At 37.0% G+C, this 61108-nt stretch overlaps 2 protein-coding genes and 1 long non-coding RNA gene across 5 annotated transcripts; 2 read left to right on the top strand and 1 right to left on the bottom strand.

The window, feature by feature from the left end:
* Positions 1-19002: 19002 nt before the first annotated feature.
* LOC133800652 (uncharacterized) lies at positions 19003-22279 on the bottom strand. Its single transcript, XR_009876555.1, has 5 exons — positions 21762-22279; positions 21394-21483; positions 20817-20911; positions 20561-20637; positions 19003-19232 (listed from the first exon to the last, which is right to left on the bottom strand). It is a non-coding gene; the product is annotated as an uncharacterized LOC133800652 (long non-coding RNA).
* A 914-nt stretch (positions 22280-23193) lies between these two features.
* On the top strand, positions 23194-37987 carry LOC133800626 (probable leucine-rich repeat receptor-like serine/threonine-protein kinase At3g14840). Of its 3 annotated transcripts, none has more exons than XM_062238626.1 (23): positions 23194-23328; positions 23570-23735; positions 23865-23936; positions 24033-24101; positions 24200-24271; positions 24648-24719; positions 24826-24891; positions 25014-25082; positions 25163-25234; positions 25332-25406; positions 25495-25566; positions 25707-25775; positions 25925-25990; positions 26112-26177; positions 26263-26301; positions 26397-26431; positions 26517-27089; positions 27194-27331; positions 36357-36520; positions 36638-36845; positions 36952-37189; positions 37279-37429; positions 37520-37987. In XM_062238626.1, exons 1-23 carry the CDS (start codon positions 23217-23219, stop codon positions 37826-37828), a joined length of 2973 nt encoding a protein of 990 aa, XP_062094610.1. In that variant the 5' UTR covers positions 23194-23216; the 3' UTR covers positions 37829-37987. The 3 variants fall into 3 exon arrangements, with proteins under 3 accessions (XP_062094610.1, XP_062094609.1, XP_062094611.1); XM_062238625.1 differs by having other exon boundaries at positions 24966-25082; XM_062238627.1 differs by lacking the exons at positions 37279-37429; positions 37520-37987 and having other exon boundaries at positions 24966-25082; positions 36927-37056.
* Positions 37988-39283: 1296 nt separating this feature from the next.
* Positions 39284-47369, top strand: LOC133799306 (probable LRR receptor-like serine/threonine-protein kinase At1g07650). The gene is made up of 25 exons (XM_062237327.1): positions 39284-39410; positions 39503-39793; positions 40897-41033; positions 41820-41988; positions 42079-42150; positions 42233-42301; positions 42390-42461; positions 42565-42633; positions 42758-42829; positions 43017-43085; positions 43160-43231; positions 43321-43392; positions 43474-43545; positions 43926-43994; positions 44119-44184; positions 44317-44355; positions 44457-44491; positions 44595-44915; positions 45031-45195; positions 45320-45454; positions 45574-45692; positions 45772-45982; positions 46074-46314; positions 46458-46608; positions 46724-47369. The coding sequence occupies exons 2-25, from the start codon at positions 39714-39716 to the stop codon at positions 47012-47014; spliced, it is 2868 nt and encodes a 955-aa protein (XP_062093311.1). The 5' UTR covers positions 39284-39410; positions 39503-39713; the 3' UTR covers positions 47015-47369.
* Positions 47370-61108: the final 13739 nt, after the last annotated feature.

Here is a 61108-nt window from a genome sequence, read left to right as displayed (position 1 = left end):
CTAGGACAACTGCGATCTTTGCTTCCCTTACTTTGACGAATAAGCTTGAATCTGCATGCGCCATGGTATAACCGCTCTTTAATAAGAACTCAACAATCTTGCCATACCATGCTCGTGGAGCTTGCTTCAATCCATAGAGTGCCTTTTTCAGTTTGCAGACATAGTCCGGATGAGCTCTATCTTCGAATCCTTTTGGTTGGACCATGTATATTTCTTGATCTAATTCTCCATGTAGAAAGGCGTTCTTTACATCCATCTGCCATAGCCTCCAGTCTTTACTAGCTGCAAGTGCTAGTAGAACCCGTACTGTTGTAATCTTAGCAACTGGTCTAAATGTCTCATCATAATCTAGCCCATATTTTTGAGAGAAACCTCGAGCTACTAACCGAGCCTTGTATCTTTCAATTGAACCGTCAGGACGAGTTTTTACCTTATAGACCCATTTACACAAAATGGGTTTGGCTTCCTTCGGCTTTGGCACCAGCTCCCAAGTTTGATTCTTCTCTAAAGCAGTTATCTCTTCTTTCATTGCTTCAAGCCACTTGGAGTTCTGGTATGCTTCTTCATATGACTCCGACTCTCTGAAATTCTCTTCTTCAACTACAGCAGCATTGGCGTATTTGGGATTTGGCTTTCGCGCTCTTGTTGATCTTCGAAGTTCTGGTTGGCCATTATTTGCATCATCTTATGATCTTTGATGCACTCCTGTTTGCCATGGACTCTGTGTTGTGTCTTCGTTGTCTTCTTCACTTTGTTCTTCTTCATCTGTTTCTGGAGTTGAAGGTAACTCAACAATTTGCTCCCCCATCTTCTTCTGCAAATGGTTTTCTATTTCCTTAGAATCTGGTAACTCTTCCTTTTGTAGTGACCACCATGAAGAAGCTTCATCAAACACCACATTTCTCGACGTATAGCATTTTCCTGTTGTTGGGTCGCAACATTTCCACCATTTTCTTTGGCTGTCGTATTCAATGAAGATACACCGTATTGCCTTCTTATTAAATTTGCTACGTAGATGACTTGGCACAAACACGTAGCACACACAGCCAAACACTCGAAAGTGACTTACTGTAGGTTTATAGCCCCACAGTTTCTCAAAGGGTGAGACGAACCCTAACTTTGCTTGAGGAAGTCTATTGATCACATGAGCTGCTATTTTCATACCTTCTGCCCAAAATCTCCCTGGAACATTCTTTGAATGTAGCATGCTTCGACATGTCTCTGCAAGATGGCGATTCTTCCTCTCTGCTACTCCATTCTGTTGTGGCGTATTTGCACATGTGAATTGATGGCGTATGCGGCGTTCTCGAAGATACTTAGAAAATTCATCTGAGGTATATTCGCCACGGTTGTCTGGTCGGAGGCATTGATTTTTCTTGCCGACTTCTCCTTCCACTATTTCTTTGAATTCTTTAAATTTTGAAAAAGTTTCAGATTTTTCTTTCATAAAGAAAATCCACACATACCTTGAGAAGTCGTCAATGAATGTAACCATGTACCGCATGCCACTGATTGATGATTGTTTGACTCGCCCGAATACATCAGAATGAACTAGCTCCAATGGTGTTTTGGCTTTGAACTTTGAATCTTCATACGGTAATTGATGCGCCTTACCGTATTGGCAGCCGACACATATGGTCTCTATTCTGACCTCGAGTTGAGGAAGACCCTTCATCATAGACTTCTTCATCATTACCTTGAGTTTGTGATAGCTGACATGTCCCAGCCTTGCATGCCATAAATTTGTTGTTTCGTTCTTTCGAGTCTTGTCTACATAAGCCGATTATGCTGACATTACATAGACAGACTCTAAACGTTGTCCTCTCATCATCGGTGTTCCAGAGATTTCAAGATCTTGGTAGATCTTGACATCTTGAGGACTGAATACGACATGGTGGCCCGACGCCGTAAGTTGCGCTACTGACAATAAATTTTTCTTCATCCCAGGTACATGGTAGACATCTTGGAGTGAAACTTCTTTTTAGCTGAATCTCGGCGTGATTGTTGTTTTACCGATGTGAGCAATCGGTAATCTTGAGTTGTTGGCTGTTACCACTACACGACCACCTTTATATTATGTTATGTTCTGCAGCTTCTCTTCGTCTCCTGTCATATGATTTGAACAGCCAGAGTCAACTATCTAATCATTATTGTAGTCGATCTTTCCTGGAACAGTAGCTGCTAGAGCTAATTCTTCTTCCTCCACAGTGAAAGATGCTTCTGCGTCCCATTCTTCATTGCTTGTCTTTTCTGCATTTGACGTGGCTGCATTACCTTCTGCAGTTTTCTTCTTGAACCAGCAACTTTTAGCCATGTGGCCATACTTTCCACAGTTGTAGCATTTCCCATCAAATTTATTGTTATTCTTTGACTGGCCACGCCGGTTGTCTTTCTTTTGAGCTCCCCTTGTTTGGGAGCTTCCATGATGACTATCCTTGTCATCATTTTTCTTAAAAAAAATTCTAGCATTTGGTCGAGATCGACCTTTCTTATCACCACTAAAGAGTGCTTCTTCGTCACTCTTTAATGAGATTCTAGATGTTTGCTTAGCTAACGCTTCTTGGTCAGCTAGCAAGTTTTCCAATTCAACAAGAGAAGGTTGGGTTGGCCAAACTTGTATTGCAGCAATACAAGTTCTAAATTCTGGCCTTGATCCATGAATAATAATTCTTCTAATTCTAGCATTTGACATGCCAGCAGCAGAGTCTAATGCAGAGATTTCGATACAAAGAGATTTTACCTTGGTGAAGTATTGGTTGATCGTCATGTCGCAATGCCTGATTGAGAAAAGCTCATTCTCCAAAAGCTGCAATCTCATATCATTCTTCTTGGTGAACAGTGATGTGAAAGTATCCCACGCTTCCTTCGGTGTCTTCGCCGGCTTGATGTGCTCCAAAATTTCATCTTCAACTGTGGTCTGAATCGCAAACATGGCTTTGCCCGCTTTAATCTTCCATTTCTTCAAAGCGGTGGCATCCTCCGGTTATGTGACTTCATTGCCACCAACGATCTCCCACAAGTCTTGGCCTTGGAGATATGCCTCCATGTGCATCGACCACGTGTTGTAATTTTGGTTGTTAAGTTTCTTAATTCCGCCGACCACTTGAAGGTCACCCATCGTGCAAACTCTGTAGTACTAAACCACACACGATCAATCTAAGAAACTCAACAAAGGACTCTTTCGGTACGACCCCAATCCAGCTCTGATACCACTTGTTGGATGCCACAACACGTGAAAACGTAATTACTTTATTGATACAAAAGTAATTACACCAAGACTTGATTACAATTCTTGACCACACACACTAAACACTCTAGCTTACACTCTTTGGAACACTTTTAGATGCACTTTGTGTACTCACTCTTTGACACCCTTCCAAGGGATCTAAGGTCCCTATTTATACTACTCAACTTTAATATGCTAGAGAACTCTAGAAACTACTTGATAGTGGGCTTGGCCCAAAGACTAGAAAAATCTAGCAAATCACATTTCTTCTAAACACTACAAACTTCTAGAATGTTCTATGATTTTTATGAAACTTAATTATATAATTCTAGATAATTCTATAGTATTAGTAATGATAGAAATTTCTAGAATAGTCTAGAAGCTTAGAGGTGGTGGTGACTTTTCAATGAGACTTCTCAATTTTATTTCATCCCAATCAAAGGTCAATTTGATTAGGTTAATAAATTATAGGTAATGAAAAAAGATAAGTCCCAAATCATATGTATATCATCAAAATAAAGAAGACAACACCATATTAAATGGACCTGTGTTAGATAAATAATTATAATTGAGTCAACAAAGAGATGATAACCAATGAAAGAAAGAGCCTTTAATAATTATACTTTTTCAAGTATCCATGGAGGAAGTTGTCATTTAAGAAGGTTAGCAGAGGAGTTCAGAAGGACATGAAGAAGCAATTGAAACACTACGAGGAGAAGAAGAAAGAGGGGTCAAGCAAAAAACAGAAGGAGGCGAAGTATAGTTTCTATGGCTATGCACCCGAGGATGTGAATCGTATTCACCTAGTTTTGGGTTTTATTAAAAGCCAGCTCCCATTTCGATATCTTGGGATCCTGATCTGTTCTAAACTTCTTAGTTTGGCTGAGTGTAGTGTTTTGGCTGAGAAGATGATACATAGAATTAGAATTTGGAGATCTCGTCTTTTGTCTCTAGCTGGTAGAATGACTCTTATGAATGCAGTTCTGATGTCCATTCAAATTTATTGGGCTCAAGTTATGATCCTTCCAAAGGCCTTGCTAGAAAAAATTAATCAAATCTATAGGAATTTCCTTTGGCATGGGTCTTCTGAGTTTGCTGGAACCGGTTCTGTCTCTTGGGACACTATGTGTAAGAGGAAGTTTGAAGGCAGTTTGGGTTTGAGAAATATTTTTTACTGGAACTTGGCTGCTATAGGGAAGCATGTTTGGCATATATCCATGAACAAGGAGAATCTCTGGATGAAATGTGTCCATTCAGTTTATCTCAAAGATCATGACTGGTGGGAGTATTCAGCTACTAGTGATAGCAGCCGGTATTGGCGTTAGGTGGTGAGAGCTAAAGAGCAAATCAAAAGCTTTATATCCAAGAATGTGGTTTTGAGCAAAACTCCTATTCTATTTATGAAATTTATAAAGTCCTAAAAATGATCAACAATTCAGATTTGCTTATGCAACTGTTTGGAGTAGAGTTATAGTTCCTAAGCACATATTTTCATGTGGCTCTACTTTTTACAGAGATTGAAAACAAAGAATCGCCTGAGAAAGTTTGGATTGAGTATTGATTCTTACTGTTGAATCTGTGGTTTGAAGGAAAAATCCCATAATCACCTCTCTTTTTTTATTGTTGTTTTAGTGCTCAGTGTGTTCAACACATATTGGTGTGGTTGTCAGTTAAGACTCGGCATTGTACAATTGAAGGCATCTTCAAGTGGATTAAACGAAGCAAGTTGAGTAGATTCAAGAAATTGGTGTATTGGACTATTCTTGCCAGCCTTGTTTATCATATTTGGAGAGTTAGGAATTTAGCTTATTGGGAGGGTTTAGTCTGGTATGTTCAGTATACGACCTCTTTGATTAAAATGGTTGTCTATAATAGGATTTCTTATACAGGTTTAGTAGGGGTGAAAGTTGATGAGTTAGTTTGATTTCATGCTTTGTTTGAAATGTAATTGTTGAACTGAGTTGTTGGGCCGTTTCCAGCTTCTGTATTTTTTGTTTCTTTTCAATACATTGACTTACTTATAAAAAAAATAATGACAATTAGATAATTGTGTTGATAACGTGATATAAAATTATTAAGAATACTTTAATAAAAAAAATTAAAAAAAATAAATAGACGAAGTAATAAAGAAGGATATATACAGATGGTGAAACTCTTGTGTATTATTTCAATGACGAAGTAATAAAATCAAGTACCATAAATACAATAAAAAATTAATTCTAATATTAACTTTGGGTATTCGGGTGATTCTTTATTATTATGATATTTAACTATGAGAATTCTCTATTATTATATATATATATATAATACCTCAAATATGATATATTTTCCATTTGAATGAGTCCAACATGAGGACATTAATTATATAGATGTTGACTGTTGAAAATTGTTAGTCGTGTCCACATTTCATCAAGCTAGTAGTAATAAAAATAAAAATTTATTATTATGATAAATTGGTATAGATATTTCTCTCAATTTCTTCATAAAAAATGGCCATCTCATTTTCAATCACTTTCAAGTAAATATTATGCCAAATTACATTATATATATATATATCATCAAAAATTATTATAAAACCAAATTATTAAATCAACATATATTCTCCAACTCATAAATAATAAAGACATTTATTAAATGATTTATACTATTTTAGACTCTGTGTTTTGTCTCATTACCTATTTGGATCCTGTATTTTGACAAATTATTTTTTGGACCATGTGTTTTGTAAAATGGTTCAAATAGGCCCCTAAACCTGATTTTGATGAACAAAAAATTGAATATAACAACACAGTTCTTAGGCAGAATAACTGTATTTTTGTTCTGAGTTATTTGTTTGATGAATTATTTGTGATTTTAGTTAAAAGAAAAACTTTGATCGAAATCGGATTCAGGAGTCTATTTAAACTATTTTAGAAAATATAGGGTCTAAAAAGTAATTTATCAAAATACAATATCCAAACAGATAATGAGACAAAACACAATGTCTAAAAATACATAAACCCTTTATTAAATTAGACCCACATTTGAGTCATTCAACAAATATGTAAAATTAAGTCAGCATGGATATACTCGACCAAAAAAAGAAAAAGAAAAGTCAGCAAAGATATAGTAACGTTCACACTCTATATATATTTTAGGATCATGTCACTAATAAAATTACCCTTTTAATCACAACATAATTTTTTTACCTATATTATACAGATCAACCCATTACCTAAAAAATTATGATTTATACATTATTGTGTCCCCTAATTTTTTCGAGCCGTTAAAAATTTCCCCCGAACTATTCACAGTGTTGTAAAGTGAGACTTCTGTCTAATTTTGTCCAATGTAGCTAACGTCATACTGGCGTGATTCTTTGCTTGCTGATATGTATTTGTCACGTGAACACCACATGTGTATTTTAAAAATATGAAAAAACTCTTCTTTTATTATAAATTAATAAGTTTAAAATAAATCATTATACTAAAAATAATTTAAATTAAATAAAATCTTACAAAATTAACTTTTTTTATTAACTATAATTTATTTTAAATTTATTAATTTTTAATAAAAAAATATTTTAAAATTAATTTTTTAAAACTACATATGTGGCGCTGACGTGACCAAGACACATCAGCAAGCAAAGAACCACATCAGCATGTCATCATTAGCCACATTGGACAAAACTGGACGGAAATCCTACTTTACAACACTGTAAATAGTTCAATGAGAGTTTTTAACGACCCGAAAAAATCAAGGAAGATGATAATGTATGGTCATAATTCAGGGGCAAAAATCATAAATAACTTTTACTCTAATACGATAATTATGTTTTTTTTTAAAAGACAATAATGCCCCACATTTATTTATTTACTTTTGTTAATATTTTCTAACATATAGGGGTGTAATTTGGTATTATTCAAACCACAAAGGTGTGCATAAATCAGTATTTATAAGATATACACAAGGAGATAAAATGGTACATACTCATAGATTTATAATATTTTATAAACAATTTATAAAATTAATTGATAAATTTTTAAAAATAAATAAATAGCTTTTATTGTTTTATTTATCACCCAGTGCCCATGAAGCTGTTGCCTCTCCAAAATCCCAACCCGATTTGTTTGAATATATAAATTAGTTTTTAGATTTGTTCATAGGTGAATTGAATTTTAGATTGTTGAAAGGTTTAATAAATTAATTAAAAAAAATCGGTTTAATTTTTTTGAACAATGTATTTTAATTTTATTTTTAAATTCATTTTATCAGAGTTTTTAATTAAACTTATTTTATAGCTGTTTCAAAAAAAAAAAAAAACTACACGAGGTCTGTAATAGTTGTCACTTTAGCAATTAACAGAGTGATACTAAAGCCCGTTATTTTTTATTACCAGAAGATATTATTGCCATCAATATAAAAGATACTATCAATTAAAATGCGCCTAAATACATTCACGAGTCATTAAATTGAGTTAGAGTAAGATATATGAAGGCCTAGGTGGCTTGGAGAAAATATTTAGGTAAAGATAAAATAGTTTTTATTATAATTAACAGAAAAAAATTTGTTAAACCAATAATATGTTGGATATATATATATAAATATATATTATAAATATCATATATCTCTTCTATATAATAAGTGTGCAGATAACGGAAATTCTTGATTTTAATGATTTTTTATTTGTTTAATGTTAACTTTAACAGAATATTCTTATATTTAACAAAATATTCTTATATTTAACAGAATATTTTTATACTTAACCGTAGTTTGTAAACACTTAAATTTAAATAAAATAAAATAAATAATTAGAAAAATTAAAATAAGATTTTTTTGAGATATTTTACAATAATAATTATTTAAAAATAATAAATAATTAAACAAATTAAAATATGACATTTTTAAGATATTTTACAATGATAATTATTTTTAAATAATAAATAATTAAATAAATTAAAATAATATATTTTTGAGATATTTTACAATGATAATTATTTAAAAATAATAAAATCATACGTTTTATAACTTAAATAAACTTTAATTAAACTTAAACCCACTTAATAGAATAATATCATATTAAACATATAATATATAATTTCTTGGTATCACTCTCAAATTTAAAAACCAGAACAAACATAAACTTAAATAAAAATAAATAAATTTTTTAATTAAAATAAGATATTTCTTTAAAATTTATATGACATTAATATAAATTTAATAAAAATAATTAATAAATTCTATAAATAAAAGTAAGTAAACTTGCCTTGCAAGTTAATTGTATCTAGTATGTATTATATGTATGTCCATAATAATGAAAAATTACTAGGTTACCCAAAGTATTATATCAACATTAATTCTTGATTGTATATTCAGAATAGTTACCTGATATCCTTATAGCTGCTTATGTATCTATATAAATAGGGGTCATTCCCTTATTGAAAGAACATACACAAGTTTAACTCTCTCTTTTTATCTCTCTATTTCTCGGTCAATTTATTTTCTTTATATTTTACATTTCAGTATTCTTAATAGTTTTATAACAAGTTATCAGCATGATTCTCTAACTATCATTGTTTGTAGGTTCAAAATATTATCACGGGTCCTAGCCATAATCATTACTTGAATCTGAACTTGATGATTCAATCTTCTGCCGCCATCATATGTTAATATCAAAAATCATCATCAAAACTCTAGTCATCAAATTTCATTAAGGTAAAAATATTTTGTTGCAAATTTATGTATGTTTATATCATTATCATTTTGTATATTTTGATAAGACTTGTATATATATGAGTTGCTAGTTCACCATTGTGATTGTATAAGATGGTTTAATAACCTATTATCATAAATATGAATGTATTTATATATGTATTAATATTATCTCACATATTTAATATTGATTTCTCTATAGTATTTATTTTATAGTTATTTACAAATGATTACATTAGAATTTGTAAAGTTCCATGTCTATGCATATTGAAAAAAAAAAATTATAGATCCTTAAGATAAGGTCTTTCATATATCCTGAAGATTATACAAAAGTGATATTATCCATTAAGATATATGTTGACGCTGTTTTTCGTCAACTTAGAAATGAAGAGCAATTAAACAAAATACCAAATGAAACAAACAATAAAGAACACGTTTTTTTACATGGTTCAGCAGTTAAAATCTGTCTAGTTCACGAGTCGATGTCATTCAACTATGGAATCCTCTTAAAACTTCTTGGAAACAATTCAACAGAGTATTCCCCAATAATAATTTATCTGTCCTTCATAAATGAATAGGTCCAATCTATTTATAGATTGGTTTACAAAATATCCCCCCTCACATTTCGGGGAGTTATTACTCAAATCACAAATTAAATATAATTAAATGCATATAATTATACAATACGCGTATAAATCCCATGATGTTCGAGATTTTACAAAAGATTACAACCAATCCCTAATATATAGGGTTTTTTCAACAGTAACTATGTTCACACTGGGCTGTTGACCTCGAATAATCGCACACCTCCGAGATCGGCCACCATCATGAACTCGCTATCTTGGTTTACCTCGGTATTAGCAAGTGACTTTATTGAGATCATCCCTTCCCGAGCTCACAACGCCTGGGCTCGAGCCGTCTTGTTGTTAGGTTCATTTTAGGTTTGTTTTAGAGAATGTTTTACGTTATGTTTTTAGTTATTTAGGATTGTTTAGCGCAGATTTATGCTTGTTTTCTTCTTGTTTTAGGCTTTAATTATCAAGTACATAATATGGAGTGAAATGAGAAGAAAAATGTTAAATATGATGAATTAGATGGATTTAGTGTTGATTGTGGAGTTTCAAGACATAATGTGTGGAAGATACTACATTAAAGAGGCTCAACACACGTCGTTTATGTTCTATAACGCAAGTCTGAGACTTTAAGCCGAATTTTGACCATAATTTATTCACTTTCTGGAAACACTTATGCGAAAAGAAGTTGTAGATATTTCTCTTATATTTCCATAGCTTTTTGAATCATTCAATTCAGAGTTATATTGAAGGAGTTATGATCAAAATACGATGAGCTGACGCTGCAGGCTGTTCGAAACGAGTTTCCGTTCTATTATGGATATAGCGCTACAGCGCTAGTGCACCAGATTTTGAGGCATTTTGCCACTGACAATAGCGCTACATCGCTACAAATACAGCGCTATAGCGTTGGTGACGCGATTTTCATATTTTAGACCACTTTTTGAAGGGCAATCTGGTCTTTTCACTTGGGAACCTTGGAGGGCTATTTAAGGGACATTATTCTGTGATTATAGGAGGATTGGAAGTTTTTATAAACCCTAAATAAAAAGAGGCTGTTGTAATTAGTTTTCTTTTTCATCTGAATTCTTTAGGTTAATTTTATGAACAATTATTTGCAGTTTATTTTCATCATGACATTTATGAACTAATTTCTTTTATCTAGAAATTAATGTAGTCACTGGGATTTCTATTTAATTTTATTATAATTTTCTATTGATCTTTCTTTTCTATCTAATCTATATGATGTGTGTTTAATGCTAGTAAATAATTGATCACTATTTGCTTGATTTAATGTTTTTGATTCAAAATTTGAAAGATGAGAATTGAATATGCTATCATTATATAGACATAGGGTGCATATTGGACGAAAGTACCTATATGACTTGTGTAGTAATTAGGTTTTCATGTTTTTTTTTACAAAATGTTTTCATGTTTAATGCCTTTTATATATTTAAGTTTATCACAGAAATGTAGAAAACTTGCATATAGATTGAGATCTTATGTCTTGAAAAAGAATAGGAATCGAGTAAATTAACCTGCTATTAGAATAGAAAGAAGAGATTTAGAATTGATCATTAAAATTAATAGAATAATCAGTTGATGAAATTAATTCCTAGGTTGTTTTTATTATTGATTCTTAAGAAGTGATTCATTGATTTGTTTCCAGTTCTTTAATTTTGGTTTATAGTTTATAGGATTTCTTTTATTTTTAATCGTTCACTTAAATTTTAATTAACCAAATAGAATTCGAAAATCAATTAGTGGTACTTGGGAGATAGTCTCTGTGGGACGATATTCGTTCTTACGGAATTTACTACTTGACACGACTACGTATACTTGCGCAGCTTTAAAATTTTGCAACACTTGTTTGATGGCGAAAATTGAACCAAGAAACTTATACAAGTGTTGAACCCGTCATTGTAACTTCGAGCACGACTTGTAACCTCGGAACACTTTCGAGACCATGCAACTCCGAGCTCACCCTATTCCGACGTCATCATTTTAATACTCGACGAGACTGTCCTTGACTATATGACGAATATGCCTAATTCGAGCTTACACCTTACGAGCCTGACTTTCGAGATCAAAATTTCCATTCTCGAAATTTGGGTATAACATTTTCCCCCTCAAAAGTATCACTTCAAATCCTATGAGAATGAAACTTTTGAACCGCTACCACACTCGAGCCACCTACCACACTCGAGTGTGGACACGCGTCAGCCATGGATTGTGCAGTCAGGGTACTTGAGTACTCTTTTAATCTTCCCACGTCTTTTCATATTTCCTTTTTGCTGCCAATGTCACATTTATTTCCCATCCGTCGGATCAAACTCGAAATCAAATCAAAGGTCCAGATCTATTTGACCCTTGATATCCCACGAGGTCATATATATAACCCTTAATCTTCATATCTCAGAAAATACAAACCAAAGAAAAGAGAAAACTCCCAAAGCTCTTCTGTGCATGTTTTCAAAACCAAAGAGACAAAACAACTCCGGTTCTTTCGACTCCGTGAAAGCTTTCCTGCAGTCACTCCTTCAGTCGAAAATTTCATCATTTCAACGAACAACATTGTGCAAGTTTCTGTTCCCGATTCTCTTCCTTTAATATATGTATTTTACGTGTTCCTTCTGTACTGTTGATAAGCGTACAAAATATACGCTTATTTATAACATTTTCAGATTGATTTGGTTGTTTTTCTCAAGAGAAAGTTTCTATTTAATCTGTTTGGTGAACTTGTGCAGTTTTTCGTTATAATTCTGATTTGTTCGAGAATTTGGATAAATGTTTGTTTTAGTAGCCGAAAATTGGCTAATATTTGGAAATATGGTACAGGCGATATATCGCCTGTCTTGGGCGATATATCGCCGCTTGTGGAATTCCAAATTTCGGCTTAAGCAGAACGACATCAAAAACTCGCGTTTTTATCGAGAACATTCAACAGGCGATATATCGCAGCATCATAGGCGATATATCGGCATAAGGGCATTTTTGGAAATTTTCATGGAAATTCGTAGGTTTTTGGATTTTTGTAAAAAGAATAAAAAGAAGATCGAGAGGGACAGAAAAGGAGAAGCATTCTGACGGCAGAGGAAAAAAAACAGAGAAGAATCCACGTTTATTTTGTTGTGTTTATTTATTCTTTTGAATTTTAAATTGTGTGATGAAATTTAATATTATGAACTAAATTCATATTTGGAGTATTTTAATATAGTCACTGGATATTCTATTCGTCTTTAATGCAATTTCTATGAATCTTTGAATTTATGGTTATCTATTGTTCTTATGTTTAATGCTTGTAATTGATTGGCCATCTGTTGCATGATTATTGGTTTTAATTCAATATCTGAAAAGTGAGAATTGGAATAGCTTTAGACAATAGACATAGATTTCAATTTAGAACGAAAGTATCAAATTGGTTTGTGTAGCAATTAGGTTTTTGTTCTTAATGCGGTTTATGTGTCGAATTTATCATAGACATGTAGAGAATTCACAGGTAAACTGAATATTTTATATCTTGAGAAAGAATAGAATTGTCAATAGTAAACTTGCTATAATCATAGATCAAAGAAACATATTAGTTGTATTATTGATTGAATAGAATTGAAGGTTGATGAAATTAGAATACTCTAATCTTTCGCTTATATTAAATTTCGTTAATTAAATTGTGCTTTCTTAGTTTATTGTTCATTGTTAATTGTCATTAAAATTTTATTAGTCAAATAGAAATAAAAGTTTGCTATTGGTAATTATTAGATCAATTCCCTGACGGAACGATAATATATTTCCACTACTATTACTTGTTTATTCGATTGCGTATACTTGCGCAGTAGTAAAAATTCGCAACAACTGTGAATATGTTTACTGGTTCTTCACTATTTTTATAAGGATATTTGATCGATATTAGGCAAACCCATGATCCGTAGCATGATAATGCAATCAAAATCACGGTTTTTAGACCCAAATTTCTTAGTGTAGAAATGCAAAAATGAGTTTTTTTTCTAGTCAGGGAGAGTTTCATGTAGCCCAAGTAATATAGGGTTTTAAACGTACAAATCCCAAAAAGTACACCTTTTTGGGTAACTGTCAGCTTTATCCCTAAAAATCCGAGATCCTTAACACTGATATCTACCTCCCTACTCTCTCATGTGAGTACACGCTCGAAGCCCAAACCTTTTAATGGTTCGAGGCTCACCTTCAAACTCATCCTACCCTTTCGAGACTCCAATCTCGACTGAGGTATATTCGTGATCTCGGACTTTCGAGCTCGAATCACCAAAACTATATTTTCTGTGACTTTCTTCATGCCTGGCCCTCAACTTTTTCTTTCCTGCAAGATGTTGCAAAACTCTAAGAATCGGTGGGAGTCAGAGCTCGCGATCCTCTACTCTCCATCAACTCCTAGCCCAAAACCCCCATTCACTCGAAACCAGCGCTTGATACGCGAGCACCGAGAAAGGTGTGAATAAGAAGACATTCGAGATCATTTTCGACGCTAGATTGACGAGGTCGGGGAGAGAAAGAGGAAAATACTCTAGGTCTCAATCTAACCAGATCCAAACCCCGAGATCAGACTCGTCCCTCTCGATCAAAAACTTAGAATCACCGTCGCTTTCGAGCCTAGTACTATTTCATTCTCGCTGATGGGAGATCCTCAAACCGCCCTTCTACCTCACAAATTACTTCAATTTCGACCTCAAGGGAAAAATTCTTCCAGGCCGAGCATTACTTGAGCTCAGTCACAACCACGAGCCATATATCTGATCTGCTAGCTTATCACGGCTTGAAGCTTTCAGGCGCTCTAATGTGTCGGCTTGCGACCTCGAGCGAGTGGAGCTGCTTCGCCCTGGGAGATGGCAATCCCAACAACAAAGTCAAGCTCGCTGCATGGAGTCGCGAGCACATGAGGGCAGGGGCTCTGCTCTTCGTTGGACTCACTCCCTTTTAACTCCAGACCAATTCTTACAGGGTTCTCTCCGCCTTTAGATCATTGTACCGCGAGCTTCGGTGGGAAGGACCCTTACCTCAAGAGATTTTATATCTCTTTTGCCTCAAGAGCAATCCCTCTCGAGCTCGGGGAGGAGATGGTTTTTACTACCTCTTGAGTTATCCAAAGGAGAAGAAGTTTTTTGAGGACATGCCAAACCATCCTCCAAACTTTAAGCTCGTTGTTAGGCTAATTTTAGCCTACCTTTTTAAGTGTCTTTTTAATGGTTTTTGTGTTTTTGGAGCGAATTTATGCTTGTTTTTGCTTGATTTCAGGTTAAGCATATGTTTTGGGCATTTGGAGTGGATTGTGGAGAAAATATGCTAAACTGAAGGGTTATTCAAGTTTTTGCTGAAATTTTATTAGGGCCGCGGCGCTAATGCATATTAGAGCTGCGGCGAGCCCTTTTCCAGAAACTCAGGATTTCGCAATTTCCAAGTAGGGCCGCGGCGCAAGAATTGGCGCCGCGGCGCTGGCGTCCGTACACCTCGGAATTTTAAGGGCAATTTCGTCATTTTGGGAAAGATATAGAATGAGATTTTCATTTTTTAAAAAGTGGATCGCGGATTTTGAGAGGGAGAGACAGGAAAGAAGGAGAGAAAACAAGAAGAAGAAGATTGGAGCGAGAGCGGGCGATCTGTGACAATCCCCAATTTAGTTTCATTCTATTTTTCCTCAATTCTCTATGTTATTGTTTATGTTTAGTTTGATTATGGATATGAATACTGAGATTATGAGCTAAACTCCTATTTAGGGATTTGATGGATATTGACTGAGATTATTCCATGGATTAATGCTAATTGATTATTCCTTCTTCCTTCTTCCTTTTTTATGTGATTTGTTCATTTTTGTGCTCAATACATGTTTGAGATTGATCACCTTAAGCATGATTCATGATCCTAATATGAAATCTGAAAAGTGAATATTAGGAATGCTCTAAATGAATGAACATAGGTTTTGATGCGAAACGAAAGTATTCCTGTTGTTTAAAATCGATACGCAAGTGCACGCAATCGTGAGTAAGTAAGATCGTTCCTACGAGGACTGTATACTAAGTACCAAAACTTAGTTCCTATTTCTATTTGGCTTACGACAAATAAGTCTCAAGAATTAACTAAAATTGCAAAACCAAATTCTAAAATTAACTTCAATAACTGAAAATAAATAACGTTAAGAAAATTCAATGGATTAAAAACTAGGGTAATTAATTTCATCAACCATCCTCTTTAATTCTCCTTAACACAAATCTTACTATTCAATTTCTCTCTTGTGATAGCAGGTCAACAATAATAACTTATATTCATACTAGGATATATAAGTCTCAATCTTATGCAAATTTTCTACATCTCTGTGATTAATAAACATAAGATAGGCATTAAGATTAACAACCCTAAAACTACACAGATCACACATGTACTCTCGTCCTAATATGAAATCTATGTTTATTCAATTACAGCATATTCAATTCTCACTTTTCAGATTTCGAATCAAAATCATATATTTCATGTTAATGGTGATCAATCAGTCACAAGCATTAGAATCAAATTGAATAAATCACAAGATAAAATTGAAATCATAAAACTTGCATTAATTTAAAATAAAGGTTCAGGAGAATCTATTAACACCCTAGAAAAATAGTTTAGTTCATGATCAAATCCATAATAACCATAGAAGAAATAAAAAGCATCCAAAATACAGAAATTCAAAGTAGAAAAGAAGAAAACGGTGATGAATTCTTCGATTCCGCTTGCAATCCTCCACCATGTGCCTCTAGCCATCTCCTAGGTTAATCCCCTTTTTAAAACGTCATTAAGAAAGCTTTTATAATCCCTAATTAATTATGTGCGAAATGACAAAATTGCCCTTGAAAAATGCCCTAACTTTGGCTTCCGTACGGACAAGCGCCGCGGCTCCACTTGATAGAGCCGCAGCTCTAGTGCATTTCGCGATCCGGAATTCCTCTCTGACTTCATGTAGCGCCGCAGCTCTACTTGATAGAGCCGCAGCTCTAATTCAGATTTTAATAGAGCCTCAGCTCTATTTGATAGAGCCTCAGCTCTAATGCTGACAGATTTGTTTTTCCTTCTCTGTAACTCTTAGGGCCGCGGCTCTACACCATAGAGCTGCGGCTCTAATTCCAACTTTTCACCAAATTATCAATTTAACCCCCGGTTTCGCCTAGTTTCCATTCCTTAGCCCGTTTAACACCGTTTCTTCAAAAATTAAGCACTTTTCCTCCAATTTCAAGCTATTTCTTCCATAACCACACTTAATCCTGAAAACACAATAAACACCGGCATAATATCGCACAAAACCAAATAAAAGATTAAAATTGCCTCTTAAAACATGTCCTAAAACCATACCAAAACTAGTCCTAACAATTCCCATAGCTTATGTGACTCGTAGATTATTGCTTAATGCGAATTGTTTGTTGTACTATCTCAGAAATGCAATAGTTGACAATGCAATTTAGTACCTAAATGATCTGAAAAGAGTTTAGGTGATTGTATAATCTGTCATCTCATTGGAGGAAGAAGAATAGTTTATTAGCATTAACAATTGGGTAACCAAAGCAATTGAAATCATATTCCTAACTTCACATCCATTGTTAAACCCTTTTTATTTGTTGTTTTGCTTGTTGAGTTTTCTGCAATTTAATTTTAAAAACCAATTTTTATTGTTGCCAAATAGAAATATAAATCCAATTTGGTTAGTACTCAGCTGCAATTCCCTTGGGTTTGACCTCACCTGTGTGAGTTACTACTTGTATGATACGTGCACTTGTGTGTAATAAAAATATAGCAACACTCGCGTTCTTTTGGACGGATGGTCTCGCTCCTTCCAAGTTTTACTCCTTCCAACGCATTCGTAAGTTCCCTCAAACCTGTCTTCCTTTCTTTTTCCTTAAATTGCAATGCTCGGAATACCAATGTCAAACTGTTTCTGCAGCCAACTACCACCGTCCCACCCCCACTGATTCGATGGTGGAGCATAATGCAGCTCTGCTATCAAACTGCCTTATGGACGACGATCTCTGTTGTATCTTCTCCACGAAGAGCGACTTCGAGCCTGCGACCTCTTGGAGGAAGGTCAATCGACCGACAACTCTGCCTACCGCAAGTACTTCCGGTGGGATCACGTGCCACTTCCTACCAACAAGCTCCCTCCCAGGAGGAGGTCTTCGAGCTCGCAGCCTCACACCCTTGTAGCCCGCCGACACGACCGGCCTGCCTCAGGAAATGAAGCTCAAGACGAAGCTTTGCCGAGCTCGGGGAGTGGAGGTAAAGTAGTGCTAAGCTCCCAAATGTGGTCACCTTCTTTACTTAAGCACAAACCCGACACTTTAATCCTCTTCCCAGATCCTAGGGATAATTTTTACGTTTAGTCTTGGGTAGATCACAAGGTGCGTAGGTTCGATAGTTGGCTAGGCCAGTTTCAAACCATGTACATTCTGAACGAAGTCTGGGACGGGGTCGCCATTAAATATGGGACTAATATATATAGGGACCTTTCGAGGCTAACCCCCACTTATAGAGAAGGGACTCCCCCAGCCTCCTTGGATGATAGGGGAATTTCTTGGTCATCGAGCTCAAGCTCGATAGAAAGCACCAGTTAGGTTTCTTTTCCCCTTATTTTTGTTTCTTTTTGTAGCTTAGGCTTGATTACTAAATTGTAACTTGTATATTTTGCAGACGACATGGACTCCGACTTGGACAACGTGCTTAATCGTCGTTGAGGGACCAAGCTGAGTAAACGCCAAAGGGCGTCTCAAAGAGCGGGGCACCCCTCTAAAGTGGCAAAGACATCCAAGGCGGGTCCTCCAGTCTTGGCCACCGCAGCTATGTCCAAGGTCAGGGTTATAGTCGAAGTTTGTTAAATTCAATAGATCTTTGCCGGCGCAGATTAACGTCGGCAAAAGTCCTTGTTTTTGCAGGCGTGTTTCACTAAATGCGCTGGTAAAAGTTTTTTTTTGCCGACGCACTTCTTTCTTGTAGTGCACATGTATCCAATTTTATAACTCTCAATAATATGTTTCAAGATGTGACAAATCATATTTTGTCACATTATTTAATCTAATATTATATTATATAAAATAATATAACAAAAGGTGGCTGGGAATATCTATTTTGTAGTAGTGATAGAATAAGTCATTTTTAGACCGAACCTAGTTAAAAATATTTGTGCAAGTGTCACTACTACAAAAATGGATTTTTAGGACTAGCATTGCGAGTCCTCTATTTGAGAGCCTTAAAAACTGAGGCTTTTTAGGACTTGCGTTGCGAGTCCTAAAAATCTGTTTGAGTGCCTTTAATTAAGTTTTTAGGACTCGCATTGCAAGTCCTAAAAAATCTAGTTGAGTGCCTTTAAGTAAATTTTTAAGACTCGCTTTGCATGCCCTTAAAAGTGATTTTTTTTAAAAAAAAAATGCAGCTACAATTTTTATTTTTATTTAGAAAAAATATATCCCTTTGAGTGTCTAAAATGTATTATATATGTTAGATTTCTAAAATTTCAAAAGAAAATACAACAAAATAATTATTTATTAATTACTCAAAAATATAATTTCAGTATTTAGTCTACTCGGCTTACAAAATCATATTACATGATAGTTTATACTACAATCAAATTTTATCATCACCAAATATTAAACAAGAAATGTATCCAATGTTAGTGAAATATATTTTTTATTCTAAAAACTTCAACTGTCAATGTTGTCTAGTATTGCGCCAAAGAAATGCATCTCAATATAGACCTGCACATTATAAAAAAAATTCTTTAATTATAAATATATTATAATTCAAACTTATAAATTCAATTTTTACTTTCTATTGAGCCAACTTTATGGATGCCAATAATACACCTAGCCGACAATAAAAATAAAATAAAATAAGAACTAAACAAAAATAAAACAATGCACACATCATCATCATCATTTGGCTTTTAACAATCAAATCAAAGTGAAAATGCATAATTAAGCTACTCAAATTGCATTCAAATCAAATAGTTTTGACTAAATTAAGCATCTAATTAAGCATCTTTTAAGAGACCCTTTTAATGATAATCCACCTCTTAATCTCTAATTTCGTTAAAACTTTAATACCGACTTATTATTTATTATGATGTTATGGTTCAAGTGGGAAGGAGCTTAAGTGATAAGACATTAGTACTACTTAGTTACTTGATTAATTAAGAAAGAAACATCACTAATTTGAATCCTATCTTGGATGTATAATGGGTTTCAACTAAACATAATTTTTTTAGCCTATTCTAGTAATTAAAAATTTATCTCAGATCTAAGTATGTATTTAAAATTCTATAATCAACTTAATTATTAATTAGGCCGTCAAATGTTAAATATCTGGATCACAAATTTATCATTATGGCAGTCATCTTTTTTATATTTCCACACAAAACTAAGTACAAAAAATCTATAGAAAATCGGATAGCATATCCCCTAATTTACTAGCCTAGCCATCTGTCACAATCAACACCAGCATGTCAAACAAATCAAACAACACACAGGTTTTCATCCATATATCACCGCAGCACACAAAATTCTCAGAACCTACTTTACTAAGACATGCAAGTTCTCAATCTTCCATTATCACTGCAGCACACAGAATTCCCAGAATCTACTTCAATACGGATGAATATCTAAGATATTCAAACTCCACTAAAGTGCAATACTAAAGCAATTAGAGAATAAACACGTACACATTCCTTCATTTGATCAAAGGGAAACATAATTACCAAATCAATTACTAATTCTATTGTTAAGAGGCAAACTCAGATTAAGACATTATCCACACTAAGTTTAAAAATAGATATCAAGAACTATGTTAGATTTGAATAAATATTTTAATATAATGCCATGTAACTCATAAATCATGGATGATGAACTAGACTAGGGATCAATTTTTATTGAAATGGTTTAAAAAATCCTTAATGGAAAAAATTGTCTAATAGAAAGCAACACCTCATTTATTTGAAAAACATTTCCCTGAACAACTTCTTAAAGATTAAAAAAAAAAAAAGAGATGAAAAGGTTAACTTGAAAAGAGTACTAAGTTATACTCATACCTGCTTCCATAGCTCTTCAACTTCCTTTATACAGACACACCTTTTTGCTCTATTAGATATTGCTATAGCCCAAAAGCCTATCCAGAAATACAATAAATAAAATTCAACTTAGTTGAGTTACAGAAACCGCAAAAAGATTGGCTAACGATAGAAAAAAGGGACAAAAAATGATGCTAATTCCAAACTTAAACCCATTTAATCACACACCCATTACCAAAAACAAAAACTACAGAAGGTGAGAGTTGAAAAAGAATACATGAACAAGCTTTCCTTGGTTTTGCTGTTTAGGCGCAGCAGCAAGTAATCTTCTTAAATTTGCTTCCGTTTTGCTAGTTCCCATATTTCAAAAACCTACAAAAGCAAAACTCAATTATAAGCCCAAAAATATCAATCAATTCAGAATTGACCAAATTAATCATATTAATCCATTCAAACCGGTTGCAAAATGCACCAAAATCCAATCAAGAAATATACCAAAAGCTAGTAGCAAAATACAAGTAGTAGCCATTAAAGAAGCAGCAAAAAAAATCAGTAATTACACACAGCTACACATAGATATCCTATTTCACATTATATGGTACACATACTAGAGTGGTTTCCATTCTTTAGTTTGTCAATGATCTTGAATATGAAATCAAATATTCAAATATGTGTAATTACACACAGCTACACATAGATACCCTATTTCACATTATATGGTTCCTTTCCCTTTCATTTTAAAATTCGATTAAGACATCAAACATGAGATTGATTCTATTATAAAAAATATACATACTATTTCAAAGAATACAAAAAGGTCAGAACATGTAAGTTATCTTCCCAGTTCTGCAAACCTTTAGTGTGATGATCGCCGTTCTCTTTGCTTGGTCCGAGCTGCAATTTTCCATGGTCCAAGTCATCGACTTGAGGTGCGGAAAAATTCCCTGAATATTAGTTGAAAGCCATTTATTTAAATGTGAATCTCTAGTAGTTTAAACAAAGAAAAACTCATAATGAAGTTGTAACCAACTAAACCAAGAATTGATAAACTTCTAGCTCTAACATCTGATATCATAACAAAAGGTTTGATAAATCCACATTTATCAATGGTGTATACCAAGAATGTATGTGCTAAGAAATAGGTTGTCCAAAGCACAAAATACAATAAATCAAACCCCAACAAAAGAAATAAAGAAGCAAACAAGTGAGAGCTTCCTCCTACCATGTTTTCAGGAATAATTGGTGCGGTAGCAGTAGCCCCAAGCCCAGCCACTGTCCCTGCCGAGCCCAGCCACCGTCCCAGCCCGAGCCCCTCCCTGCCGAGCCCAGCCACCGTCCCAGCCCGAGCCCCTCCCTGCACAGTCGACCCAAACCCAGCCCAGCCCAACCCGAACCCTCTCTGCGCCGTCCTTGCACGATCGATCCCACCCCCTGAGACCCCCGTGCCGTCGAGCCCAGCTAGCCCGGAGAACCCTACTCGCTGTCGAGCCCACCCCCTGAGCCCCTAGCCACTGTCGAGCCCTTGAACCCCTAGCCGACATCGAGCCTAGGCAGAGCGAGAGATGGGAGGACGAAGGAGTGAGAGAGCCAAGCCCCTACCTCTGCATCGAGCCTGCCGCCGTGATCCGACCACCAGCCACCTACCTATCGTGACCCATGCACGCCGTCAAAGAGGAGGGCTGAGGGCTGGTTTTTGAGTTGAGAGAGAGAGAGAGAGAGAGAGAGGGGGATAGGGTTTAGTTATTATTATTATTATTATTATTTGTTAAAAAAATATATAGTTATTATTATAAAAATATATAAATACAAAGTATAATGATATTAAGAAAAAATAATATTAGTTTTTATTTTTTAAGTATATTTAAAAACTAACAACTTATAACTTTTTTTAAGAAATTATTAAAATATTTAACCATATATAAATAACTTACTTTTAACTATTATTTTCAGCTTAGTTGTTTTTAGGACTAGCAAAGTGAGTCATTAAAGAGTATTAAGGACTCCCAAAGCAAGTTCTTAAAATTGTTAAGTAAAACACTCATTTTTTAGCCCAGATTTTTTTATGACTCGCATATTTTTTTAGGACACTCATTGCGAGTCCTAAATTGTGTTTTTTCAGGACTCTTAATGAGTATCCTAAAAACTCCATAAATATTTTTAAGGACTTGCATTTATGTGCGAGTTCTAAAATAGTGTCCCGTAAATGATATTTTGTAGTAGTGCGTCATTCATCTCTAATGACTCCAACAGTTCTTATTTGTTGACTAAATTCCTAATCAACACTAAGAAATTAGAAGTTGATTGAGATATTTAATTTTAAATTTTAATAATCAACCTATAAAAATAATATAAGTCATGAACTAGTAATATCAAATACCATTACTATACTAACTGACATGATTCAACTAATTAGTGTGAATGAATGAGGACACTATAATTAAAGTGGGGTTCAACTTTATTGTTTATATTATTATCGGAATTTTCTTAGAAGGAAAATGTTAAGTTTGACAATAATAGTAATATATCAAGTTGTACGTCCAATCCAAAATTTGGAATAGTCCACATATATATAATTAATACAGCTTGACTAAACACAAGCTTTGAATGGAGGATCGATATATTTCTACATATACATATATATATATATGTATATATCTATATCCTCATTTGATCATATATGCTCAACAATATGGCTTCACAATGTGATACTGTACTATTACTATTTGTGCTCTTCTTGGCACCATTTCAGTGCAAAGCCCAATCTGGTTTTATTCTTCCTATGTATGAAGGTGAAATCTCTCTCTCTCTCTCTCTGTGTCTCTCTCTCTTTTCAAAACTACAATCCCCTATGATCTTGTGTGTGTATATGAAGAATATTTGATTAACGAGAAATTCTAGCAATTAAGTACTCCAAAGGGACTCGAACATGGGACTTTGTGCCACATGTCTGACTATTTGAGCTTCCCTTAGTATTCTTTTTCTTTCGAGTTGTGAAAGGTTCACCTTCTTTGGTTTATTATCATTATGCAGTGGAAGCCGTTAAAGAAATAGCTGCACAACTGAACAAGAAAGACTGGAACTTCGATGACCCTTGTAGTAACAAAACCACCATTGATGTCCCACACACAGATCAGTACGAAAATGTTATCATCTGCAAGTGCTCTATCTCTGATCAAACATGCCATATCCAAAGCATGTAAACCATTCTTTCCCTTAATTAAGACTTATTTCTACTATTTGAACTTTTGTTTTCCCTTGAATATAATCACAACTGTAAATTATATTTCTGACTTGGGAATTTTCTCTTGATATATAAATTATGCAGTATTTTTAAAGGGCAAGATCTTGATGGTGAGCTTCCATCAGCAATATGGAAGCTATCACACCTTAAGGAACTGTAATAAAAAACTTTTGATTTCCCATAATCTAGTCATTCTAACATAATTTTATTAACATGCTAATAATAGCAATAATCTTTCTTCCACCTTTGTAGTAATTTAGCCAGGAACTTCCTCAGTGGATTGATACCGCGACAGTGGGCTTTGACAAAATTGGAAAGGCTGTAAGATTCCATTTGGCCATAACATTCAAGATTAATTAAGCTGTAAAAGCTAGGCTTGTAGTAAACGATGGCATGATCGAATAATGTGGTGTATGCAGGAGCATTAGTGCGAACAATTTTTCAGGGCCAATCCCTGGCTATCTAGGAAACATAACCACTCTCAGATATTTGTATGATCTTTCTCTAAACCCTTTATTTCTCTCTTTTAAACTTCTTTCATTTGTTTATTAATAATAAGGGTTTAATTTAGAAAAAATGCCCCTTTGAGTCTTACTCTGTTCATTAACAAGAAAAACAATTTGTCAATATACAAGTCCTTGAGTTTTATAAACAATACTTGTTGAATATTTTTTCACAAATTTTTAGTTTTTGAATGATTTTTTATTTTGGATGATTCAAAACTGTACAATGTGTAAAAGTATTGGGAGGTGTATAAATATTTATTAGAATAATGTAAAAGTTATCCAAAAAACACAGGGGCCAGCCACATATATATATATATATATGCTAAAATATCCAATAATAAACTCTTATAATAAATTTCAGGTCCATGGAGAGCAACTTGCTTTCTGGAACTATTCCCTCTGAGTTTGGGAAATTGGTGAACTTGGAGGTGTTGTAAGTATCGCTAATCATTCAAAGTGACCATATTCTATTAGCCACTTAATAAAGTAATTAATAAGATGTCATTAATTTGTTCTTAATTGAAATGGTGTGAGTACAGGAATCTTAAAGCAAACAAGCTCACTGGAGAGTTCCATCTCACTAGTCTCACCAAGTTGACTCAACTGTAAGTGTATAATTTAAACTATAAATCCATAACCAAAATGAGCTAATAAGATTTTTGTGTTGAATTGTTGCCAGGATTATGTCAATTGAATATCTTGACTCATGCATGTCTACTCGTTGCAGTAGGATTAGTGGTAACAATTTCACAGGAAAGATGCCTGAGTTTGGAAATTGGAAACAAGTTCATAAATTGTAAGAGCTATATATTGAGCTTTTTGGGTTTCAAAATTTATGAGCAATTTATATTGATTTATACATACCACGTTCAACAGAGAGATGGAAGCAAGTGGTTTCAACGGGCCAATTCCTTCTAGTCTTTCTAACTTGACTAACTTAATACAACTGTAAGTTCTCTTTCATTGATTAAATCTTCATGTGTTTACTAACTTCATTTCTGACGAGGCCTCCTCCTTGAAATTGTCACGTTGTTATTCTTTGCAGAAGAATTACTGACTTAAATGGGGAGATCAGCTCAAATTTTCCGGACGTGAGAAAAATGATGAAATTAGAGAAATTGTGAGCTATATATATGCTTCATAAGATTTTGAAATAAGAGATCAACCCATGAAAAATTGAACATATAGGACCTTGTTTAAAATTTCAGGATACTGACGAGCTGTAAACTAAGAGGAAACATTCCTGAATATATTCGTACTTTGACGAATTTAACTGTCATGTAAATCTTCTATTTTCACTTTATCATCTATAGTTATTAACGTTAGCAAATTTTATTTGTTACACCAATTATCTTCTTTTACCGAACTAAATTTTCTCCATTCCATGACATAGCTAACATCTAAGCTTTTTATTTCCCAGAGATCTGAGCTTTAATAAACTAGAAGGGCCAGTTCCAAACTTTGGAAATATCAGGACATTGGAAACGATGTAAGTAATGCAAAAATAAGTAGGAAGAAGGCAATAAGGAAGGACCCTACAAGTCCTCAAATTTCATACTTTTTTTTATTTTTATTATTTATTTCGATTTATTTTTATACTGCTCATTTGGTTTCTCATGTGTTGTTATGCTCTTTTAGATATTTAACAAGTAACTTACTCAGTGGGCCTATTCCAGAGTGGATGAAGCTCAAAGATAGTCGCAAGTAATAAGTTACATTTCCTCTTTTACTTCTCTATCAAGTATTCGAGATTGGATTTCTTAATGTATTTCTTCTTTTGGCTTTACAATGTTTAGCTAATGAAGAAGTTTCTTACTATGTGCAGCAAAATAGATATTTCTTACAATAATTTTTCTGAGATATCTGAACCATCTACTTGCCAAGATTCGCTGTAAGGCCCTCTTTTCCATTCTTTTGTTCCTATATTTATTGCTTCATAATCATGTCAAACTAAATACACTTGTGATTTTCATCAGCAATCTATTCCGAAGCACATCTGGACAGAAAAATAACTCGTAAGCTTAAAAAACTATTGCAAAAATCAAAACATTACTTTTCATTATGATTTTTTTTAATATACTAACACTTGCTTGGAATATGATTATTATAGAATGCTCAGCAAGTGCCTGCCTCCATGTCCAAATGGTGAATGTCTTTCAAAACTAATCATTACATTGACTAACTAACCATTTCTTTTTTATGATATTATTCAATGTCATTTGATGTGTAGATCACTATTCATTGTATATAAATTGTGGTGGAAAACAAACTACCATTGGAGACATCAAGTATGAAGGGGATCAGGACCTGGGAGGCGCTGCAAAATTTGTCCAGAACTCAGCCATTTGGGGATTTAGCAGCACTGGTGATTTCAGGGATATTGATGATACATCAACAGATTACATAGCAAACAATGTGTCTGTATTAAAAATGAGCAATTCTGAGCTCTACACAACCGCACGCCTCTCTCCTCTTTCGCTAACTTATTATGCTCGTTGCTTAGCAAATGGAAATTACACCGTGAAACTTCATTTTGCAGAGATAGTACTAAGAGACAACAGATCTTATTATAGTCTTGGAACACGAATATTTGATGTTTATGTTCAAGGAAAATGGGAGTTGAAAGATTTCAACATTGAAAATGAAGCTAATGGAGTTGATAAAGAAAGTATCAAAGTTGTTAAGGCAGTTGTGAGTCATAAGACTTTAGAGATCCGCCTCCAATGGGCTGGGAAAGGGACAAGGAATATTCCAAGGCAAGGAATGTATGGTTCTTTGATATCGGCAATCTCAATAGATTCTGGTAAGTAACTTAATTGTATATATTAAAAGGATGAAATCAGTATGTTCATAGTGAAAAGCAATATTTCAAATACTTTTTTATCTCATTGATGTTTTCTTTTGTAGATTTCAAACCTCCAAAAAAGAGAAAAGCAACAAAGCTCATCATAATTGGAGCTGTTTCAGCCTTTTGTCTTCTATTCATAGCGTTAGGGATTCTCTGGTGGAAGGGCTATCTTGGAAGCAAGGAATCAAAGGATGATGGTAATGAATATACTTTCATCAACTTTCTCATGGCAGAAAAGTGAATTTTACACTTGTGCATTTCCCAAAAGAACTTGTGAAGTTGCTACTCAGTGAAAAGTATTAAAAATACATTAGAAAATCTAGTAAGCTCAAAAAAATAAAAAGCAACTGCAGGATTCACTATGCATTACTACATATCGTTTTACTATAAATACAGAAAGGCTTTTTAACAGCTAAAATCCCTAACCTCGCCCGAAATTTGCACTTAAGTTAATATTTTTGCATTTAAATCCCCAACTTAGCTAATTTTTGGCCTCCTTGCTAATTATCTGTCAAAAAATCTGCTTAACCCATTGTGATATGCACATGTCACTCTGATTTAGTTATCCTTTTTATTTTGTTCCTTTTCAAGACACACAACAAGACATTTAGTTCTATCATATTCATATGTTAAAGTTCCACTCCTTTTTATCTTTATCTTTGTGGTGTATTCTTCTTCACTCCTTCTTCACTTAAATTTAGCTTTGAGTGTGTGTATCGAGGAGAACTTCATGCGAAGGAACCGTTTCTCTGATACCAACTGTAATGACCCACTAATCTAGACTATTTGGACCATTAACGAAACTATACATAAAACTTACAATTTTGCGGAAATACCATAATTTTATTGAGTAACTTGTGAAAATAAGAGTTACTTACAAAATAGAATACTAAGAAGGATATGGGATCCCATTGTCTTTAAAAACAAAAACATGATTTAAATGAAAAGAACTACATAAGAAATGCGGAAAATACATATAAAACCATAAAGAGGTAAAATGAGACTACATCCTCGAATCGAATAACGCTCAGCCCCTTGACTCCATTCACCATCGATACACATCCTCTAAGCGTCACGAATCTTACCGCCTCTAAAGCTATTTTCCTGCACATAAAACAAAAAGGAATGAGCCTAATGCCCAGCAAGGAAAATCTAACACATAGTCATAAACATAAATTTCATAATAACCGTAAAGACATATCATAACACTTAATACATACACTAATTATAATGGCCATTATTACTTGGGGTCCCATAGACTAAACAAGCTTATGCCCATGAGATTAGTGGGGTCCTACTAGCTAAGTAGGCATATGCCCATAATCTTTTTGGGGTCTTGTTAGTCAAATAGGGCATAAGCCCAAGCCTACAAACATACACATTCATAACATATTCATAACATATCATATTTCATAACATAACACATAAGATAACATAAGCAATACACATATAGATTCTATCCTATTTTCCTTACCAAAGTTACCGGGATATGATGGACTGAGTTGGGACTTTTGGAACACTCCTAAACCATATGAGAAAGAGTGAGTCTTAAGAAGAAGAAATGAAAATGAATAGGAAGACTAAACCATTGAGAAATATGCTTACCACAACTTATGTGCTTAAGAACTTGGATTCCCTAACCAAAATAAGAATGAGGTTAGGGGACTGAGTAGAAGGCTTTGAGAAAGAAAATAACATGAAACAAATGAAAAAGAGTTTCGGGTTTACCTCAAAGACTTGTAAGACCAATCTACACCTCAAACCGAAATACCATAAAACCTTACTTCCCAAAGTGTTTGATAAGCTTATGATGATCAAGCTTATGATTCCCCAACCCAGGTGTTTAACTCTCACACTCTCCTAGCAATCTTGCAGCCTCTGAACTTAGAGTAAAAGGTGAATAATGGCTGGGTACTAGGTCCTATTTATAGAGTTCTAGGAATAAAAATCTTCTTTTTAGCTTTGAATAAAAATAATAAATTTAATTGAAAATATTTGAATATCCTTCAGCCAAAGGCTTAGGAATTGTTCAAATTTTTCAGAGAGATTTAAGGATTCAAAGCTTGATTTTTAAAATAATAAAAACAAATAGAATCCTAACTTCTAACTCCCTAAATCTCGTAACTCTAAACTCCCCTTCAGTAAAATCAACATATCTGACGCTGTAGAACTCCGATTTGGACTCTCTTCATACCGTTAGAAATTTCATTAAATTATCTACAACTTTTAAGAAATACTATTTTTCGAAATTCCTAATATAACTGGGTCAAAAACAGGTCAGAAGTTACAGTACCCTAAAGTTACGAAAAATCTATTTACAACCTAATTCACAAATAAATAAAATTGTGACAATTATCATGCTCCTATCAGATTTTGGTGAATACTAAGTCTTATATTTCTCTTATTTTATCATTAAAATAATAATTCCTTAATAATCATACATAAGACAAGTGTTACTATCTTATTGGGTTTATCTAAACCTTATAATATAATAAATATCATCATCAATATCAGTCATATTAATCAAACCTTAGGTTAAAATTAATATTCTTAAACTATAGGTTAAACTTAGAAAATCTACAAGTACTACTATGAGTGTCCAAATAATTCCCGGTCTGAACCAAAAATCCACAGTAACAAAGATAATACTATACATACTATAATACTACTAAATAATTAGCTAAGTAAAGTTCTTGGATTCTACAGTATTGCTGGAGAAGTTTGAGGAGAAGGAGTCAGAGTTTAAAGATAACAAGGGTGGTTTGAAAGTGTATTCTCGCCGGCAAAATTACGGTGGCGTAGACAGTAAGTATTTTATGGAAGATCTTGATAGGGGGAGCCTTCTTTTGAAACTGTAGGAGAAGAGGAGGATCTTGTTTTCCCAATCGATGAGGAGCTTGATTCAGGCAGCTCAGAAGATGAATATGTGGATGAGATTGGAGACGGCGAAATAAATGACAAAGAGGACTGTGTTGAGCAGGTGGGATGGAGGAAGGAATGAAGAATGCACTCAGGTTGAGGAAGATCAGGGGACTGCGTGCGTAGAAGGGTCGTCAGAGGGAGGTGTTTCGCAGGGAAGGCCTGCCTCTATCGACAATATTAGGAGCAAGGAAGAGGAGAAGTTGAGTGAGTCCGCTAGACTTCTTAAGTCTATGGATTCTCTGGGTGTATCGGTGATCCATTCTGCTTTGGGAGGGGAAAGTTTAGGAGACTCTGTCAGCCTATCTGAGAAAAGTTACCGGGAATTATGCAGGCTGAGCTTTGATGTTAACTATGGAAACAGGAAAAAGAGGGGCTTGGGGCACAGTTACAATTTATGAGGATGCTTACTTGGAATGTAAGAGGTTGTGGCAACAAGAGCAAACGGAAAGTAATTAAGGAATTGATCTGTAAAGTAAACCCAGACATTATTGTTCTTCAAGAGGTAAAAAGGAGTTCCGTTGACAGAAGTTTTATTCAACGCATTTGGAGATCTAGGTTTAAAGCTTGGATTTATCAGCATCCATTAGGCCGTTCGGGAGGCACATTGGTAGTTTGGGATACGAGGTGTGTTTCTGTACTTGATTCTTTAGTTGGGGATTTCTCAGTCTCAATTTGCTTGGAGGCTGAGGGGAAGGGTCCCTGGTGGTTCTCAGGTGTTTACGGTCCTGTAGTCTATGGTAGGAGAGACAGTTTTTGGGATGAATTGGCTGGGTTGAGTGCTATTTGTGGAGATTACTGGTGTGTTGGGGGAGATTTCAATGTGGTTAGAAGAATTGAGGAGAAGTTGAATAGCAGTTCTAACACTAGGAGCATGAAGATGTTCGACGCTTTGATTAGAGAATTAAAATTGGTGGATCCAAAGCTTCAAAATGGTCGTTATACATGGTCAAATTTCAGACACAAGCCAATTTGTTGTAGGCTGGACAGGTTTTTTCACTCTCCTTCGTGGTCGGAATATTATCCCTTCATTCGGTAGGAGGTTTTGGTTCGGGTAGTTTCTGATCATAGTTCGGTAGTGTTGGACTCTAGTCCTCCGTCTTGGGGCCCTTCTCCTTTCAGATTTGATAATGCTTGGTTGGAGCACAAGGATTTCTCTCATCTTTTCCAGAAGTGGTGGGGCCCAGCTAAGGGGCAAAGGGAATCGGGCATGATATTTATGTCAAAACTAGACTCTATTCGTGGTCATATTAGGAAGTGGAGTCTTCATGTCTTTGGGGAGAGGAAAATGCGGAAACATTTCTTGGAAAGGAGACTGTTTGAGTTGGATAGATTGGAGGAAGGGGGATCTTGGAATGAGAATCTTCTTTTGGAACGATCAAAGGTGAAGGAGGATTGGCAGCAAATTGTTTTTGAAGAAGAAAAAAGTGTGTGGTTTAAGGTTAAGTGTCGATGGGCAAAGGAAGGGGATGCTAACTCCAAAATTTTCCATAGCATTCTTAGTGCTCGGAAAGCAAGGAATTTCATTTCTAGGATTGAGGAAGATGATGGTACTATTTGGGATAAAGACCCCGATATTGAAAGGGCTATTGTGGGCTTTTATTCAACTTTGTATTCGGCGATGCCGAGAGATTGGGTGGGTGTGGACGGGATTTCCTGGTCTCCAATTTTGTCGGTTATGGCTTCTTTACTTGAGCGTCCTTTTGCTGAAGACGAGATCAGACAAGCGGTTTTTACGTGTGATGGCACTAAGGCCCTGGGGCCAGATGGGTTTTCCATTGCTGTTTATCAGAACAATTGGGAGGTAATGAAAAAGGATTTGATGGATGTATTTCATGATTTTTTCAAGGACGGTGTTATCCACGAAAGGATCAATGAAACTTTCATTTGCCTGATTCCGAAGAAATTGAACAGCTGTCGGGTAAGGGACTACAGGCCTATCACTCTAGTCACTAGTCTGTACAAAATTATTTCAAAGGTGTTGGCTTATAGGCTTCGAGGAGTTCTCTCAGACACAATTGCAGAAAATCAAGGTGCTTTTGTCGAGGGGAGGCAGATCTTGGACACAGTTCTGATTGCAAATAAGGCAGCGGAGGAATATAGAAGCAAAGGAAAAAAAGGTTGGGTGTTCAAAATAGACTTCACCAAAGCTTATGATTGTGTGGACTGGGATTTCTTGGAGTTAGTTTTGGAAAGGAAGGGTTTTGGTGAAGTTTGGAGGACGTGGATGCGTGGGTGTTTATCCTCCACTTCTTACTCCGTCTTTGTGAATGGCCGGCCGAGAGGAAATTTTAAAGGTTACAGGGGTATTCGCCAGGGGGACTCTTTGTCTCCATTCTTGTTCACTTTGATAGCGGATGTTTTAGGTAGAATGGTAGATAAAGCTAAAAGTGCCTCGGCTCTAAGAGGTTTCTCGGTGGGCAAGGATAAAGTGGATGTGAGCCACCTTCAGTTTGCAGACGACACGATTTTCTTCGCAAATGATGAGGAGTCGCTGGTAGTTCTTTTGGACATTCTAAAGGTCTTCGGTGGAGTTTCGGGGTTATCTATCAATTTGCAGAAATGTCAGCTGCTGGGGATTAATTTGCAGAAAGAGATGGTGGATCAGAAAGCTAGTGAGATTGGGTGTGAAGTGGGTGATTGGCCTATTCAGTATTTGGGGCTTCCTTTGGGGGCTTCTCCACGCTCCAAAGGGTTTTGGGACCCGGTGTTATCTAAATGTGCTACTCGTTTGGATTCCTGGAAGAGTGTGTTTCTGTCTAGAGGAGGGAGGCTGACTCTTATTCAATCTGTTCTGTCTTCCATTCCCGTGTACTACCTGTCGCTTTTTTGTATCCCTAAGAATGTGGCGATGACAATTGAGAAACTGATGCGCGACTTTTTTTGGGAAGGTGCGGACAATTCAGGTGCCGATCATTTGGTTTCCTGGGTCGATGTTTGCAATTCTCGTAGTCACGGAGGCTTGGGGGTTGGGAATTTGGTTTTGAGGAATAAGGCTTTTCTTATGAAGTGGTTGTGGCGGTTTCCATTGGAAAAGAATTCTTTATGGCATAGGGTGATCAGTAGTAGGTATGGTGAAGATGCTGGCTTCTGGGATACAAACGTGGGGAGTAGATTTTCAGTTCGTGGTCCGTGGAGAGATATTTCTATGTTGTACGAGGAGTTCAAGCGTAGGGTCTTTTTCAAGGTGGGGAGGGGTGACAGGATTCGCTTTTGGGAGGATAAGTGGATTGGTGATTCTTCCCTGAGCTCACGGTTCATTGATCTAGTCAGGGTGTCCGAGGCAGTGAATGTTTCGATCAGAGACTTGGTGGTGGCTGATGGTGGTATTAGCTCGGAAGGTCTCGGCTGGGATTTCCGTTTTAGAAGGAATTTATTCGACAGGGAGATTCCTAGCTTGATTGAGATGTTAGATTTGATTAAGGATGTGCATCTGCCGGAAATTTTAGAAGACAAAAGGATCTGGAAACCAGACAATAGCGGGGTTTTCAGTTGCCATTCGGCCTTTCGCAGCTTAGCCTATGATCATTTAGGGCCAGAGTGGCCGTGGGCAAGGAGGTTATGGAAAAGTGGTGTCCCATACAAAATTAAAGTGTTTGGATGGTTATTATTCCTTGACAAATTGAGTGTCCATGAGAATTTGCAGAGGAGGAGACCTTTCCATTCCTTGTCGCCCAATCGGTGTGCTAACTGTAATAACAACAGCGAGTCAGTGGGACATTTGTTTCTTCGGTGCTCTTTCGCCAGCATCTTTTGGAATAAAGTATTACAAGAATTCGGGGTCGGTTGGTGTATGTCTTCCTCCTGTGCGCAATTGTTTCTCTCTCATTTGAAGGGAGGAAAGAGGGTGACGCATTTATGGCACTGTACCGTCCTCGCTACATTTTGGGCTATTTGGTTGGAGAGAAATTCGAGGACTTTTGACGATTCATCTTCTTCCGTGGACAACCTTTGGGATAAAATCAGGTTCTGGGTTGCCACTTGGGTGTATAGAACGAAAGAGTTTGAGGGTGTGTTCTTTCTGGATCTTCGTAGGGAGTGGGTGCATGTAATGACCCACTAATCTAGACTTTTTGGACCATTAACGAAACTATACATAAACTTACATTTTTACGAAAATACCATAATTTTATTGAGTAACTTGTAAAATAAGAGTTACTTACAAATAAATACTAAGAAGGATATGGGATCCCATTGTCTTTAAAAACAAAACATGATTTAAATGAAAAGAATTACATAAGAAATGCGGAAAATACATATAAAACCATGAAAGATAAAATGAGACTACATCCTCGAATCGAATAACGCTCGACCCCTTGACTCCATTCACCATCGATACACATCCTCTAAGCGTCACGAATCTTACCGCCTCTAAAGCTATTTTCCTGCACATAAAACAAAAAGGAATGAGCCTAATGCCCAGCAAGGAAAATCTAACACATAGTCATACACATAAATTTCATAATAAACGTAAAGACATATCATAACACTTAATACATACACTTATTATAATGGCCATTATTACTTGGGGTCCCATAGACTAAACAAGCTTATGCCCATGAGATTAGTGGGGTCCTACTAGCTAAGTAGGCATATGCCCATAATCTTTTTGGGGTCTTGTTAGTCAAATAGGGCATAAGCCCAAGCCTACAAACATACACATTCATAATGTATCATATTTCATAACATAACACATAAGATAACATAAGCAATAAACATATAGATTCTATCCTATTTTCCTTACCAATATACCGGGATGATGAGAACAAAGTCGGGATTTTGGAACACTCCTAAAAACCATAATGTAGAGGTGAGTATACTAAAGAAAAGAGATGGAAAGAATAAACTACACCATCGAAACAATACTTACCAATGAAAACCTTAAGTTCGAAGAACTTAGATGCCTAAGAATAGAAAAAGACTGAGTTAGGATTTGAGTAGAGAAGAACTATAAGAATCAATACAGAAAGGAACTAGAATTAGGAATACCTTGAATGCTTCTATGACCAAACTATACCTCGAAACCGAAATACACTATAACCTTACTTCCCAAGTGTTTATTAAGCTTATAATGATTAAGCTTATAATTCCCAACCCAAGTGTTTACACTCTCACAATAACCTAGCAACTTGCAGCCTCTGAACTTAGCTTGATGAATGAATGAAAAATGCTTGGTGCTAGGTCCTATTTATAGAGTTCTAGGAATAAAAATCTTCTTTTTGGCTTTGAATAAAAATAATAAATTTAATTGAAAATATTTGAATATCCTTCAGCCAAAGGCTTAGGAATTGTTCAAATTTTTCAGAGAGATTTAAGGATTCAAAGCTTGATTTTTAAAATAATAAAAACAAATAGAATCCTAACTTCTAACTCCCTAAATCTCGTAACTCTAAACTCCCCTTCAGTAAAATCAACATATCTGACGCTGTAGAACTCCGATTTGGACTCTCTTTATACCGTTAGAAATTTCATTAAATTATCTACAACTTTTAAGAAATACTATTTTTCGAAATTCCTAATATAACTGGGTCAAAAACAGGTCAGAAGTTACAGTACCCTAAAGTTACGAAAAATCTATTTACAACCTAATTCACAAATAAATAAAATTGTGACAATTATCATGCTCCTATCAGATTTTGGTGAATACTAAGTCTTATATTTCTCTTATTTTATCATTAAAATAATAATTCCTTAATAATCATACATAAGACAAGTGTTACTATCTTATTGGGTCTATCTAAACCTTATAATATAATAAATATCACTATCAACATCAGTCATATTAATCAAACCTTAGGTTAAAATTAATATTCTTAAACTATAGGTTAAACTTAGAAAATCTACAAGTACTACTATGAGTGTCCAATTAAATCCCGGTGTGAACCAAAATCCACAGTTATAAACATACTACAACTAATACTAGCTATTACTACTACTACTACTACTACTACAATCTAACTAGCTAAGTAAATTCTGGGACTCTACAGTGCATTTGTGGTCTTAACTTTTGTTTATTTATTTTTCACTATGTTACTCCGGTATTCCTCCGCCATAAGTGAGGGTTTTCAATATTATTGAGAGGAGGTCATTTCGACCTCTTACTCTTTTTTCAAAAAAAAAAAAAAAAGTGGAAGCTTTTCAATAAGATAACAATATATGTATATATAGTGTGTTCACATTCCTAGGTTGGGCTTGCTTCCCCTGTATAATGTTGATGTTCTTCATTATATTGGGACCTAAAACTTTGTATTTTTTGGTCGTATTTATTGCTGAATATTATGTGTATTATTGACTTGACATCAGGAACTGCAACAAATAATGATTTGATTTGGACAAGTACTAACTTGAAGAGAGGAAACGATCAACCCGAGCTTCATTTTTTTGAGTTGGATAGCATACTAATGGCCACAAACAAGTTTAGTATTACAAACAAACTTGGTCAAGGAGGATTTGGTCCTGTTTATAAGGTCATTTGGTTTTCAATAGTTTACATAGAATCTAATACACTACAATAATAATGGAGAAATGCAGGTGAATGGGTGAGTGAATGAGCTAATTAGTTAGCTATGTTTGGAAATTTACAGGGACAACTACATGGGAAAGAAGTTGCAGTGAAAAGATTGTCTAGCAGCTCGTCACAAGGCTACGAAGAATTTAGGAATGAAATAATATTGATCTCCAAACTGCAACATAGAAATCTTGTTAAGCTCATTGGTTGCTGCATTGAAAATGGAGAGAAGTTATTAATATACGAGTTCATGCTCAACAAGAGCTTAGATACTTTTATTTTCGGTTAGTCTCTCATCTTTATCCGCATTTTTATCCTTCAGTTAGAAGTATATTTGTTGGACAATGTCACTAATTAACTTTTAGTGGTGTGATTTGGTTTCTTATATAGATGATAGAAGAAGGGTAGAGCTTGATTGGGCCATACGGTTCAACATTATTGATGGCATTGCGAGAGGTCTTGTGTATCTCCATCGCGATTCCAGTTTGAGGGTGATACATCGAGATTTGAAGGCCAGTAATATTCTATTGGATGAGAAGATGACTCCAAAAATTTCTGATTTTGGATTAGCAAGGATTTTTGAAGGCACTTTAGATCTAGCAAATACTCATAGGGTGGTAGGAACAATGTAAGCATCCTTCTTTTAATTTGATTTGATAGTACATTGTTGTTATAGCATTTGGCATCTAATTTAGAGGTGTGTTTAATCAATTGCAGCGGCTATATGTCTCCAGAGTACGCATTGAGAGGAATCTTCTCGGAAAAATCTGATGTGTTTAGCTATGGCGTGTTATTACTAGAGATAATAAGCGGGAAAAAGAATACTAGCTTCAAGGATGAGGATCAATACCAAGGCCTTATTGCATATGTGAGTAGTTCACAAAAGAAATTTCTCAAATTGTGTTATTATGTTTGTGTGTTGTGGAAAATTGAGGCTGATATTAATGTAATGAAACAGTCATGGCAGCTATGGAGTGAAGGCAGAGGAATAGAGTTGGTGGATGAAGCATTAGGCGAGTCATATAATGAATCAGAGGCATTGAAATGCATACACATTGGGCTTCTGTGCATTCAAGACTTTGCCACAGATAGACCTTCCATGGCTCAAGTAGCTTCCATGTTAAGTAACCAAATATTTGATCAACCTCAACCCAAACAACCTGTTTTTACTTTTCAAGCCAGCAGTAGTAGTTATGATCCTTCCATACAAAGTGGTAATAGATGCTCTGTCAATGAGGCCACTGTATCAATGGTTGAACCACGATAAAAAAAAGAAAAACTTCAACTGTAAATTATGTTAAATGCATATTGGGCTACACCTACGCTATTCAATATTTTCTTTTAAATTTAATGAACTCCATTTTGTTAAAACTTGAAAGGAAATTACTCTAATGATTGCAACAAAACCAAATGTTCTTTTTGTAGAGTTAAATTTGTACAGTTATAACAATACTCAACTCAAGCACATTATGTTACTAGATTTTTAGAGTCAGATTTGTTCGATCTCTAGCTGTACTGTGGAAAATCAGTTGAAGTTGTAGCTGTACTAACATATATATAAGTGGTAAGAAGTACTAAAACTGTCATACTGGTTCTTGATTTTCTTGGCTGATTGGAGTGCTAATAAGTAAATGTTTTTTTGCCTTTGCCATTGCAATTGTTGATTTGTTGTAATAGAACAACTCAGTAGCTTCGTCTTGCTTTTCTCCAATATCTTTTAAAAATCTTCTAAGCCAAAAATAACTTGAGAGGTTGCAGCTGAGGATGATATATGCTCTGCTTCAGCTGAGGATTGAGCAATTGATTGTTGCTTCTTGGATAGCAAAGAAAATACATTTCTAATTAAATAGCGATTAACGACTTCAATTTGTCCATCAATTTAAGGGTAATAAGTCATGCTAGAATTGAGTGTTGTGCCTTGCATTTTGAAGAGTTTTCTCCAAAATCAAGTCATGAAAATTTTATATCTGTCCATTATGATTGATTGAGGTATTCCATGTATTCAAACCACTTCTTCAATAAATACTCTGCCCACTATAGTTACTATATAGTGTTTTAGTGTAATAAAATGGACCCTGTGGAGGCAAAGATTGGAAAAGTAGCTTACAAGTAAGAGCTACCCCTACAGCAACAATGTATCAGTCTTTCATTTCTTAGCTTCGGCGTGCCATTAGATTGACCTTGGAAACCACTACTATCCTTCCCTAGCTAGCTCACAACCAAGTTAGAGATGAAGGTTCTAAACATGTTCACAGTTATTAAAGAAAGTGGCGAGAAGCCATAAGTTCTTACAAAGTGAAAAACCTATTACTACTCTAATGATATAGTTGTACAAGTTAACTAGCTTACTCACCAAAGGTACAATTACCTTTTTTTCTAAAGTATGTCAAATAGTAGACATAACATTTCATAAATACGATAATTGGTTAATTATTCTATTGTAATTAATTAGTTCTTCATTATTTCTCTATCAAGGAATTATGATTGGATTCACTAATCTATTTTTTTTTTCATTTGGCTTTACAATGTTTAGCTAATCAAGACAATTCTTACTGCAGCCAAATAGATATTTCTTACAATGTTTAACTTTGTGAGAATCCCTCTTTAACTTTCTCTTATTTCTATATCTTTGCATCATATATTATCATGTCAAACTGATCAATATACTTGTGTTATTCATCAGCAATCACTTCCGGAGCACATCTGGCTAGAAAAATAACTCATAAGCTTTAAATAAAAACTAAAACAAAAAGAACATTAGTTTTCATGATGATATTTCTTTACTAATGCTTGCTTTCAATATGATTAATATAGAATGCTCAACAAGTGCTTGGCTCCATGTTCAAAAGGTAAATAAGCCTCTTTCGAAACTACATATTAACTGGATTGACTATAAACCATTCTTGTTGTTTAGTTTTAATCAACATTGATTGATGTGTAGATCATTATTCACTGCATATAAATTGTGGTGGAAAACCAACTACTGTTGGAGGCATCAAGTATGAAGGGGATGAATTATGGGGGTTTAGTAACACTGGTGAAGCTATTGTAGGGAAAGCAAGAGTTGAAAGATTTCAACATTGAAAAGAAAGCTAATGGAGTTGATAAGGAATATATCGAAGTAATCAAGGCAGCTGTGAGATCCGCTTCCAATGGGCAAGGAAAAGAACAAAGAATGTTCCAAGCCGTGGAATGTATGGTTCTCTTATATCAGCTATTTCTGTGGAGTCCGGTAAGTAACTTAATTCTATATTGTATCAAGAAGGAACTAGCATATTCTTTTTTTTTTTTGAAAAAGAGACAAAGGTCAAAAGGCTGACCTTTACTCAAAAAGTTGAAAACCTCACTTGTGGCGGAGGAATACTGTGGTTACAAAGAGAAAAAACTAGACAAACAAAAGAAACCACAACAAAACCCACCCCCAAAAATTAAATCCAGAACTTGCTCCAATCTCTAATAAGGTCATAGTAGGCAACCCCCTCAAAACCTTTATTTCTATACACCCAAGTCGCCACCCAAAATTTTATCTTATCCCATATAGACTCTACAGGATTGCAAATATCTTTGAAAAGTCTGTTATTTCTCTAAAGCCATAAGGCCCAAAAAGTTGCTAACACAGTAGTTTGCCAAAGATGAGAAACTCGCCTGCCGCCCCCTAACTTAGTGAGAAACAATTGAGAACAGTTAGATGGCATACACCAAAGAATACCAAACTCAGCTAAGACTTTACCCCACACTTCTCTTGAAAAATGACACTTCAAGAATAAATGACTAGTGGATTCCCCTACCTGCTTACAACAAACGCACCAAGCCGGAGACAAACAATGGTAGGGTCTTCTTCTTTGCAAGTTGTCATGAACATTAATTTTATTGTTGAAAACTAACTAGCCAAACACTTTAACTCTGGAAGGAGAGACACTTTTCCACAAAGACTTTCCCCACTCCCGAACAGAACCCAGCTGAGCATAACTTAACCTCGTAAAGGCCGATTTGCAAGAGAATACTTCGTTAACGTCAGGTATCCAAGCCCTCCTATCTTCTAAAACTCCTGGTAGAGACACCCTCTCTAACAAAAGTAATAACTGAGAGAGACTGGTGATCTCCCTATCGAACAAATTCCTTCTAAAGTGCAAATCCCATCCCTGAGATTGGAGGCCCGCATCCCCTCTTAAGACCACCAAGTCCCTTATCAAACAATTTATGGAACTTGTAATCAAAAATAAATCTGGGAACTAGCATATTCATAGTGAAAAGGAAAACTGATTCTTATTTATTTATTGTTTTTCTATTTTACAATTACTGTTATTCCACTGATGTTTTTTTAGTTTTTTTTAGATTTCAAACCTCAGGACAGAAAAAAGACATAAAGTTCATCATCATTGGAGCAGTTTCAGCTTTTTGTCTTCTTTTCATAGGTTCTGTCATTTTTTGGTGCAAATGCTATATTGGAACCAAGGAATCTAGGGAGAAAGGTAAAAAATATATTGTCATCAAATTTCTACTCATTAGAAATTTTGTAAGGTACTCGGTTAAAAGAATTAAAGTTCAGATTTCCTACCTATGCTAGAAAAAGCAATTGCATGATTCATTATCTGCGCATTGCTACATATATTTGATATATAAATCACCAATAGTAAATGTCAAAATATGGTCAGAACTATTCAGACCAAAAATTCCACAAATCCAAATAATATGAATGAAACTGGAACTGGAACCTCGAGATCCAAATATTGAAATTGGAATTTGAACTACAAAAAATGGAACTGGGAAATCAAAGTGGAAGAAGTAAGAACATACCATAGACAAAGATAAAACAAACATAAAGAAAAGGTCATAGTTGAAATTAATGGCTGAAGTGCAAAAATTACCAGTGGAATTGAAATTATTTAAATACACATCTAAATACATATATACACATCTAAAAATATCTGGTTTTGCTACCCATGGAGGCTACTTACTGCAGCATTGCTTCAAAGTCGTTGGGGAAGAATATTTTCATGGGGTTCCAGACTTAACTAATATGATATATGTAGCCCAAAATAGCTAATTTTGAAGAAGTTGGTAACAGTAATTACATTAGAGATGAAATATGAAAACAGTAAAGTGGGGTTCAGCTTTGAATTTTCTCAATCATATTTTCATGGGGTTCCAGACTTAACTAATATGATATATGTAGCCCAAAATAGCTCTCCCTATCTATTTTTTTGTGAAACTTTAATTAAGCAAGTTATAATTTTGATAGTTACTATTGTATGCAGTGGAAGCCATTAGAGAAATGGCTGAACAATTGAACAAGAAAGACTGGAACTTCAGTGACCCTGCTTGTAGTAGCAAATCCACTATTGATATCCCACGTACAGATCAGTACAGCAATGTTATCATCTGCAAATGCTCCATCTCTGCTACTGAGTGCCATATCCAAACCATGTAAACTCCTCCCTTCCCTTCCCTTCCCTTGCTCATGGTTACATACATATACTTGTATTGAATCCTGACGTATGTTATGCATGTATGCAGTACTTTTACAGGACAGGATCTTGATGGTGAGCTTCCATCATCACTATGGAAGCTACCTTACCTTAAGGAAGTGTATGCGAAACCCTTTTATTCCCCATCATAGCTCATTCAAATACTTTCAAGATGCTAATAGTATTCTTCTTCTACCTTTTAGTAATTTAAGCTGGAACTTCCTCAGTGGTTCAATACCGCGAGAATGGGCTTCAACAAAGTTGGAACGACTGTAAGTTTCCATTTAACCATAAGAATCAAGATGAAGCTGTAAAGGTTTGTAGTAATTGATGGCATGATCGAACGAATGTGTGTTGCAGGCTCATTAGTGTCAACAATTTAGCAGGGCCAATCCCTGGCTATTTAGGAAACATAACCACTCTCACACATTTGTATGCTCTTTCTCTTTTAACCCTTAACTCTGCTCTTTTAATTATAGTCCTTTGCTTTGTTTATAATGATCTTCTAACCTTGGGAAGAACTATGCCTTTTCAGGGACTTGGAGAGCAACTTGTTTTCTGGAACTATTCCCTCTGAGCTTGGGCAATTGAACTTGGAAGTCTTGTGAGCATACAATTTTTTGTTCTTCTTTGTATTGTCTTTTCTTATGGTTTTATTTATACTTGTTTGAGTAGAGCTACATAAAGGAAAATGATATTAATTTAGCCTTGAAATGATGAGACTGCAGGAATCTTAATGCAAACAATCTCACTGGAGAGCTCCCTATGGCTCTTATTAGTCTCCCAAAGTTAACTGCGCTGTAAGTGACAAAATGTGCTATAACTTTATAAATGTAATAATAAACAGTCAATTAGAGTGGCTAAGTCTTGGTGTAACGTTTATTTTCACGTGTTGTGTTGTTCTACAAGAAATGAGCCAAGATATTTTGGTTGAATAATCGTCAATACTATGTCACTTTAATCTTGACTCATGTTCTTTCATTGCAGTAGGATCAGTGGTAATAACTTCACAGGAAAGATGCCTGAGTTTGGCAACTGGAAACAACTTCAGAAATTGTAAGAGCTATTGATCTCTTGTTTTTCAAAATTTATGAGTAGTTAATATTGATTTTACATACTACTCTCAACAGAGAGATTGAAGGAAGTGGTTTCAACGGGCCAATCTCATCTAGTCTATCTAACTTGAACAAGTTAACAGAACTGTAAGTTCTCCTTGATTTCTGTCTCCTTAAAATCTTGATATGTTTACTAACTTCATTCGTTGAAATTATCTTGTTGTTACTCTTTGCAGAAGGATTAGTGACTTACATGGGGAAAGCTCAGATTTTCCAGACTTGAGAAACATGACAAACCTAGATAGATTGTGAGCTATGTATAAGTACTTTTCTATGATTAATGAGATCAACCACGTTTGAACTTACTAAAACATTGTTTGACATTACAGGATGTTGAGGAGCTGTAATCTAAGAGGAAACATTCCTGAATATATTCCTACTTTGACAAGTCTATCTGTCTTGTAAACTTCTTTTCACTTGTTCTCAAATTTAGAAATATATTATCTGTCGTTATGATTACCCATGGCAATGAATTAGCTTTAGGAAATTCTTTTTTATTTACAAGTTTGTGTTTCCTTTTTTGGTTGGCATTATTGGAGGGCATTTGGTTTTCCAGTATAGTACTTGTGGTGCCTGAAAACACCAAACAAGAAACCATAAAACTTAACAAGAACAAAGAAAATGGCAGCCAAAACAGAGAACACAAATGAACACAACACAACAATTATTCTCTCATTTTTATTCCAAAAAATAAAATTAAACACAATTTGTTACACCAATAACCATCATTTACTGAACTTTACTCCATCACATAACTGCCATTAAGCTTTCTATTTTGTAGAGATCTTAGCTTTAATAAACTAGAAGGGCCAGTTCCAAATTTTGAAAATATAAGGGCATTGGATACAATGTAAGTAATGAAAAAATTAGTAGGAAGAAGGCCTCAAAATTTCATATTTCCATTTTATTCTGATTTTTTTTAAACTACTACTTATTTTCGTTCTTCTTATGCTGTTGTGTTGAACACTGAATAGGTATTTAACAGGTAACTTGCTCAGTGGGTCTATTCCAGAGTGGATCAATCTCAGAGATAGTCGCTAGTGAGTTGCCAATAACAGATCTTTGTAAGAAACTTTGTAAGAGTCCCTTTTTTTCTTTCTTTTATTTTGAGATCCATATTCATTGCATCATAATCATGTGAATCTAATAAATACACTTGCATTTTTCACCAGCAATCTCTTCCGGAGCTCATCTGGACAGAAAAACAACTCGTAAGCTTCAAAAAATAACTACTGCAACAACAAGAACATTAATTTTTATAATGATTTTACTATATACTAATGCTTGCTTTGAATATTATATATTAATATAGAATGCTCAGCAAGTGCTTGACTCCATGTTCAAGAGGTGAATCACTGTACTTTAAAACTATCCACCGTGGTATAGTCTTAATCAACGCTGATTTTTTGTGTGTAGATCATTATTCATTATATATAAACCACCATTGAAGGAGATGGTGGAAAAAAAACCACCATTGAAGGCATCATGTATGAAGGAGATGAAGACATGGGAGGTGCTGCAAAATTTGTCCATAACTCAGACATTTGGGGATTCAGCAACACTGGTGATTTCTGGGACGTATGGAGTACCACAAAGGACTACATAGCAGAAAATGTGTCTATACTCAGAATGAACAATTCTGAGCTTTACACAACCGCGCGTCTCTCCCCTCTTTCACTAACTTATTATGCTCGTTGCTTAGCAAATGGAAATTATACTGTGAAACTGCATTTTGCAGAGATAGTATTACGAGATAACAGATCTTATTACGGTGTTGGAAGGCGAATATTTGATGTTTGTGTTCAGGTACTCCTGATTTTTGTTGACAATCATTGCAACTTTTGAACTTATGCTTGACTGAGTTTAATTTTTATACGGAAACCTAGAAGTGGAAGATTTCAACATTGAGAAGGAATTTGTCAAAGTAGTTAAGACAATTGTGAGTCATAAGACACTAGATATTCGCGTTCAATGGGCTGGGAAAGGGACAAAGAATGTTCCAAAGAGAGGAATGTATGGTTCTTTAATTTCAGCTATTGCAGTGGAGCCTGGTAAGTATTTGTTGTCAAGAGGAAGCTAACATGTTTATAATGAAAAGTAAATTGATTTTCTTAATAGTTGTTTTTGCTTTACTACTTGCAAGTAATATTATCCCACTAATGTCTTCTATTGTAGATTTCAATCCTCCAATAAGGACCAAAGCAACAAAGTCCATCATCATTGGAGTTACTACAACTGTTCTTCTCCTTTCTATTGCTTTATGCATTCTTTGGTGCACCTCTTTCGGAAGGAAGGAATCAAGGGATGAAGGTAAAATAATGTATTCTCATTTTTTCTCATTCTTCTCTTATTGTTTCACAGGTTGTTTTATCTTGCTCAAATATTCATTTAAAGATGTATTACAAAAGAAATTGTTATTTCTTGTACAGTTTTGAAAGGATTAAATCTACAAATTGGTTTCTTTACCTTCAAACAAATTAAAGCTGCCACTAACAACTTCGATGCTGCAAACAAAATTGGAGAAGGTGGATTTGGGTCAGTCTACAAGGTATCTGTAACTCACTAATTAGTTCATGATAAACTTGATATCATAGCAAAATGAAAATAATCCCATATATTTATTGCAGGGTGTGTTATTAGATGGCACTATTATTGCAGTTAAGCAACTTTCTTCCAAATCAAAGCAAGGGAATCGTGAATTCATAAACGAAATAGGCATGATTTCTGCTTTACAACACCCAAATCTTGTCAAATTACATGGATGTTGTATTGAAGGAAAACAATTGTTGTTGGTATATGAATATATGGAGAACAATAGCCTTGCTCATTTCTTATTTGGTAAGCTTATCATCTATATTTGATTCTATTCTATAGATAATTAAGGAGTTTGTGTATTTTCATGAATTCATTGATTATCTTTAATATTTAGAAGGTCCTGAAGATGGTCAGTTGAAATTAGACTGGGATACTAGACAAAGAATATGCATAGGCATTGCAAGAGGTCTGGCTTTTCTGCATGATGAATCAACACTAAAAATTGTACATAGAGACATCAAAGCCACAAATATTCTACTGGATAAAGGCCTTACTCCAAAGATAGCTGACTTTGGTTTGGCAAAACTAAATGAAGAGGAAAACACCCACATAAGCACCAGAGTTGTTGGAACTATGTAAGCTCTAAGTTAAGTTGCATCATTATGATAAATAATCATGGAAATGATACTAATTTAGTTGATCCTATAATTAGTGATACCCTTTAACATGTAAAGTAAAATATATTCTTTATTATTCAATTTTATTGTGGTTGTTGCAGAGGATATATAGCCCCAGAATATGCCTTGTGGGGTTACTTAACTGATAAAGCAGACGTATATAGTTTTGGTGTTATGGCAATTGAAATTGTGGCTGGCAAAAACAACATGAGATATCGCCCAAATAAAAACTTTGTGTGCCTTCTAGACTGGGTACGTAGCATCGTATTTATAACATGATTTGACAACTTTTTTCAATTTCATATATGTTTCTATATATTGGTAATGGTTTATCTTCTTCTTGCTTGTTGCTTGTTGCTTGTTGCAGGCTATTTTCTTACAAGGAAGTGGAAATCTAATGGAGCTGGTGGATCCAAAGTTGGGGTCTAAATTCAGAAAAGAAGAGGCAAAAAGAATGATTGAAGTAGCTCTATTATGCACAAATTCATCACCTTCACTTCGTCCCACCATGTCTATGGTAGTGAGCATGCTCGAAGGTCAGACTCTTGTTCGTACGTTGAGTTTGCAACCACCAAGTGTTCATAGTGACCAATCAAGATTCCAAGCCTTGACAGAATACATGGATCAGTTGAGAGATGCAAATTCAGCAGATTCTTAGAGATTATATTGTGTTTATTCTTCATTTTTACAAGAATTGGTTCTTTCCCTTATGTTAATTAGATTATCGTGTCTCACGTGGAATAAGTCTAAGAATATTGAACAATTAATAAGAACATGTGTAATTCTACTAATAACCAATTGGTTTTTAGATGGAGCCTCATAATTCTTGTCAAACACGGTGGTACCAAATAGACTTAAATCTAAATTATCAGTAGCATACAACACAAACCTTCTACCATTACAAATCTCCTAGTGCTTCTCTTCAGCCATGTCAAAATCAAGAATTGAAATCATATAGAATATGCCTTAAAGAATATTCAAGTGGAAGATAATTTTAGAATAAACAAGTTCCACCAATTGTGTGGTAATAGTACTGTACCACAGTAGGTAAGTTACGCCAAAAAACATGGAATTACAACCAAATCTTTCTTCTTTTTTTTGAATAATTTAATCAATTATATAACATAAATTCAACACAAATAACGTACTTTTACTCTATTCATTCATGTACTTGGTATGGATATTACAGGAGGCATTTTATTTTCAATAATTATATTAAAAAGACTTTAAATATTGAACACAAATTACGTGTAAATAGTTTAAAATTAAGTCTATATATGTATTTAAAATTTATAAGAGTTCAAAATCATATATATCATATCGTCAAAAAAGATCATATTTAAAAATCTAATTTTAAAAGCCAACTATATATCCTTATTATATTCTAATATAAAAATACTGCAAAAAAGAAAAAATTAGAGTTGGCACAATAAAACTTGTTCCGAAGCAAAATAATACTGTTTAAAAAATAATGAAGCACAAATGGTACATTCTGTTATAAAACTATTAAGTATAAAGAAAATAAATAGACAGGATAACAAAGACATGTAAAGAGAGAGTGGGACTCTTGTTTATTATTTTAATGGGGATTGAACCATATTTATTTAAATATATATGATTTAGGAAAATCAAGTAAGTACTACAAATACAACAAAAAATTAATTGTTGATATTTAATTTTGGGTAACCTGGTGATTATCCATTATTATGATATTTGACTAAGTGGAATCTTTATAATTATGGACATCTATATATATAATATTTATAATAAATATTTCTCAATAATAATTTCAATTTTTTTTTTGGTTTCTTTAATAAAAAATATTGTATATTTTTCTGAATATCCAAACAAAATGAAATTTAAATAATATTTTCAATAAGAAAAATATTAGTACGTTACTATAAGTATATAATATATGTGGGATTACTTATGCAAAAGATCACTTAAAAGGACTTATTGGTCAATTTCTTTTTCAAGCACATGAATAAGTTGTAACTCTAATTTTTTTTATACAACATTATATATTGTAATAACAATTTAAAATGTCATACTTACTATATGTTTAACAACACTTTTATAATGTAATAGCAAGGCCTATAGGTTATTAGACTTGGAGCCTAAGGTGATAATTTAATAAAGAGAAGTGGAGTTCTTTGAGAATATGTTATATGGTGATAACAACTCTTAAGAACCCACAAATGTTGGAGAATCTTGTAAAGAGAAAGATTCAAAGGTTGATGAGCAACCTATATTGCCTCAGAGAAGCCAAAGGCTTAAATAGTTGGGATCAAATGAAAAATGTTCTCTAGTAGAGATACTAAATAGGGGTTTAATGTCTTATGGTGGGAAACATTGAAATTTTTTAATGATGACTAAAATTGGAAGACATTAAAACAGTGAGAAGACGTTGAAAAACGGGGGTTTAACATGTGTCCAATGAGGACTTCCAACGTTTCCCAGTGGGATTATGAGTTTTTTCAATGAATTTGTAGGATTTTCTTGGAGAATATAAGAGGTGAGAGAACTTAAGATTTTGACTCAAAATTTCTATTTCAAGCACACATTTGAGGTAAGTTTTCAAAATTACAAGTATAAATCATTATTAAAATGATATTTCGTGAGATTTTTCTTTATTAGTAGATTTTGAGTGGGTTTTTAAGAAAATAATTTTGTTGACAATGTAGAAAATAATTTTATTTTTACATATCACATTGTATAGATTTGATTAAAGTATATATGTTTATGATTTTTTTTAATTTTTATTATTATTTAATTCGAAAATTATGTATATTTGTATATATATTTTTTAATTTTTTATTAACATTCTAGCTAGGTTGATTATATATAGTTATGTTAAAATAATTTTAAAAATTAGAGATATATGAAAAGTTATATGATTTGATTATTGAGTTTTTAGTGACTTAGTTGTTAGAGTTTATAAGTCTAAGCTCTATATATACCACATTTTTCGTTTAGGTTAATTAGTGACTCATTGGAATTTTTTTTATTTGTTTAGTAATCATTTTGTTGACGCGGTTCTTCGCCAACAAGTAATTAAGAAAATAAGAGAAAGGGATTAGTGCTGAATAATGAACCGAAACAAATGAATGATCTTAAAATGGACCGATGACACGAATACGTTTTTAGGTGGTTCAAAGGTTAAAATCCTTCTACTCCACCAGCCAATATTATTGCTATATTTCTGGTATTCCTTACAAGGTATTTCGTTACACAATAGAATCCAACCCTTTGCAACTCCCAGGATCTCCATATTTATAGGAGAGGGCACCTGGGAGTTGGTAAGGGGGGTCATCCCGTGACCTTCTTACCCATCATGTTACTTCTGTGACATTCATGATTAATTCCTAAAACCTGACAAATGAAGTGTGGTCTAATCAATAGGTAAGGGGGATAATGGGCCGCACGACCCAACCCAGTCGTGGGTGCCTGAACACGCACGTTCATGCTGCGTGTCCGAGAATTCAGGGATATATCAGACACGTGATGTTTGATATATGCACGTTTACATTGCGTGGTTGACTTTATAAAGGGTCACAACTTCCAACTCCAGCTCGTGCCTCGAGCTGGATGCCTTCTTGACCTGCAGTCTTCATATTCCTGACTCGGCCTTTAAATAATCTTGATAAACCTTTGGTTACCTCGAGCTAAAGAGGTAAGACCTGACAACAGCAGCTCCGGCCACGTGGTATCCACGTGGCTGATATAATTATGCCATATCTCAGCTCGCTAATAGCCCGTAGAAAATTAGGGCGTACATTTTCCCCCCAAGCCTCTGCTCGTGGCACACGACGTCATCTGGGGCCACAGTGGGGGCTTTTAGGCTTCCCCATGGACTCTCCATATTTCACCTATTACGCAGGCGCCGAATACGTGGAGCATCGTGGTTGGTGATGGTATGTCTTCTGAGAACCGCATTAAATGGCCTAGCCTATACTCAGCCGTCGTTTCGCCTTTCGAGTGAAGAGCCTCGGATCCCACATCAGGGCAATCCAACGGCCCTACTCACATGGCCTTTCACGTATATAAAAGGGGTGGCCACCTTACGCATGGGCCACCCGTTTATTTGAAAATTTTCTAAATTTCCCATCTTCTTCTCTCTTCTCACACTAAAAAAAAACCCTCTTTTTCTCCCGGTTACCGTTCCCAGCATTCCAGAAGATCAGGTGCAAGGGCTCCTTTGAGGTTTTGGTACCAGTTACTCCGACGAGGCTCCAACCCAGAAGATCCCTTCATCCCCCCCAACAGCAAAACACTCTGTAAGTTTTCTGTCTGTGCATGCTTTAAATTTTCTTTTCACTGTAGCCTAGGTAAATAGTTCATGTAGCTGCATGCAATATTCTGTTGGTTTTTTGTGGGTATGAAGGGTGTAGGTTTTTATTTTAGAGCATTGATTGTAGAAGAAAACCATTTAGGAGCATGGCTCATAGGGTGCGCTTTCTGGGGAAATCTTTTGGGTAGGATTTTTTGGTATGCTTGTTTAAAATATCCAGCATTTTGGGTGCAAAACATGGTAGCTTAGGGGACACGCTTCACATGCGGTTTTGCACTTCTTTCCTATTGAAACTTTCCTTCCAAGGAAAATTTTTATCCTGACCCTCCTGACACACGAATTCTGAGTAATCGGGGATCTGTTGGGAGCATAGGCGCGTGTTCATAGAACCGCGTGGTCTCACTCTCCACGGGCTGAGATTACCTCAACCTGTGCAAAGGAAACACTTCTCTTCAAATTCTTTCTTATGTTTAGGTCGCCCTTTCTAAAATTTCTTCTTTTGTTCGCTAGGCGACCAGATGGGACCCAAGAAGAACGCCCCTAAAAAGACCGCAGACAGCTCGCCCTCCCAACAATCCAAAGGAAAGGAGGTGGTGATAGACTCCCCAATCCCCGCCTTCGGGCCGGCCGTGGAGCGGGTGGCGGCCGATGCTTTCTTCGAGGCTGAGAAGATCGTCTCGAAGATCACTGACTAGGGGAAAGTGAATAAAATATTCTTTTCCCACAATATCGAGCTGGGGAGGGGCGCCCTGATCGCCCGACCTCCCCTAGAAGGTGAGCGGAGCTGCGCACCGCTCGACGAGGAATACGCGGCTTGGAGTGAAGAGCACTTCAAGGCTGGGGCCTTCCTCCCGCTAGACCAATACTTCGCCGACTTCCTCAACTATGTGAAGTTGGCTCCTTTCCAGCTCCCCCCAACTCCTACCGTTTGTTGGCGGGGTTGAGATATATGTTCCTGAAACAGGAATGGGAGGTCCCCACTCCGACGGATATCTTATATTTTTTCTGCCTCAAGGCTAGCCCGGAGCAGCGGGGGCGAGGCGACAGGTTCTACTACCTGACCCGCTTTCCAAACACGGCTGCAGTCATCGAGCTGCCCAGCCACCCCAACGACTTCAAAGACCAGTTCTTTATGTCCAAGGGGTTTTACAACTGCGAACTTCATTACTTCAACCGTCCTCGTAAGTACATTTTACTCTTAGCTCGTAAGTTAAGTATTGATTAGCTCCCCTCTATCAGTTTCTGACTTAAAATAATTCTGCAGCCATTTTCGCGAGGACAGACAAGTCTGTGATCCTTGGGAGTCAGTACGAGACACTGGCGGGTCTGCCCCCAGTGAAAAGGACTATCGCCAGCTCGTGATAGACGAGACGATGTTGGCATGCAAACTGATCTCTCCAGGGCAACCTTTGGCCCTGAGGAGACCCCGAGGGCTTCCCCCAGCTCGCGAGATGAGGCCCATCCCCGAGGAGGAGGCCGCGGGGGAAGGAGAGGACGAAGACGAGGAGGACGAGGTGCCCCTCATAAGGACGAGGAGGAAGCGGGCGTTGAAGGTCGCCCAAGGAACGGATGAGGAGAGGATCTGGTCAATAGCAGCCGCAGGTCCCTCTGGGCAAGGTAATCCTTACATGTTCAGGGGCTTAGATAGGGCCACCGCCGATCCTCGGTTAGCTAGGTTTAATCCCAACCAGCCCATCCAACGCCATCGAAACGACCCAGACCTCGACGTAACCCTACTCCAGTGTGTCAACCGGCTCGTGCTGGATTACGAGAGTAGCCATCCTAGGGGTACTGTAGTCGTAGACAACACCTTAGCCTTTAGGTCGACTTTCTTTGAGGAGTATGGGACTAATCTCCGGTCGTGGCCCTCTCTTCGGGAGGGTACTGTAGCTCCGGGTCTTAGGCAATATGTAGAACAGTCTAGTCCCGAACCAGATTCGGACCCAGAACCTGTTCCAGTTCACGAAGTCATTGTCTTAGATTCCCCCGCAGAAGCTCCGGGGCCGATGGTCGTGACCATAGATTCCTCTTCTAGCTCGGGGGGTAAGATCCCTTTCAATATATATATATACTTGAGTTCCGCTTTTTCCCCCTTATTTTTGTTGTTCTTGCATAAATGCTTACTTTTATACTAATGTTGTCTTTGTTTTTCCAAATGAGATGTCTCAGCCCAGGAACAAAGACCTGCGAGCTATGTTCACCGGAGGGAACTCTTCTGCTGGGGCCTCTGGGCCCAAAATGAAGAAGCTCCGGGTGGCGAAGAAAGCCGCTGGGACACCATCCAAGTCCCCTGCAAAGGGGAAAGACCAGACCCCAGCTGTCTAGGCCAAGGTACCTCCACCTCCTGCAGCAGTGGAGAAGATGCCCCCGCCCCCTCTACGAGCTCCCGCCTTTGTTCAGGATATGGAGGCGGAGCCCGGGATTTTGGCAACCGCAGTCCCTGAGGTGCGCATTCCGGTGGACCCCCAGGCCTTGGAGAAAATTCCTGACATCTTTCGGGGGACGGTGTACGAGACGACGACCTACACCGTCGACCACTACTACACCACCACCGAAATGGACTTACGGGCGATCGAAACAAGGAGCCCAGAGAGCGTGATGGAGTCTTCACTGGGAATGGCTTTAACGGTAAGCTGGCTTTACATTTTGTACTCTTTGGTTATCATGCATCGCACGTTCTCTTTTTTTTTTTCTAAGGCAGTTGCCTCTTTGTTTTGTAGGGTGCCTTAGCTCTTCATCGGAGCATATCCAGGTCCAAGGCTCGGCTCGAGGACATGAGGGGCGAGCATCAGGCTGTTTTGGCTACCCAGAAGACTATCTTGGCCACCCTGAAGACTGCCCAAAAGCAGGAACAGGAGGCCAAGGATGCCTTGGCAGCCGCGCGGGCTGAGCTGGACGCGTCCCGCCCCAAGCTGGAAGAGGCTGAGGCTAACAAGGCCGCCCTAGCCGCTGTGACGGCCAAACTTGAGGAGGCCAGGGCTGCTCGGGCCGCGCTAGACTCTACAAAAATCGAGGCCGAGGAGGCTAAGGCCGCCTTGGAAAAGGAGAAGGCGGCTTCCAGCTCCGCCATGGAGGACATGCTATACCACTGCTGGGTCTTCAACCCGGACGGCGAATTCTCCTTCCTAGGAGCGGATGTCTGGGAGTCCTTCCGGGAGGGGTTTAAAGCTCGTCTTCAGCAAAATGTGCCCTCTGAGACCGGGGAGACCTCCACAGCGGCCGAGCAGGAGGGCGAGACGGCGACCTCAACAGAGCAGCCCGGTGGAGCCTAGGGCCTTTCTTTTTCTTTTTCGAACACATATATATATATATTTTGTAACTTTTACATGAGGTTTTTTCACCTCGAGACAATTGGCTTTATCAATCTTTGCTTTTAATTGGTTTATATCCTTTTGCCTCTATGCACTTCGGTAATATTCTTAGTTTGTTTTTCTTTTTGTTGGTGCTATGATTGATACTCTTATATTTTTCTAGGAAAAACATATTAACCAATCTTGACCCAACTTCTAAGATAAGTCCTGGTTGCTCCCCGGACATTGTCTTGAAAACTTAGTTCGCGTTAATTATTGATATAATATCTCGTGCTCTTTAAGAAAAACAACGACCAATCAACTTGAATTAACTTCTAAGTTTTAGGACCTGGTTATGTCCAGGACGTTAGTTTGAAAACTTAGTTCGCGTTAATTTTTATCAATATCTCGTGCTTTTTAAGAAAAACATCGATCAATCAATTTGAATTAACTTCTAAGTTTTAGGACCTGGTTGTGTCCAGGACGTTAGTTTGAAAACTTAGTTCGCGTTAATTTTTATCAATATCTCGTGCTTTTTAAGAAAAACATCGATCAATCAATTTGAATTAACTTCTAAGTTTTAGGACCTGGTTGTGTCCAGGACGTTAGTTTGAAAACTTAGTTTGCATTAATTCTTGACTAATATCTTGTGCTTTTTAAGAAAAACACTGATTAATCAATTTGAATCAACTTCTAAGTTTTGAGCCGACCTGGTTACATCCAGGATAGGACTTAGTTCGCGTTAATCCTTTATCAATATCTCGTGTTTTTTAAGAAAAACATCGATCAATCGATTTGAATCAACTTCTAAGCCTTTAAGCCGACCTGGTTACATCCAGGATATGACTTAGTTCGCGTTAATACTTTATCAATATCTCGTGTTTTTTAAGAAAAACATCGACCAATCAATTTGAATTAACTTCTAAGCCTTTAAGGCGACCTGGTTATATCCAGGCACCATATGCCCCCCAAGTAACTAGGAAAGGGTCTTTCGTGGTTACTTGAGATTACATCCACAAATATACACAATAATAACCAAAGATTTAATTCTCATTGCTTAACAAAAAAAAGGTGGCCTTTAAGCCTTACAAGGGTGCTACTGATAATATTTCTTCAAATGGATGGCGTTCCAAGTTCGTGGGACTGCCTCTCCATTGAGCCGAGCTAATTTGTAAGTTCCTCCCTTTATGACCTCGGTGATTTGATATGGCCCTTCCCAGTTTGGTCCCAATACTCCATCTTTGGGATCCTTACCGACTAAGAAGACTCTCCTGAGGACCAGGTCGCCAATGCTAAAGGCGCATTTTTTTACCTTTGAGCTGAAATAACGAGTGATTTTTTGCTGGTAATGCGCGAGCTGAAGCTGTGAATCTTCTCGTCTTTCATCAATCAGGTTGAGGGACGCGCAAAGTAGTTCGTGGTTGCGGTCCTGGTCATATGCCTGGACTCCATGCGAAGATACCTTAATCTCGACAGGGAGGACTGCCTCATTCCCAAAAGTCAGGGAGAAAGAAGTATGACCCATAGGAGTCCGATGCGAGGTCCGGTATGCCCAGAGAACCTGGGGGAGCTGTTCTGGCTAGACCCCTTTGGCTTCGTCTAGTCTCTTCTTAAGGCTCGCCTTTAGCGTCTTATTGACAGCCTCGACCTGGCCATTTGCCTGGGGATAGGCCACGGATGAGAACCTTTTCACAATTTCGTACCTTTCACAAAATTCGGTGAAGAGGTCGTTGTCGAATTGAGTCCCATTGTCGGATACGATTTTCTTCGGCAACCTGAACTGGCAGATAATGCTCTTGACCACGAAGTCGAGGACTTTCTTGGAAGTGATTGTTGCCAAAGGTTCTGCCTCAGCCCACTTTGTGAAGTAGTCGATAGCCACCACGGCGTAGCAGAGCCCGCCATTTCCAGTAGAGAGGGCACCAACCAAGTCAATTCCCCAGACCGCAAATGGCCATGGGGACAAGAACATCTTCAGCTCGACTGGGGGAGCTCGGGCAACTGTGGCGAATCACTGGCACTTGTCACATTTTTTGACATACGAGATCGAGTCCCTTGATAGAGTGGGCCAGTAATACCCTTGCCTTAAGACTTTTAGGGTCAAGCTTTGCCCCCCAGTGTGATCCCCGCAAAAACCCTCGTGCACTTCCTGCAAGATGGCCTTTGCCTCGCCTGGCAGAACACATCGTAAGAGGGGTAGGGAATGCCCACGTCGGTACAGCACCCCATCTATCATCGTATACCTTAGAGCCTGGTACAGTACCCGCCGTGCGTCATTACGCCCCTCGGGTAACTTTCCTTCGGTAAGGTACTCGAGGATGGGGGTCATCCAGGTCGGTCTGGCGTCGATCATCTCGACCTCCGTCCCGACCTCTTCTATACTTGGTTTCTCTAGGAACTCTACCGGTACTAACCCCAAAGCCTCCGTCTCCCCGGAGGTAGCGAGCTTGGCGAGGGCGTCTGCGTTAGCATTCTGCTCTCGAGGTATCTGCTCGATTGAGCCTCGTTTAAATGCGGACAGTTCGACTTTTACCTTGGCCAGGTAAGCAGCCATCTTGGCTCCCCGTGCTTGATATTCACCTAGCACCTGGTTTACCATGAGCTAGGAATCACTGAAGCACTGAACGGAGCTGGCCTTCAGCTCCTGGGCTACCCTTAGCCTGGCCAGCAAAGCTTCGTATTCGGCCTCGTTGTTGGAGGCCTTGAATCCGAATCTCAGCGCCGAGTGGAATCTATGCCCTTCTGGGGATATCAAAATGATTCCAGCCCCGAAGCCGTTCTCATTAGATGAGCCATCCACGAAGATCTTCCATGACGCCTGGGTCGAGGTGACCTGGGGTGACCCTTCCATAGGATCCTCCCTGAATCCTGTGCACTCTGCCACAAAATCGGCCAGGGCCTGACTCTTTATAGCAGTTCGGGGGGTGTACAAAATCTCGAACTGACTGAGTTCGATAGCCCATTTCAACAGGCGTCCCGATGCTTCAGGTTTTTGCAAAACCTGCCTTAGAGGTTGATCGGTCATGACGTGTATTGAGTGTTAGGAAAATATTGTTTTGCCTCAATGGAAATGATTATAATATTACAAGTCTATGCAATAATATTACAAGTAAATATAGATTGATTAAATAAGGTTACAATTCTATAACTGAAAATACAAATAAACCAAAGAAAGGGAGAAGATGATGATGAAGAAGAGAATGGTGGAAATACAACTCAAAGCAAAATGTTACAAGTAAACTAAAATGCTTGAAATAAAGAAAAGAAGATTACAGCCTTTGAAAAAGAAATACAAGTAATAGGAACAAGAGAATAAGTAGAAAACAATGCAATAGAAAGAAGAACAGAAACAAAATCAAACTCTCACTTACACAACCTAAGTGAAGAGGATTGGGGATCACCAACTTGAACAAGGTATAAAACCTTTGTCCAAAAGCTTATTTCCCCCCTAACTCAAGCACTAAGGGATCTCTCTCAGATATTGGAAAAGCTTTCTGGAATTATCAAGCCTCAAGGTGTTTCTAGCCAAGTGCTCTAGTGGATAGAAAAGTTGTGTCTTACAAGTAAGCTATAGGCTCCTATTTATAGAGTTTAGAGACACCCTTTGAATTTCAAATTCCACCAACCCCCATGGCTGTTACCAATGTTTAATTGGATTAATATGGAATTAAAAAGGAGATTTGGGAGTTATTTGGGTTTTTTGAGCCGTTCAACAAATATTGAAAAAACTGAAAATTTGGTCAGTTTTTGGCCTGTGGCTGCGGCCAGAGACATTAGTGGCCGCGGCCACTGGTCTCCGACCCATAGGCTGCGGCCACTGAATGTTGGTGGCCACGACCACTGACCAAATTCAGCACAAAAATTGTGTTGTTTTTCCAATCGGTTCCAAACCCTCCCAAATGATTTTGTAACTCCCAAAACGCATTATTGGGTTTAAAATCATATCTCTAACAGCCATATCACATATGGCTTTTATGAAATTCATCTTAATATTGTGTAACAACAATTTACACAATAAAAGGTAATATTTGGAGGTTACAAATTTGTAACACCTAATATGTTACATTATTTGGATATATCTCATATATCTAAATATTATAACTCTCTATTATATGTTACAATATGTGGCACACTTTGTCACATTTATTTAATCTAAAAAATTATATTATAATATTATAATATAATATAATATTACATTATATTATAAAATAATATAACATTGAGTGGGATTGGAAATATGGCCTGAGCTTTCGGGAGGCCGTGATAAGACAGAACGCCAATTTTTCCATCAACGGGTATCGAGATTCGGCCCCGAGAAGTCTCTTGCTGATGTAGTAGACCGGTTTCTGAACCCGGTCTTCTTCACGGACCAATATGGCACTAGTTGCATTTTCTGTGACAGCTAGGTAAAGGAAAAGAGGCTCTCCTGCCTTTGGTTTGGACAATACGGGCGGCTCGGCCAGATGTGCCTTCAGGTCGAGGAAAGCACTCTCGCACTCCTTTGTCCATTCGAACTTCTTATTTCCTCGGAGCAGGTTGTAGAATGGCAGGCACTTGTCGGTGGATTTTGAAATAAACCGATTAAGGGTTGCCACCCTTCCTGTCAGGCCTTGAACGTCCTTACGCGACCTGGGTGAGGGAAGCTCGAGCAATGACCTTATCTTATCGGGGTTCGCCTCGATTCCTCTAGTGTTGACAATGAAACCCAGGAATTTTCCAGACGCGACCCCGAAAGTGCACTTCTAAGGGTTAAGCCTCATGCCGTATTCTCTTAATATCTTGAAGCATTCTTCCAGGTCGGAAACATGGTTATCGGCAGTCTTGAATTGACCAGCATGTCATCAACGTACACTTCCATGTTCTTCCTGATCTGGTTGGCAAACATTCTATTCACTAATCTCTGGTACGTAGCACCGGCGTTCTTCAGTCCGAACGGCATGACCTTGTAACAATAGACGTTAGTTGGGGTCATGAAGCTGGTGTGCTCCTAGTCCGCCAGGTTCATGGCGATCTGATTATAGCCTGAGTACGCGTCCATAAAGGACATGAGCTCGTGCCCCACCGTGGCATCCACCAATTGGTCGATCCTTGGCAAGGGAAAACAATCTTTGGGGTAGGATTTATTCAGATCGAAGAAGTCGATGCAGGTCTACCATTTCCCGTTGGGCTTCGGGACCAGCACAGGATTGGCGACCCAAACTGGAAATTTGGCTTCACGGATAAAGCCACATTTCTTGAGCCGGGCTACTTCTTCTTCTAAGGCTTCAGCCCGAGTTGTTCCCAGGCGCCTCTGTTTCCGAGACTTTGCAGGAACGCTCTTATCCAAATGAAGGGTGTGCATGATGACATTTGGACTGATTCCTACCATGTCCTCGTGTGACCATGCGAATACATCCAGGTTCTCCTACAGAAATCTAGTCAGCTCCGCCTTCCTCTTGCCGCAGAGGTTTTTCCCGAGCTTAACCATCCGTGAAGGATTTTGTGGATCGATATTTACTTCTTCTAGCTCTTCAATAGCTTGGAGCTCGGACTTGTCCTTGCCTATTTGGGGGTCGATCCTCACTTAGGACGATACTTTCCCCTTCGGCGCTCTGAGGTTTTTCAATCTCAAGATTAGTCAAAGGTTCCTGAGATTCCTCTTCTCCACCTTGGACGGCCATTGTTAGCTGCCCGGGTTTCTATTTTCCGTTCATGGAAATGCTGTAGCATTCCCTGGCAGCAAGTTGATCACCACGGACCGTGCATATCCCTGTGGAAGAAAGGAATTTCAGCGCGAGGTGGTGGACGGAGGTGATGGCTTCAAAAGCTATAAGTGTAGGTCGACCCAAAATGGCATTGTATGCGGCAGGACAGTCGATGACCACGAACTCAAGGAGTTTTGAGACTGTCCGAGGTCCCTCTCCTAAGGTGAACACCAACTCGATCGTCCCTATAATCGCTGATCCTTCTCCCGAGAAACCATAAAGCATCATGGAGGTCGCCTTCAGCTCGGCGACAGCCAAACCCATCTTCTCCAGCGTGGACCGGAATAGAAGGTTTACCGAGCTCCCATTATCGATCAGCACCCTCCTAACCCTCCAATTAGCGAGCTGCATGGCTATGACCAGAGGATCGTTATGAGGGAACTGAACGTGGCTGACATCTTCTTCAGTAAAAATGATTGGTTGTCTTTCCAATCGCTGCTGCTTTGGCAGGTGTTGCTCGGGGACGAACTCTACTCCATTATGAGCCTTGAGTTCGTTGACGTACCTCTTTTGGGCACCTATGCTCGTGCTAGTCAAATGAGGACCTCCAGAGATTGTGGATATCTCTCCTCCTATCACTGGAGGAGGGACGTCTTGATCTACCCAGGATCCAGGCTGACTGACCGGGACTTCCGGAGCAGGTCGGCTTGCTGGAACCCTGTTCCGCGCATACTGAGCCAAGGGGCCGGCTCTTATGAGAGTCTCAATCTCGTCTTTCAGGTGTCTACAATCGTCGGTATTGTGGCCAACGTCGTTGTGGAAACGACAAAACTTGGAGGGGTCTCGCTTCCCCTTCTGGTGCTTTAACGGCTCCGGCTTCTTCCAAGGGAGGCGAGCAGAATTTGCTAGGAAGATGTTCTCCCTAGAGTGGGTGAGCTCCGTATAAGTCGCGTAGACCGGCTTAAATTTTTCTACGGACTTATTCTTCTTTGGGCCGTGCTGGTTGCCCTCGTCGTTCCCCTTTCTCTTGCCTCCATCGAACTGGCTATTTTGTGTAACGTTCTGGGTCGCTATCACGGCCTCTGTTCCCACTCTAAAGGGCTGCTCAGGGATTTGGCTAGTTCCTGCAGCTGAGGCTTGGGCCTCCTCCAAGTTGATCCACCCCTGGGCCCTATTTAGGAATTCGTTTACTAAGTTGACTCCCTTTCTTTGTATTTCATTCTAGAGTCCCCCTTCGACAAGGATTCCAGTCCTCAAAGCCATGAGCTTGGAGCTGTCATCTGCGTCTCTGGCCCGAGCGGCGACGTTCGCGAACCTGCTCAGGTAAGCCTTCAGAGGCTCATCGGGTTGTTGCCTCACGTTAGCCAGGGAGTCGGCCTTGACGCGGGCAACCTGGGAGGCTCGGAATGCTCTTTTGAAGTCAGCAGAGAAAGATTTCCAGGAGCTGATTGACTGCTTCTTGCTTTGTTTGAACCACTGTCTGGCCG

Source organism: Humulus lupulus, chromosome 9 (genome assembly GCF_963169125.1).
Source record: "Humulus lupulus chromosome 9, drHumLupu1.1, whole genome shotgun sequence".
NCBI lineage: Eukaryota > Viridiplantae > Streptophyta > Magnoliopsida > Rosales > Cannabaceae > Humulus > Humulus lupulus.
This window is presented reverse-complemented; position numbering and strand designations above follow the sequence as displayed.

Excerpts from the sequence above, each read along its gene's own strand:
- LOC133800626 (XM_062238625.1), top strand. The coding sequence starts at position 23,217 with ATGCTCAACAATATGGCTTCACAATGTGATACTGTACTATTACTATTT. Across the intron at positions 24,102-24,199 it reads TTGACAAAATTGGAAAGGCT|GAGCATTAGTGCGAACAATT; the intron begins GTAAGATTCCAT and ends TGGTGTATGCAG. Across the intron at positions 25,235-25,331 it reads TTGACTAACTTAATACAACT|AAGAATTACTGACTTAAATG; the intron begins GTAAGTTCTCTT and ends TATTCTTTGCAG.
- LOC133799306 (XM_062237327.1), top strand. The coding sequence starts at position 39,714 with ATGGGCAAGGAAAAGAACAAAGAATGTTCCAAGCCGTGGAATGTATGG. Across the intron at positions 43,232-43,320 it reads TTGAACAAGTTAACAGAACT|AAGGATTAGTGACTTACATG; the intron begins GTAAGTTCTCCT and ends TACTCTTTGCAG. Across the intron at positions 45,983-46,073 it reads CCTTGCTCATTTCTTATTTG|AAGGTCCTGAAGATGGTCAG; the intron begins GTAAGCTTATCA and ends TTTAATATTTAG.